At 31.9% G+C, this 72,089-nt stretch overlaps 5 protein-coding genes across 5 annotated transcripts; 1 reads left to right on the top strand and 4 right to left on the bottom strand.

Moving 5' to 3' along the window:
• The first annotated feature begins 18,953 nt into the window (after positions 1-18,953).
• On the top strand, positions 18,954-19,460 carry LOC137812975 (uncharacterized). The gene has a single exon (XM_068615241.1). It carries the CDS (start codon positions 18,954-18,956, stop codon positions 19,458-19,460), a length of 507 nt encoding a protein of 168 aa, XP_068471342.1.
• Positions 19,461-27,750: 8,290 nt separating this feature from the next.
• Positions 27,751-38,214, bottom strand: LOC137812965 (uncharacterized). Its single transcript, XM_068615231.1, has 7 exons — positions 37,613-38,214; positions 37,399-37,513; positions 37,109-37,252; positions 36,838-36,928; positions 28,461-29,182; positions 28,171-28,314; positions 27,751-27,990 (listed from the first exon to the last, which is right to left on the bottom strand). The coding sequence occupies exons 1-7, from the start codon at positions 38,212-38,214 to the stop codon at positions 27,751-27,753; spliced, it is 2,058 nt and encodes a 685-aa protein (XP_068471332.1).
• A 7,439-nt stretch (positions 38,215-45,653) lies between these two features.
• Positions 45,654-47,149, bottom strand: LOC137812955 (uncharacterized). The gene is made up of 3 exons (XM_068615219.1): positions 46,334-47,149; positions 46,044-46,187; positions 45,654-45,863 (listed from the first exon to the last, which is right to left on the bottom strand). The coding sequence occupies exons 1-3, from the start codon at positions 47,147-47,149 to the stop codon at positions 45,654-45,656; spliced, it is 1,170 nt and encodes a 389-aa protein (XP_068471320.1).
• A 7,363-nt stretch (positions 47,150-54,512) lies between these two features.
• Positions 54,513-56,007, bottom strand: LOC137812946 (uncharacterized). The gene is made up of 3 exons (XM_068615207.1): positions 55,192-56,007; positions 54,903-54,995; positions 54,513-54,722 (listed from the first exon to the last, which is right to left on the bottom strand). Exons 1-3 carry the CDS (start codon positions 56,005-56,007, stop codon positions 54,513-54,515), a joined length of 1,119 nt encoding a protein of 372 aa, XP_068471308.1.
• Positions 56,008-63,363: 7,356 nt separating this feature from the next.
• On the bottom strand, positions 63,364-64,723 carry LOC137812936 (uncharacterized). The gene is made up of 3 exons (XM_068615197.1): positions 63,908-64,723; positions 63,619-63,762; positions 63,364-63,438 (listed from the first exon to the last, which is right to left on the bottom strand). The coding sequence occupies exons 1-3, from the start codon at positions 64,721-64,723 to the stop codon at positions 63,364-63,366; spliced, it is 1,035 nt and encodes a 344-aa protein (XP_068471298.1).
• Between the last annotated feature and the right edge of the window lie 7,366 nt (positions 64,724-72,089).

The raw sequence follows: 72,089 nt of genomic DNA, 5'->3' as shown, positions 1-72,089 counted from the left end.
TAACAGCTAGTAGGCTGGACATCATGTTTGCGGTGTGTCTATGTGCAAGATATCAAGCAAATCCTAAAGGGTCACACTTCAAAGCTGCAAAAAGAATTCTGAAATATCTCAAAGGAACATCATCTGTTGGATTATGGTATCCTTCTCACTCTCCGATTCATTTAATTGGTTATTCAGATTCTGACTTTGCAGGTTGCAAGCTAGATAGAAAGAGCACAAGTGGCACTTGCCACCTTCTTGGCTCAAGCCTAATCTCATGGCATAGCAAGAAGCAAGCCTGTGTTGCTCTCTCTACTGCTGAGACTGAATACATTGTTGCTGGAAGCTGTTGTGCACAGATTTTGTGGCTCAAACAACAACTTGCAGACTTTGGATTACAAATCAGCAAGGTTCCTTTGATGTGTGATAACACAAGTGCCATCAATCTTACCAAAAATCATATTCAGCACTCAAGGACCAAACATATTGAGATAAGGCATCATTTCATCAGGGATCATGTAAACAATGGGAACTGTGAAGTGAAGTTTGTGGAGACCAAACTGCAATTAGCTGACATCTTCACAAAACCTTTACCAAAAGAGAGGTTTTTCTTCTTAAGAAATGAGTTAGGTATCCTTGATCTTAATAATCTCTCCTAAATCTGTTTTGATACATGCTAAAGTTTATTTGTGAAGACAAATAGGGGGAGAATTAATTGGTTCTTGTATATCTTTATCTGATACTGTATAATCTGTTAAAATCTCTGATATAAAAGTGTTTTCTGCTGCTGCTGATAAAAACAACCGATTGTTTCGTGTAAACAACCGATTGTTTATCATGTTTTATGCTTTGAATATATAAAAATCTAACCTGCTGCTGTAAGAAGCATTGGATAGTATAAATGCTATTTTTGCAGGTGATCCTACCGGTTGACCTGAGTGCAAGAGTCTTGCCACGTCAAAGGTTTCTCCTTCTGGATCAGCTTCGCACCACGTTAGCCTCTGTCCTTCACGCCTCAATTCCTCGCAAGAACCTGAAGAAAACAGAGTGGCGCCGCTGCGGCCGATCGCGCTCCGACGCTCAAGTCAGTGACGGAATCACCAAATACTAAGAGAGAATATCTCAACTCAAGGAACCGTGCGCAGTGAATCTCTGTGTACTCGAAAGTATTCTCAAAGCGTACTCAAGTGTTCTAAAAAACGTACCTCAAAGTCTGTTAAGAGTTCCTTATATACCTGAGCACTTTCTCTCTCCTAACGGTTATACCTCTGGTCACATGGCTCGCATCCAGCTGTACACGTGTCGCCATCTGGAGCCCCCTTCTACTTGAGCGTCACTTCTACTCTTCCAGCTATTCGACTAAGTTACCCATACAAGGAGTAACTTGGTGCACAACTTTCCTTGGAGCGCGATCCTTTAAGTGGCGAGTACGGGGTGTCACCTTGCACACCTTCTCTGTGGTCTCGCTTGCCGTTATCTCAATCTGCTTCACTTGCACATTATGCATGTTCTGGGAAGCCGTTCCCTTGCCTCGACCTCTGGCTAGGGAATGATCATCTGATAACCTCGTCTTCCGTACTTGTACCTCTTGAAAGCCTTAAGCAAGCCTTCCTGATCTTTCGGCGATGTGCCCCTTTCGGCGGTCTCTAACCACCTGATCTCCTAGTACTCATGTATGGCGATTATGGCGCGACTCTGGCGACCGCCGGTTACACACGCTAGAGATCGGAGAATGCCAACTCAACGATTGGCGACTACACAGACTTCCCGATGTACTTCCCTTCTGTCAGCCAGGTGTTCCGTTCAACATGCCTACATTATCGCTTGCTGCCACGTCATCACTTCCGATTACCTGATCGGTACAACAGGTATTGCTTCAGATTCAATTAGATCAAACACAAGCACCAGGGATTTGTCTTCATCAAATAGGGGGAGATTGTTGAACCAAGTGGTGTTCAAGATTTGAAGAATCCAAACCCTTTGAAGGATGTTGAAGCCTTGGTTGTGCTTGCTGTTGCTGTGCTGATTTAGTTTAGTTCTGGGGTAGTTTGAGTGTTGTAATCCACCTTTTGATTGAATCTAAAACATAGGCATTCTCAATCTTTGTGAAAGTAAAATGTTTTTCAAATTAAGTTAAAACAACCGATTTTTTTGTCGAAACAACTGATTATTTATACTTAGATGTTTTGAGAAAAGATTGAAAACTGTTTTTCAAATGGTTGAGCTGTTAAAACCAAAACAACTGATTGATTCGAGGAATCAACCGATTGTTTGTTTTGGGACCATAACAGAAAAACTGTTTTATCTTTGACTGAGCTTTAAATGATTTAACTGCTTACGTTCCAGTCATTAAATGCTTTGACCAATCTTTAAATGTAATTTAAGAGTTTGTTAAGATTTGATAACAAACAACATCTTTGAATATACTCAGAAAAACAGTTTTGAGTAACAAGATTTTGAAAAGATTTTTTGAGTTTTTCAAAGACCTGAGATTGCTTAGAGTTTGTGATTGATCAAAGTGTGTGAAATAGGATTCTGCTTGTATTGATTTCAGATTATCTTCTGTAACAAGTGTAATCCTTGTACTCTGCTGAACAAGTTTCGTTTCTGTGTTTGCTGAGATTGGCTGTGTGTTCTGGAGGGGATCAAGATCAACAATCTTAGTGTTGGTGTGTTGGCCAAGAAGAGTGTGTCTTGAGGTGTTCAAGGTCACTTTCTTGGTTGTGGTGTAAGTGATCAAGTTGTGATTGCTTAGTGGATTTCCTCAGAGGGTTTATGAGAAGACTGGATGTAGCTCTGGATTTGGAGTGAACCAGTATAAACATCTGTGTGCAATCTCTCTATCCCTAACTCTTTAAATTCAGTTTTGTTATTTGATAACTGGTATAAACAACCGATTGTTTTTACTAGTGTTGTGCCTTTTGCTTTATGTTTTGAAAAACTGATTTCTTAATCAAGGTTTTCTTGAAGTAATTTCATTCAAGGCTGAAAAGTGTGCGAAAACTCTCTTTAAACAATCCACCCCCCTCTAGTTTAAAGCCATATATTCTAACATCCCAATCGTAGAATTCACTAAGTATAAGAATATGTACAATAATTTGATTTGATTTGCATGAAAATTAAATAAAAGCAAAGTAAATGATTGAAAGATCTCAATTTAGAAAATTGGGAATGGGGTTAATCCTTCTCACTCATCTGTAGTTTACAATATATTACATTTCCTCTTTATTGATATTGATGCACATATAAAAATCATTCATATTGTTTCCTTGCATAAAAATTGTTAAGAAATTTTCCTATATATCAATTCCTCGCATATTTATAAAAACTTCTTATCATATGAACATATGTTATGAAGCAATTAACATTTCAAATTTATTCCTAGTATCCAAATATTTTAAACATTATCATTTAGGTCAAATGCTTATAAGTACTTTCCAGTAAAATCTAAGGACCAAAATTATGAATAAAGATTCAAAATTTAAAAATAAAATGATAATACCAATCATCAATCAAGAACAAAATATTATAAATAAATATCATCTTAATACATAAGTGTTTGAGCATATTACTCCCAGTCCCAAAGGGAAGAATTAGCCTCTCATATTGGTCATTCAAGCATGGAAAGCAAGAAAAAATATCCATGGTGTTTTTTCTTTGACGGATTCCTCTAGGGTTTTATATCTCTCAATATCCTCCCAATGATGTTTAGGGTTAAACCTCACGCCTTTTATTTAACCTAATTGGGTTTGTGTTAGGTGACATCTCGCTCAAGTGAAATACTGCTTGTTTAAGCAAGTTTTACGAGAAAAAACTCAACTGTATTGCAGTGAACTCGCTTAAGCGAGCCTTGGGCGAGTTCTTCTGGAGTAATCTTGCTTGGGCGAGTTTTCAATGCTCTAATTTTTCTTTTCATCTTTTCTTTAACTTGTCCATTTTCCGTTAGCCATTTTATCTCCATCATTCCCTAGATTCCTAAAATTAGCACAAATATGGGAATAAATCATTTTTATTCATTTAATAATCCAAAAATATGTAAAAAGGTTCAAATTCCTAAATTAGAGGTAGAATTATAACTTTTTTAACAATTAAAGTCCAAAAGTGCCTATCTTTTTGCATGAAATATTACTAAATTATGGCATTTATCAACTACCACTAAGGCCTTAGAGATGAAACTAACATTCCTCAATCTGATCAATATCCATCAATTTACAACAATGGACCACGAGGATCCGTATACACATTTATCTACATTTTATGAGTTGGTGGGAACAATGAGCTTTCAATAAGGTGATATAGAATCTGTTTATTTGCATTTTTTCCTTTTTCATTGTTAGGAAAAGCAAAAGAATGACTCATATCCCATCCAAATCAAAGCCTCACCAGTTGGAAAGATGTAGAGGAGAATTTTGTATAGAGATTATTTCCACTATTGCGCTACATCAAAGCAAATTTTGATATTTCTATGTCCGGACAAGGATCATATGAAGCCTTTTGTGAATCATGGGAAAGGTTCAAAGTGGTGTTGAGAAAATGCCCAAATCACGGGTTTGAAGATATTGTACAATTGAACATCTTTCATAATGGCCTTAGATTTGACACAAAAATGCTTCTAGACGTTGCAAGATGATGGTTATCTATGTAGAATAGGCGACAAAGATTATTGATGCATTGACATTAATAGACTATCAAGCCCAACATGATAGACAAGTTGTTTAGAAGAAAGGGTTGCTTGAGCTTAATAGTTCAAATGCAATTCTGGCTCATAATAAAATTTTGACACAACAAATTTGTTGATTTCACAAATGTCTAAATTGTCGCAACAATTACTAGCAATGCAGTCTTCTCATACTCAACCAATAAGGTGTGATTTTTGTGGAGGTGATAATCTCAATGGTCGTTCTTATCAAAATAATCCATTTGAAGCATAAGTCAATTATACGAGTAATCATGGAAAACAAGGTGGTTTCTCCAACAACAATAATTATTTGAATAATATTTCTTAAGGTTGGAGAAGTAATCAGAACCAAGGTTTTGGGTAGAAACAAGATGTTGGTCCATCTAACAGGCAAACCCCTTTTCAACAACAACCATTCTATCCTTCAATTCAGGAGAGAATATTGAAGGATACCTTGGAGAAATTCATGCAAGCTTCGTTGTCCAATCAGAAGAATATTTAAGCTTCAATTAGAAATTTAAAAACACAGGTGGAACAAATTGCTAAATAGTTGGTAGATCGATAAAGTGGTCCATTTTCAGCTAACACACAGACCAACCCCAAGGAGCATTGCAATTCAATTACCACTAGAAGTGGTATAGTAGTAGGAGAGGGGATTAGTGATAATTTAGTTGCTGATGAAGAGAGAAAAGATGAGAATGTGGAAGAGAAAAATGAGTGTGAGGAGGTAAAGAAGAAAAAAGAAAAAAATTAGAGAAAAAGAGAAAAAGAAAAAGAGAGAGATGTTCCCATAAGGAATATACCATATCCTCATGCTCTTTTAAGAAGAGATAAAGAGAAGCAATTTCTATATTTCAACATAAGAATTTGCATATTAATATTCCATTTGAAGAGGCTTTAAAGCAAATGTCGACATATGCAAAGTTCATGAAGGAGTTGCTGACAAAGAAAAGGAGATTCATAGAGGAAGAAACTATAGAGCTGGAGGTCGATTGCAGTGCTATTATTTAGAAATCCTTGCCCTTAAAATCCAAGGATCCAGGAAGTTTTACTATCCCAGTAACCATAGGTGTTTTATATGTGGACAAGGCTTTACTAGATTTGAGGGCTAATATCAACTTAGTGCCTTTGGATTTGATGAAAAGGATAGATGATTTGCAGGTTAAGCCCACCAGGATGACACTATAGTTAATTGATAAATCCATTAAGTATCCATATGGTGTGGTTGAAGATGTTCTTGTCAAGGTGGACAAATTCATATGTCCTATGGATTTTGTTGTGATGGCCATAGAAAAAGAGAAGGAAGTGTAAGAATGTATGGCTTTAAACTAGAGGGGGGTGAATGGTTTAAAGAGGATTTTTGCAAACTTTTAAGTCTAGAATGAAATTACTTCAAGAAACACTTGATTAAGAAATCAGTTTGCCAAAACACAAAGCAAATAAGCACAGCACCAGAAAAACAATCGGTTGTTTCGCAGAAAGCATCGGTTGTTTATACCAATTTACAAATACAAACTAAAATTAAAGAGTTAAATGATAGAGAAATTGAACACACAGGTTTATACTGGTTCACTCTTAACCAAAAGCTACATTCAGTCTTCTCAGAAACCTCTGGGGAATCCACTAAGCAATCAACCCTAGATTATTTACAACACCACCAAAGAAGTGACCTTGATCCCCTCAAGACACACACTTCCTTTGGCTCAGCACAACACCACTAAGAATGTTGATCTTGACAACCTCAAGAACACACAACACTTCTCAGCTTCACACACAGTTTCTTCAAAGTACAAAGGATTACACTTGTTACAGAAAAGATTTGAAATCAATACAAGATGAAAATCCTATATCACACTCTCTTTGATCTAAGCAAACTCAAAGCAATCTCTAACTCTTTCAAAAGAAAAAATTGTGAAAAACTCAAATCTGTTTTTCTTTTATCAAATCTCAGTTGTTTGTTACATAATCTGAACAAACTATTTATTGCATTCAAAGCATGGTCAAAGCATTTAAAACTGGAGCGTAATCTGTTATAAAATCATTTAATGCCCAGTCAAAGCACAAAACAGTTTTCTGTTATGGTCCCAAAACAAACAATCGGTTGAATGCTCGAATCAATCAATTGTTTTGGTTAGACAACAAGTCAACCATCAAAAACAGTTTACAACCTTTCTAAAAACACCTAAGTATAAAACAATCGATTGTTTCGACACAGGTTGTTTTTCACTTAGTTTGAAAAACACTTTTCAATTAAAAGGTTTGAAAATGCTTATGCTTTGGATTCAATCAAGAGTGGATTCACACATAAAATCTACCCCAAATCCTATCTAAAGACAGCTCAGCAACAGCAAGCACATCCAGCTTTTCATCAACCTTCAAGGGGTTTGGATTCTTCAAAGATTGAACACACTTTATTCAACAATCTCCCCCTATTTGATGAAGACAAATCCCTGGTTGCTTGTGTTGGTTTTGATTGAATCTGAAGCAGTACCTGCAAAGACAACATATATACAATCCAAAGCTTCCTACAACAACATGTTAGATTTTCACATATTGAAAGCAGATTTCCAGACAAACAATCGGTTGTTTACACGAAACAATCGGTTGTTTCTATCTGCATAAGCAGAAACAGTTTTGATATCAGAGATTTCAGCAGTTTTAAACAGTTTCAGATAAAGATACACAAGAACCAATAAATTCTCCCCCTATTTGTCTTCACAAATAGACTCTAACAGTTTTTAAAACAGATTTAGGAAAGATTATGAAGGTCAAGGATACCTAACTCATTTCTTAGAAAGAAGAACCTCTCTTTTGGTAATGGTTTTGTGAAGATATCAGCTAACTGCAGTTTAGTCTCAACAAACTTCACTTCACAGTGCCCATTGCTTACATGATCCCTAATGAATTGATGGCGTATCTCAATATGCTTAGTTTTTTAGTGCTGAATCTGATTTTTGGTAAGATTGATAGCACTTGTGTTGTCACACATCAAAAGGACCTTGCTGATTTGCAATCCAAAGTCTGCAAGTTGTTGTTTGAGCCATAGAATCTGTGCACAATAGCTTCCAGCAGCTATGTACTCAGCCTTAGCAGTAGAGAGAGCTACACATGCTTGCTTCTTGCTATGCCATGAGATGAGGCTTGAACCAAGAAGGTGGCAAGTGCCACTTGTGGTTTTCCTATCTAGCTTGCATCCTGCAAAATCAGAATCTGAATAACCAATTAAATGAATGGGAGAGTGAGAAGGATACCATAACCCAACAATTGATGTTCCTTTGAGATATTTCAGAATTCTCTTTGCAGCTTTGAAGTGTGACTACTTAGGATTTGCTTGATATCTTGCACAAAGACATACTGCAAACATAATGTCCGGTCTACTTACTGTTAGATAGAGCAAAGAGCCAATCAAACCTCTGTATTTAGTTTGATCTACCCATTTTCCAGCAGCATCTGCATCCATGTAGCAACTTGATGGCATAGGTGTGCTTGCTTCCTTGCAACTCTCCATTTCAAATTTCTTGAGAATCTGTTAACAATACTTTGATTGGCATAGAAAGATTCCATCCTTTGTTTGCTTAACCTACAATCCAAGAAAGAAAGACAATTCTCCCATCATAGACATTTCAAACTCACCTTTTAATAGATTTGCACAAGGATAATTTCAGAATTTGACTTTTTGATGAAGAGAGTCTTGTCTATCATTCCCCTTTCATAGCCATGAGACCGCAGGAAGTTGCTAAGCCTTTCATACCAGTGCCTTGGAGCTTGCTTCAGCCCATATAATTCCTTTTTCAGCTTGAAGACATGATTGAGATGTTGATGATCTTCAAAGCTCGGTGGTTGATCCACATACACTTCCTCATTGATGTAGCCATTCAAAAAAGCACTCTTGACATCCATTTGGAAGAGTTTAAAACCACTCATACATGCAAAAGCCAGCAGTAACCTCACAGCCTCCAATCTTGCAACAGGAGCAAAGGTTTCACCATAATCAATGCCCTCCTCTTGATTGTAGCCTTTGGAAACTAGCCTTGCTTTGTTCCTTATGATCACACCATCCTCATCCAGTTTGTTTTTGAATACCCACTTCGAACCTATGATGTTTATCTCAGCTGTTTTAGGGACAAGAAACCATACCTCATTCCTTGCAAACTGATTTAGCTCTTCATGCATAGCTTCAACTCATTTTTCATTCTTGAGAGCTTCATCAATTGACTTTGGTTCAATTTGAGAGACAAAAGCAGTGTGCCTGCAGAAGTTTGAGATGGAGCTACGTGTAGAGACACCTTCCTTTATCTGCCCTATGATGTTTTCCACTGACAGATCTCTAGGAATCCTCCATTGTTTGGGCAACTCACTTTGTTGCAGAATTTCAATCGGTTGTTTCTGCGAATCAACCGGTTGTTTTTCTGCACTGATGTTCAGCTTCTCCAAACTAATGTTCTGCTCATCCTCTTCAACACTGTTCTTCGGGATTTGAATGCTTTTGTGATCCACCTCATCAAAGACAACATGAACAGACTCTTCTACAGTCATTAGCCTTTTGTTGTAGATTCTGTATGCATGACTTGTTAAAGAGTAGCCTATGAAGATACCAAGATCAGCTTTTTCATCAAACTTCCCTAGGTTTTCCTTTCCATTGTTGAGAACAAAACAACTGCAACCGAAAACTCTGAGATGATTGATGTTTGGCTTCCTTCCATTGAAGAGTTCATAAGGAGTCTTCTTCAGAATTGGCCTAATTAGCACTCTATTCATCACATAACAAGAAGTGCTAACTACATTAGCCCAAAAATACTTAGGAAGAGAAGATTCACTTAGCATTGTTCTAGCTAGCTCTTCAAGGGACCTGTTCTTCCTCTCTACCACACCATTCTGTTGTGGAGTTCTTGAAGCAGAGAAATTATGTAGAATCCCCATCTTTTCACAGAACTTGCTGAACTTTTCATTTTGGAATTCACTTCCATGATCACTTCTTATAGAGCCTATGTTGCTGTTCTTTGTATTTTGCAATCTTCTTGCAAGCTTCTTGAATGCAGAAAAGGCATCACTTTTTGATTCCAAGAAGAAAGTCCAAGTGAACCAAGAAAAATCATCCACAATAACAAGAGCATAGTAATTTCCACCAAGGCTCATGGTTCTTGAAGGTCCAAAAAGATCCATGTGAAGTAGCTCAAGAGGTTTTAAAGAAGAAACAACATTTTTTATTTTAAAAGAACTTTTCGCTTATTTTCCCTTTTGGCAAGCTTCACAAATATGATCTTTCTTAAATTTGAGCTTTGGTAGCCCAATCACAAGATCTCTTGAAATTAACTTGTTCAAGTGATTCATGTGAATGTGGGTAATTCTTCTATGCCAAAGCCAAGACTCATCTTGCTTGGATAGAAGACAATCAATTGAACATGGTGATATCTAGAAGATAAACATTATTGATTCTCTTACCTATCAACATTACCTCTTTAGTGTTGGGGAGACAGATTTCACATGTGTTTGTTTTGAAGATAACCTGATATTCCTTGTCACACAATTGACTAATGCTCAGCAGATTGTGCTTTAATCCTTCTACATAGAGAACATCATGGATGACCAAAATATCTTTGTCTCCTATGGATCCTCTCCCAAGAATCCTCCCCTTGTTGTTGTCCCCATAGGTAACGTGTCATTCTTGCTTAAAGGAGATGCTTAGAAACTTTGATTTGTCCCCAGTCATGTGCTTGGAGCACTCACTGTCTAGGTACCATTGTTGCTTGCTCTCCTCCAAGTTTTCCTACAAAGAAGATTTTCATGTACAAAGATTTGGTCCCCTTATGAATGTGGGTCCATTTGGTTTACATTCATCATTTGAACCTTTACAACACTTAGGAATCCACTTCATAAAGCCCCTAGGAACAACATATTTTCTGATTTTACAGAATCTGACAGAATGGCCTCTTTTCATGCAATAGAAGCATTTAACAATCAGTTGTTTCGATAGTCCAATCGGTTGTTTTTCTGGCAGTTTCGAAAATGACTTTGAAAATCTATCTTGCTTGTTCTGTGGGTTAAAACCCAATCCAGTTTTTCCAAAAACACAGTTTTGAGATGCCAAGACATTCTCAAAGTTGGATTGACCTTTAGAAAGCTTGTCCACAGTTTTAACAAGATAATGGACTTTCTTTTCAAGATTTTCGCAATTTTCACAAATAAGAGTATCACACTTGCAAAAGGAGTTTTTGTAAACTATTTCAAGGTTTTCAAAATCTGTTTTTGAATTTTCCAATTCCTCTTCCAGTGTTTTGACTCTGTTTTCAAGCCAGCTATTCATTCCCTTTAACCGATTGCTCAAGAGGGCCAATCGGTTGGCTTCTTCATGTGTTTCTTGAAAGGCTCGAAGCAATTGACTGTAATTTTCAGAGTTAGAGGAACTTACACTACTTGAGTCATCTTCCTTTTTGGCCATAAAGCAGAGGTTGAGGCCTTTTATGTTTTGCCTTCTTTTCCTTCGTGCTTGACTTCTTGACCTTACTTCCTTTGTTTCATTGATGTTCCCATGAGTAGCTTTGAGTGTGTCCCACATTTCTTTAGTAGTTTTGCATTTTGATATCCTGAAAAAACTCATTAATATCTAGTGCATAAGCTATTATGTTTTGAGCAGTACAATCAAGCTTGGCCATCTTACATTCTTCATTGGTCCATTGGGACCAAAGTTTTGCAATAAAAGAACCATTATTTTTAAACTTTGGAATGAAAAGACCATTCTCGATTGAATCCCAAATTCCTTGATCAATAGATTCCATAAAGATTTTCATTCTAGCCTCCCAATACTTGTAATTCAATCCACAGAATAAAGGTGGTTTGTAGATTGAAGCACCTTCCTCAAAAGATAGTTTTTCAGTCATAGAAAAAGATTTTCGGATCAAACTTGATTAACTTTCAAGGACCAAGCTCTGATACCAATTGTAAGAATGTATGGCTTTAAACTAGGGGGGGTGAATGGTTTAAAGAGGATTTTTGCAAACTTTTAAGTCTAGAATGAAATTACTTCGAGAAACACTTGATTAAGAAATCAGTTTGCCAAAACACAAAGCAAATAAGCACAGCACCAGAAAAACAATCGGTTGTTTCGCAGAAAGAATCGATTATTTATACCAATTTACAAATACAAACTGAAATTAAAGAGTTAAATGATAGAGAAATTGAACACACAGGTTTATACTTGTTCACTCTTAACCAAGAGCTACATCCAGTTTTCCCAGAAACCCCTGGGGAATCCACTAAGCAATCAACCCTAGATTACTTACAACACCACCAAAGAAGTGACCTTGATCCCCTCAAGACACACACTTCCTTTGGCTCAGCACAACACCACTAAGAATGTTGATCTTGACAACCTCAAGAACACACAGCACTTCTCAGCTTCACACACAGTTTCTTCAAAGTACAAAGGATTACACTTGTTACAGAAAAGATTTGAAATCAATACAAGATGAAAATCCTATATCACACTCTCTTTGATCCAAGCAAACTCAAAGCAATCTCTAACTCTTTAAAAAGAAAAAACTGTGAAAAACTCAAATCTGTTTTTCTTTTATCAAATCTCAGTTGTTTGTTACATAATCTGAACAAACTATTTATTGCATTCAAAGCCTGGTCAAAGCATTTAAAACTGGAGCGTAATCTGTTATAAAATCATTTAATGCTCAGTCAAAGCACAAAACAGTTTTCTGTTATGGTCCCAAAACAAACAATTGGTTGAATGCTCGAATCAATCGGTTGTTTTGGTTTGACAGCAAGCCAACCATCAAAAACAGTTTTCAACCTTTCTAAAAACACCTAAGTATAAAACAATTGGTTGATTCGACAAAACAACAGGTTGTTTTTCACTTAGTTTGAAAAACACTTTTCAATTAAAAGGTTTGAGAATGCTTATGCTTTGGATTCAATCAAGAATGGATTTACACATAAAATCTACCCCAGATCCTATCTAAAGACAGCTCAGCAACAACAAGCACATCCAGCCTTTCATCAACCTTCAAGGGGTTTGGATTCTTCAAAGCTTGAACACACTTGATTCAACAGGAGGTTTTTCTGATACTAGACAAACCTTTCATGAAAATTGATAAGGTTATTATTAATGTTGATGGAGGAAAACTTAAGGTGAGAGCTCAAGATTATGAGGTGATTTCAATGTTTTTGAGGTTTTGCAACATTCTAATAATAGGAAAGATTGTATAAGAACATATGCATCAAAGGAAGCCTTTCCTGGAACTAAAAAGCAGTTGCACCCTTCAAATATTTTAGAGAAAGTTATACATCATTGTACTCCACAAACAATTGAAGAGAAGAAAAAGCCTGTACATGAATGTGTGGAAAAGGAACTCACTACTAATTAGTTATATGCATCATGCATGAAGGAGGAAGACAAAGTCCACCAGGATGCAATTATAATGAAAGATGACTTTAAACCTAGTCAACCTATTATGTTTAGTAGCTATAAGTTAAAACTCCTACCTAGAAGGTTAAAGATAAAATGGGCAATTTTGTGGGTTATCAAGGAAATTAGGACTGATGGAACTACTGAGCTTCAAAATCCATACTCCAAATGAATTAAAGTTGTAACCAGGAAAATGTTGTAACAAAAGGCTTATCCATTGTGATTGAAACATGCATCAAGTTATTTGATGTTAAACAAGCATTGTCTAGAAGGCAACCCAATATGTTTTTTTAGATTATTGTTTATTTTTTTACTTTATTTTTAGCTTTGGTACTATTTCATAAGTTCCATATTATTTTTAAAAAATTGGAATTTTGGTGTAGAGAAACTCGCCTAAGCAAGATACAACTCACCTGAGTGAACCAAGTGTTTTAAAAATGGTGCTCTTTGTTGTAATCTCGCCTTGGCTAGATTTCACTTACATAGGTATCATGTTAGCCTCGCTTAAGCAACAATTACACGCTTAAATGAGTTTCACTGCCAGCATTTTTAAAAACACGAGAAAGAGCCTTTTTTTTCAAATTTCAAACTAGTGTGTTTTCTCAAAACCCTAACTGCAATTTTTCTCTCTGCCCTAGTGATAAATATTCAAGTTTTACTCTTCCAATTCGAAATTTCTTTCTTAATCTTTGCCATGTGAGTGTTCTTACCCGTACTTTGTGCTTTAATTTCTATTTAGGACTATAGAATATTATTCTTGATTGCATTTTTGGTAGTTTAGGGGTTTTAGGATTTATTGTTATTATCCAAAATTTGTGGAAAATTTTGATTATATATTAATTGGTGAGTGTTCATTGAATGTTTTTGATGATTTTGGATGGTTAGTTAGGTACCATTTACACATTAAATTAATTTTTAGGGATTCTCACTAAGTGTTTGATAAAATACTTACACTACAAAAAATCGTGTATAAAGTGGCGGTTTTAATATGACAGTTATTAAAAACCGCCACAATTAGCTGTATAATACGACAGTTTCGTAGGTGACATAATGTTCCTTCGAAATGTGGCATTTAGAACCGTCATAACCTTCGAAATAAATTTTATCCCACTTTTCGTTCCCTCCATAACCTTATTTCCCAAAGTTTTTTGTTTTCGTTTTCCCCTCTTTCAGTCTTCGAAAATAAACCAGTTTTACTCTTGGAAATGTACCTCTCAATCTTCACGTTCCTCATTCAATGATCCTGTAAACCCTCACTCTGACCCTTCTCAGCCCTATTTCGTAAACCCTCTCTCTCAACCTCATCACAATCGTTCCTCTCCCAGCCCCATTTCGTAAACCCTCACCCTCATTCTCACTGCAACCGTTCCCTTCACAGTTGTGTTTCGTAAAACCTCACTCACCGCAATCGTTCTTCTCGCAATCATTCTCACCGAAAAATTGTTCTCGTAACCCGGTACGTCGTTGACAATATGATTCTGTGTGTACACATGTTTGATGATATTTTGCTTCTCTGTAATTATTTATATTTCTTGTTTCATTATAAAATTAAAATCACTGTGAATTGGGAATTTCGTTTTGTTGTTAACGGGAGCGAGAAATGGAGTAAACAATTAGTTCAAAGTTTTCATGTTTTTGTTGTTCAATTTGGAAATATCTTAACTGTGGTATCCTGTTCATCCATCATCACCGACAATAATTGATTTTGGCTGTAAAGTAATCAATTTAGCGTGGTTCCGTCAATGCTATTGATCTTTATCATGAACCAAACTAATGGTTTCTCACTTTTTCTTAAATTTTTTTATTACTGCATTTATGATTCTATTTGATGGACTTATTTTTAATTTAGTTGGAGTTATCCATTTCAACGAGCACTTATAAAGCATGTTGTTCCTATCTGGATGAGTTCTTTACAGAATTTTTTAACTGAAATAAGTTATTTGGGGGCTTACTTCAAATGCTAGAAATTCATGTTAATGATTAAGGCTTTAGAAAGATTATAAGAAGGGTTAGTTGTTTTCATAATTATTGATGATTAAGTGAATTGTCAAAACTCCATTCTTGCTTACTTTGAATTCTATCAAGTTTCATTATTTTTGGGTCTCCCTATTTCTTCAAACTTTTACATTCCAACTAATAATTTTTAATATCTATTATTTTTTTATAACTAAAAACCCTCCGTTACAAACTTTAGAAAGGAAGGAAACCACCTTTCTTTCAAGGTTTGTACTCTATAGTTATGCCACTTTCATTTTTCTTATGAATTCGTCCACTACTATCAAATTAATGATAAATCCTTTTTTTATCAAAAGCTTACTTGCTCTTATTAAAATTGTGGTCCCTGGGTGTCCTTTTTGTTATTTTGTTTCTAGTTTTTTTTTTCATTTTTTATTTGAGACATAATATTGATTATATATAGTACTTTCATTTTCTATTTTTCTTAAGCCTTTTTATTGGGATCGGGTTCTCTATGAAAATTGGGAACAAAATTGATTGGAATGGAATATTGATAAAATAAATATTCCTCAAGGTGTTCATCCAAATGCTTTGAAGCATTTTGTAGTCTGCAAGTCTGGAAATAAAACTTACTTACATTTTCTACTTGAATTAGCAGTTATTTATACATGGAAAGAATGAATCTATTTCCCATCCCAAAACACTTATCTCATGAGTCTATTAATATTCTTCTCACCTGGCCAAACAACTTATGCATTTATTTTTCTGTAAAATGAATTGCAGGGCTATAGTTGATCATAATGAAGGCAAAGACGTCACTTCTACTGTTAAGAACATTCAGGTATATAGTTATTGTATGTATTGCTTCAGTTGTTATCTATCTTGTTATTAAACTGCTACTTAAATGCTCTTGGTTGTATGCCTATACTATATTCTGGGTGATGCTTGAGTGACAAGCTTAAAAATGTTAAAATTTAACTCTATAATCCATTTGTATTGTTTGTGTATGAATATTTGTAATGTTGGATGCAGATTTATGCTCCATTTGAAATCCCAAATAAGCTAAAGGTTGCTTGATTTTGCTATGTAAGCATAAACAAATATTTGATTTATTCATTAAAGTATTGTTTAATCTTTTGGGAATATTAATTGAATAGATGAGTTCTTAGCGTGATAGATTGATGAATTAGGATGAGTCAATACTATAAATGCAGGTTGGCCATATTACTTTTAAGTACTATTTTATATGTATTAATGCACTAGCTACCTTGATCTAACCTTTGCACATTGTGTACCGCAGGCTTCTCAAGTTCTTCGCATAATAACATTTTATTGTACACAACTTCCAGGTCCAAACTACCACTGCCTTACTTCTCTTAACTTGTGTGAATAGCATATATGTGCAACATCTTTTATACATTTATTTTTCATTGATTCTTATAATTTTAGTCTATTTGATTATCATGCAAGGGTCTAATCTTGCCACATTACTCATCCATATAGTGTCTTTGATTATAATATTGTTTTCATTTATATTTTAAAAATTGTCAATTAACTCTAAATATATTTTAACTTATTCCAGGCACAGGATGTTGGAAGTGGTGCTTTATCACCAAACCATAATATAAGATCAAGTCGAGGCAGTAAGAGAAATTAGGATTGGGAGTTTAGTTGTATTATGTTTAGAACGTGAAACAATTTATATTTTGACAATTTAATTTACTTGTTGTTTGGATTAGTTTGACATTATCAACTTTGTTCTCTCAAAGTCATATTTTGATTATTATATTTATCAATTTTAATTATATTATGAAGTACAATATTATTATGAAATTAGTTTATGTTATAATTTAATTATATTATGAAACATAACTGTGTACTGAAGTTTAATTATAATATGAAATTAATTAATATTATGAAATCAAATTATAAAATAGAATTAAATAAATTATTAAAAATATTAAAAATAAAATTAAATATTTAATATTCGAATTATAACAATTATAAGGTGTATTATAAATGTCATACTATCTTGTATTAAGTGGCGGTTAAAAATGTCACTATTTACATTAGAATTGATTTACCTAGTTTTTAAATTACGACATTTATAACTGACGTCAATTACACGTTTAAAACTGCCACTTTATACAATGCATAATATGGCGTCTTGTGGCGGCAAGAATTCTGGCGATACGCGGTACCGCCACAGACGTATAATACGGCAGTTAAAAACGTCAGTTTTTGCAAAAATAACCGCCGCATTATACACGTTTTTTTGTAGTGTTATATGAAAGATTTTTGCAAATTCTATGAATTGGTTTAAAATTTTGGTGCATATCCTTGGCATGTAATAGTATTTTATTGCAACAATATGAGAGTTGAATTTAAATGGTGATTTTTTCTTCTCATGACGTTTATCTATGACAAAGTGATGTGTTTGAAGGTTTTTATGATAATTATAGTGTTTACTGAAAAGAATGGGCTATGCAAAGAGCACTACAACACAAACAGCAAAAGGAAAAAGAGTTAGGATTGACTCCAATTCTCTCGAACCTCCAACAAGGAATTGGTCCGGTGATAGGGAAAAGAAATAAAGATATGAAGAGATTAAGAATTCGACTTTTATCATGGAAAGATGACTAGAGTTGGAACGAGAAAAATATGATTTATTTTTAGATAGGTGGCAAAGAAGAAATTGGATGAGATTGGCAGAGCCTTTGACAAAGTATTAACCAGAGGTAGTGTGTGAGTTTTATGCTAATGCTTTGACTAGAGGGCAAGGTGTAGAACATGGGAGCTTTGATGTTTCAAATTTATGACGAAGGTTGAAGCTATGCTGCTTTTCGTTTGAGCTTAGTCTACGTTCTTTAGAATTCTTGTAAAGATCATTCATAGTCCCTTGCACAAGCTAGCTCAATCTATTTTAAAAGAGAAAAGTATTTTTCTAACCAAAGAGAAAAACAACCGGTTGAAACCATAAAATAATCGGTTGTTTGTCACTTAGCTTGTTTGAAGGTTTTAAACTTGTTTTTCACTAGGTTAAATAACTGACTAACCAATTCAACTGGTTAAAATGACTTTTCAACCGGTTGATTGTGACATTTCATACTAGCTTTTCAAAAACCTATTGGATTTGTTTTCAGTTGGATCAAAACTGTTTTGGCTCATGATTGACTGCCTAGAACGGCTAGTTTTAAGAGATATAAGTATGGCTTCTGTTTTGAATTCAAATATAACATGTAAACACATTTACAATGAGATTGAAATCATTTTTTTATAAGAGATTCAAGTCAAGTTTTGCAAGATTTCTAAATAGTTGTGCACTGGTTCAAGGGTTGATCTTCGGAGCCCTTTGATTCTTGTAAATTCATGTGTAATATGTTCCTTTCATGATTCTTGTATTTGTCCTTTTATAAACTTTTGAAGTGTGTGAAAACCTGTAAAGTCAGAGGATGTTCTGGCTAAGGGTGTGTGTTTAGCAAAGAGGGTGAGTGGTTCTTGTGGTATCAAGATCAGCTCTTTGTGATTGTGTGTATTGTAATCTGGGATTGGTTACTAGTGGAACCAATGGTTGTTCTGGGAACTGGATGTAGCTCAAGGTTGAGTGAACCAATATAAATTGGCTGAGTAATCTCCTTATAAACTGTTTGATTTAATTCTGTTTTTGCTACTGCCATAAACAACCGATTAAGACGAAGTTTCAACCGATTGAAATTCTGCAAACAGATTCTTTTACATTTTTTGATTGGCTTCCTTAATTGGTTTTTTTGTGATTGTTGATAAAAGCTTCATTCTTATTCAATCTTTGAGAAAATATTTTGACAAACAATTCAACCCCCTCTTGTTTAAGCCATGAATTATAACAATTTGTATCAGAGCTAGGTTCTTGGAAAATACTTAAGTTCTATTTTTCTGAAAACTGCTTTAATGGATGACAAATTACCTTTTGGGGAAGGTGGTTCCATAAACAGACCACCACTGTTTTGTGGTGTAAATTACCAGTTTTGGAAAGTAAAGATGAAGATCTTTATGCCTTCGACAAATAAAGGTATTCGGGAAACAATTGAAAATGGTCCCTTTATTCCTCAAGTTAAAAGAGATTATGTCTTAATTGATAAGCCTTCATCTGAATGGACTGAGGCTGAAAGCAAGAAAGCAAAATTTGATTGGATTGCTAAAAACATAATAACCTCTGCTTTGAGTTGTGATGAGTTTTTCAGGGTATCACAATGCACTTCAGCAAAGGAGATGAGAGACATCCTTGAAGTCACACATGAAGGAAAAAATCATGTTATGAGGGCAAGGAAGCATGCTCTCATCCAAGAGTATGAGATTTTCATAACACAGAAAAGGGAGACAATTTGTGATGCGCAGAAATGGTTTTCCCACATTGTGAACCATTTGATGAGCCTTGGAAAGAACTTTGACAAATAGGAGTTAAACATCAAGATCTTGAAGTGTCTTGATAGGACATGGCAGCCAAAGGTCACTGCCATTTCAAAGTCAAAGGACTTAACATCCATGACAGTTGCTTCTTTGTTTGGTAAACTAAGGGAGGATGAGCTTGAGATGAATAGGTTGGTTGTCCAAGAAAGTGACGACAAACACAGCAAGGGTATTGCACTTAAAGTTGGCAACCAGAAAAAGGAACAAGACTCAAGTGATAGTGATGAAGATACCATGAACTTGCTGTCAAGAAAGTTTAGCAAATTCTTGAAAAAGATTAAAGGCCAAGCTTCAAAGAGGTACAGTTTTAAGAAGCCAAATGACTTTAATCTTAACAAATATACTTGTTATGGTTATGGTGAACAGGGTCACATCAAAGCTGAGTGCCCCAATAATGAGAGCAAGGAAAAAGATAATTTCAAAAGTGAAAGAAGAGGAAAAACCAAGAAGGCATATATAACATGGGATGATAATGAGATATCCTCCTCTAGCTCTTCAGAAGATGAAGAAGCAAACTTGTGTTGGAAAAATCTAAAGTTTATTTTGAGAACCAAGATTTGATTTACAAGAACTCTACTTGCATGTGTAACTCAAAGTTTTGTGAAAATTGTGAAAATCTTGAAAGAAAGATTCACTACCTTTTGAAAACTGTGGATAAGCTTACAACTGGAAAATCCAACTTTGAGAATGTTCTTGCATCTCAAAATTGTGTCTTTGGAAAAGTAAGCTTAGGATTTTATCCACAAAGCAAAGAGAATGGAATTTCAAAACCTTTTTCATCAGTGTCAGAAAAACAACCGATTAAAAGAACGAAACAACCGGTTGTTACATGTTTTTACTGTATGAAGAGAGGTCATTCAGTTAGATTTTGCAAGTTTTGTAAATCTCTTGTTCCTAAAGGTATCTTTAAATGGATTCCAAGAAATTTTGATGGTTCCAAGGTTAAATCTAAAATGAAAGGTCCCAAGTTCTTTAAGGGAATAAATCTTGTGATTTAACAAGCTTTTCTTTGCAGATTTTTAACTCCACATGAAGGGTCAGTAAGATCATGATCTCATGAAAGCAAATTTGCAAGACAATGCCTTGTTCTGATATTATGTACTGCTTTCATATGTGTACTTTAAAATCTTGAAGAATAACTCTTTGTTCTTCCCAATTCTGAATTTTCATTATTTTGTTTTTGGATTATATTTCCTTTGTATTCCTTCTGTTTCTATATAAATCTATGTGCCTTAAAACCTGAATGCTTGTATATTCAATGGTTGTTAAAAGAATTTGGTTTTCTCAAATTTTTTCACCAATTGCAGAAATTCAACTGATTGTTTCTTTGAAACAACCAATTGTTTCAACTCTGTCAGCACTGGTAAAATATGTTTTTGATTCAATGTTCTTCAAATTGATTTTCTATTCAAACCCAGTGATGTTTGTGGTCAACAATGCTTTAATTACATCCTTGAATACAAAGTATCTCTGTAATAATTGCTCTTTATGAATCAGATTCCTCTAAATCTTGTAAATTAAAACTGCTTTTAAAGTTTGGTCAGCATGTGTTTTCTTTACTTTCTGTTATGACTAAAAAAAACTGCTTTATGGTTCTAATTTGATTCTCTTTTATGTTTTAAAAACAACCCACTAAATGTCAACTTTGACTAATTGTTATGGCTATATATGTGAAGCTATTAGTTGCTATTTTCACAAAGAACAACATGTTTTTCTTCCTTTTTTTTCTCTCTTCTCTAAGTTTGTTTCTGCAGTGTGCTCATCTTTCTCTACCTGAACTATGGTTGCAACTCCTTCATCCTCTAAGAGAATGAAAACAAGGGTTGTAAGGAGTGGTTGAAAGCTTAAAGGTTGGTTCTCAGGAGAATCAGAATTGTTTGACAAGTACCTACATGAAACTAGTAGGAAGATAGTTAACACTCCAAAAATTGTCTCTTTCACATGGATGAAGCAACAAAATCTTACTGTGGTGAGATGTCTTCTAAAGGAGTAAAGGCTGAAGAGAGTTCTTGAGCTTTCTAAGAACATTTACCCAGATTTGGTGAAGGTATTCTACACCAACCTTCAATTCAATGGTGACACTCTTAACTCTCATGTGAAGGGGGTAGACACTGTAATCACCAATGATGTGGGGGCTGTCATAACTGGGCTGAAATTTTTTGGAGTAAGGATTAACAAAGACAATCTTGGGGTGATAGAAGAGTTCAACAAGATGCAATTCTACAAGAATTGTCTCAAGAACCACCTCTCAAAGTTAAGAAACTTTTCTATTGGAGGGTTGAAACTTGATGAACGGCTCATTACCTTCATTGTGTCATGGATTATCACACCAAGGGGGAGCAATCATTCGACTCTCTCTGAAGAAGACTTGTTGTTAATCTACTACATCATGAACAAAGTGAAGCTCAACTGGATTCACATCATCAAAGATCATATGCAAAAGGCCATAAGATTAAGTGACTTCCTATCTCTATGCCATATTGATTTCTGAATTTCTACATTATTTTGAAGTAGATATTGAAGAAGAAATGGCTGAAATTATAAAGCCTTCAAGTGAGATCAATAGTGGATCCCTAAGCAAGATGGGGTTTACCAAGATTGGTGGGAGATGGGTAAGCAAGGATAGTGACCAAGCTGGCCCTAGTGGAACAAATGATGGTGAAGAACCTGAAGCTCCAGCAAATCAAGAGGAACCTGCTGCTAAGACTCATGAAGCTGGTCCTAGTGATGGTCACATGGGAGAAAGAAGGACTTCAATGTTTACTTTTGAAAGGCTAATTGTAAACTGTATGGACACCTTTGCTGAAAACCAGAGAAATCTTCATGAACTTTGTGAGTCAAGGTTTCACCATATGGATTCAAGGTTCCAAACCTTGGATGAGAAGATTGAAGAAGTTCAAAACCAACTTCTTGACCTACAATATGGCAGGAATGATTGAAGGAAGTTAAAGTCCTTCATTTAAATTGTTGGTTTATGTTGTTGAACAATTTTTTTTTTCTCTTTTATGCTGTTTTTAATCATTCTTTCTGTGTATTTGTGAAGAAAAATAGGGGGAGAAGTGTTTGGGATATGTAATGTTTTAATATCTACACCTATTTCTGTTTTTGAACATTGCTATAACTGTTATAAACTGTTATAACATATTTTTTATTTAAAATTGAAACTCTGATACAAAATTCAACCGGTTATTCCTGCGAAATAACCGATTGTTTTTCTGTGTTGCACTTAGGCATGTTTGATTGGTTTCTCACATTGATTTGGTTGATGTTCCTCTTTGGAAATCACCTAGTGGAAACTAGTTTGTGGTGCCTGATTAACTGGAATAGATTATCCTATATTTCTATGTTTGCTTGTGAATGCAGGTTATACAAGATTCTCAACAAGAACATTCCGAAAAGCATCCCAAGGATTTATCTCCATCAAATACGGGGAGATTGTAGAACACGGGAGCTTTGATGTTTCAAATCTATGATGAAGGTTGAAGTTGTGCTGCTTTTGGTTTGAGCTTAGTCTAGGTTGTTTAGAACTCTTGTAAAGATCATTCCTAGTCCCTTGCACAAGCTAGCTCAAACTATTTTAAAAGAGAAAAGTGTTTTACTAAGCAAAGATAAAAACAACCGGTTGAAACCACGAAATAATCAGTTGTTTGTCACTTAGCTTGTTTAAACGTTTTAAAATTGTTTTTTACTTGGTTAAATAACTGGCTAACCAATTCAACCGGTCAAAACAACTTATCAACCAATTGATTGTCACATTTCATAACAGCTTTTCAAAAACCTGTTGGATTTGTTTTCAGTTGGATCAAAACTGTTTTGGCTCATGATTGACTGCCTAGAACGACTAGTTTTAAGAGCTATAAGTATGGCTTATATTTTGAATTCAAATATAACATGTAAACATATTTACAGTGAGATTGAAATCGTTTTTTATAAGAGATTCAAATCAAGTTTTGCAAGATTGTTAAATAGTTGTGCACTGGTTCAAGGTCTGATCTTAGGAGCCCTTTGATTCTTGTAAATTCAAGTGTAATATGTTCCTTTCATGGTTCTTGTATTTGTTCTTTTATAAACTTGTGAAGTGTGTGAAAATCTATAAAGTCAAAGGGTGTTCTGACTAAGGGTGTGTGTTTAGCAAAGAGGGTGAGTGGTTCTTGTGGTATCAAGATCACCTCTTTGTGATTGTGTGTATTGTAATCTGTGATTGGTTACTAGTTGAACCCAGTGGTTGTTCTGGGAACTGGATGTAGCTCAAGGTTGAGTGAACCAGTATAAATTGGTTGAGTAATCTTTCTCTTTCTCACTCCTTATAAAATGTTTAATTTAATTCTGCTTTTCCTGCTGCCATAAACAATCGGTTAAAAGGAAATTTCAACCGACTGAAATTCTGCAAACAATTTCTTTTACATTGTTTGATTGGCTTCCTTAATTTTTTTTCCTGTGATTGTTGATAAAAGCTTCATTCTTATTCCATCTTTGTGAAAATATTTTGACAAACAATTCACCCCCCTCTTGTTTAAGCCATTAGAACTCAAGAGATGAGGTCCAAGGTTAGACGAAAATGGATGTCTTTTGATAGGGACACTATCAATGTTTTTTTAGGGAACCCATTACAACTAAGAGGTGATGATGATTACACTTACCACCAACTGATGGCCATAACCTGTGTGTTTAATGATGAAAAGGTGGTCAGAAAGTTTGTCTAGCTAATCATTCTTATCAAGTGGGGCCGACTGGGAAATCTTGGAGAATATTGTGAAAAGATATGAAGACTTTGTCCGAAGTCTGGATGGTATTCATGTTGGCCAAAGTTGTGCCTATTGGTCATGTTTCATACTTAAATATTCCTATGTGTCATCTTCTCTATTGCCTTTTAAAAGAAGATTATTCTTTTGATGTAACCAAGATTTCTTTATGAGATTTATAAGTTTGTTAAATTAGAGGTTAATCAGAATTACCATAAGGCAAAAGGTTCTTAAGGGTTCCCAACTTTAATAATTTCTCTCTTTGCAGCTCATGGGGTCGAGGTGAACCCAATAGTAAAAATTAGACCATCCATTGATCATAGGTTTATTGTGCAAAATTGCACTAATACATATGAACAACCTCCACGGGCTGGTGATGTTCCCCTCCATTAGTCACCACTTCACCAACTTAGCCTAGCATCTTCCATGGAGGCTCTGATGTTAGAGCAAATGACAGATCTTCACACCACCATGGAGCATATGCAAAGCAAAGTGTTGTCATCAAGCAATGATAGATCTTCATCAAGTAGCTTATCAAAGATTTCCTCAAGAGCAACCCAACCTCTACATGTCTTCGGATAAGTTTGAAGCTTATATTGCATGGCTTAAGGACAAGTATTATTTTTTTGGGGGACAAGTCTAGAAAATGGAGATGAAGCAAGACAATCTACAACTGTAGATAATGATTTCAACACATAGCTAGATGAGTTACTAAGAAGAGATGATGGAGCAAAAACAAAATAAACATGGTTTTATCTTTCTAGTTTTTTTTTTTCAGTTTCTTAATTTGCTAATTTTTTTATTTATTTAATTTTTTTTTCTAGTTTTAATTTATTCTTAAATGTTATTTTAAGAATTTGAATATTAGTTTGAATTGTGAGAAATTATTAATTAGACTTTGTGTTTAAGATTAGAATAATGAAATGATATGGACACGGGTTGGAAAAGTAGATATATTGAAACCATATTCAAATTTGGTGCATGAAAATTAAAAAGGATGATTAGTTGGAACAAATAATGTCAAGTAATAAGGAATTAGACTAATTACTTTATTCATACCAACCTCTTGTTTGCTTAATTCAAGAGGAAAAAGCCTGAAAAATCATATCAGTAGATGCATGGAGACAAGTAAGGTCTTTGAATGAATTAGTGGTTGATTTTTTTATTAATTAGATTCTATTAAATTGATTGACAAGTGTTTGATCCATTCAATCCTGTTTCGATATTGAATGAATAATATATATATATATATATAAACTGATGAAGAATTCCTTGTTGAAAGAACTTGGCATTCAACCTGCTCTTTATTCTCTTATTCTTCGCCTTTTATTTTTTTCATCACAACAATCACAAATTCTCCTTTACTTTACTGTTATTTCTAATTTTTAATCCTTGTAGATAAGTTTCAAATTATGTTTTTTTTTTGCCATCACATGAAAAAAGTATTATTAAAAAAAAAGAAAAAGAAATAAAATACAAAAATATGGGGGGACTAGACCAAAACCCACATGTTAACAAAAACGATACATAGGTAGACTATACCTATTCATAAAGAATTCTAAGAACAGACTAGATGGAAGTCTATTATACCAATGAAATGATTCTCTATGAATGAACCCTAAATTAGCCAACTTATGAGCACATGCATTCCCCTCACGAAAAATATGAGTAACCCTAAACCTGATTGTCCCACAGTAATTAAGACAAGTATTTCATCGATTACGAAGCATCCACGGAACATTAGTCCTAGCAGTAAACGCAACACAAACCAAGACAGAATCACATTCAAGCCAAACATTAGTAAGTCCCATCTTTTAAGCTTCCTCCATAGCATGTATAACTCCATAAAACTCAGCAACCAAAGCAGTCTGAACTTCAAGAAACCCTAAAAAAGCACCAATAAATTCTCCCATACTCCCACGAAAAATACCTCCACAAGTAGCAAGACCAGGATACCCCCTAGCAGCCCCATCCGTGTTAATTTTAACCCAATCTGGTGAAGGAAATTCTCATCTAACAGGAAGAGGACGAAGAACTTTCCCACTACGAGTCTTAATACCAAAAAACTTAATCACGTTGAAATCCAACATATCATTCTTCATTGAAGCATTAGACGAATTTCCCACTAGACAAGTAAAATCTTTAATTACCGAAATAGCCTTAGAAACTTCAATCTTATCCTGAAATCTAGCATAATTCCTCATACGCCATATCATCCATATAGAAAAGGTTGTCACAGCAAGCTTAATCAATTTAACCAAAGGACTACCATCACTCTTAATAAAAGAAAGAAGATCAACCTTATTAGAGAAATGAGACTAGATTTACAAAATATATTCGTTAAGAGACGATTTGGGGTAAATTAATCCTTTTTACATTATCATCTTTTTGGTGTTAGACAATCTAACACTATGTTACACTAAAACTGTTTTAATTTGGTTGAGGAACGACAGTGATCAATTACTATGCATTAAAAATATCATCTAACTACTAAGAGAAAAGGGTTCTTCAAAGAAAAATTGACATCCAATACAATGTTTTTTAAAGCTATAACTTGTATAACATCAATCTTATAAAAAAATACATTGAATAATGTTACACAATATTGTTCCTTCTGTAGTTTAAAAACATATGAAATAGGAAAAGGACTATATTCTCTATTCCTTGCCTTTCATTCATTTGATACTTATGTCTTTCTGCCCATTTTCATGCCCTTCTCAGTTGAGGATTATGTTCAACAACTAGTGGGATGCAGTTTTTACTTTCCATGACATTTAATATTTTCACACGACAGGATTCAAAGAGTGCCAACATTCTTTGCTTCGACTAGTCGCACTCCACTCCTTTGAATAAAGGAGATTTTTTTTACAACATGACCTCTGAACTTCGTATATCATGCATTGATCACATCTCAGGTTTTGTGAAAAACTAGCCCCTAAAGGTTAGTCTAAATCTCTCATCTTAAATTAATTCATGAGAGACAAATAAAACAAGTGTTTTGTCTTAGAATAATGTTATTATGTACAAATTCTGCAATTTTTTTTTTATCTTGAAGTAACCTTTGAAATAAAAGAAATTAGTTGCAATATTCCTATAGGTTTAAAGATAAGATAAATGATTCTTTAAATTTCTCATTTGGATGTTTATTTTATCCCAATTGAATGTCTATATTTTATAAATCAATAACAATATTGTTATTATGAAAACTAATGTTAATACTAGTAGGATTTAAAATAATACAAAATAGACAAAAAAAAATCCTTTATTATTTTTGGACTCAAACTTTATTTTAAGTTATAAGTCAATAGGCAAATTACATTTTTTTTATTGTATTGTTATGTAACAATAATTATATATAGCAAATAATACACCAACAAGACACATTATATCAAGATTAATACCATTGTAAACCAAGTAGTACATTAAAAGTAAAACAACATTAATACTCATAGTGATAATCCTGAACAAGTTTTTATGGATTACAATTACACAAAACTCAAGTAAGGTTCACAAAAAGATAAATAAACAGTTTCACATCAAATGTTCAAATCTTTGTTTGGTATTTGTTCCGCCAAGTAAATGTAGAAATGCCCCATAGCCCCAGTACGAAACTTGTTTTCATATCTCGATTCTATTGTTAGAATTTCACCATCTTTAATCTGAATAGAACCTGGTTTTGGATAACAAACTGACATTCCAACTAGGTAACCATTTTCATTTCCTGCTTCTTTTCCTGTTCCGTATTTTGGACTTGAAGTGCATAAAACCCTTCCATCCTAAGATAAGCAAAACCATAAATATAGAGAAGATGCATTAAAATAGTCAATTTCTTACAAAGGTATAGAATTTATCAGCAAAATTTATTACTAATGAATATATGAATCACACAAAATTTAGCATAAGTTGATCTACATGTTATAGACTATATAGGAACACCAACAAATATCAAATATTACCTGTCCATATAAGGTAGCATTCACAACACCGGTGTGCATATGAGCAGTGCCATATATAAGATAACCACCTTTTGTCATTGGGATGTTTGCTTTCTTAACATGAGGGGAGTCACTGTCATGAATTCTTGGAATAGTATATTCTACCTATAACAAAATTGAGAAATTTATGTTATTCACTTACCCACGAAAAGAGTAATTAATAGCCTAATATTTTTGTTTGGAATATAAGTCAGTTTCAAAATTTAGCTTATCATTTGTAAAGTATGGTATATATTGAATAAATAATGTACCTGGCAATCATGAATTGGTGTAGAACCATTTGATCTTACACGATCAGCTGAATCAAGTATATAGAACTTAAGAGGGACTTGGTGTTCATCCCAATCAACCCACCTTATTTTGTATCTTAGGGAAAGCTTTCTCGTTGGGCCATGAAAACCATTTCTTAATTTGCATTGTAAGTTATCTTGACAACAAAATAGTCCTCCTTTATAATTTCTAGACAATAAGTTACCATTAATGTCCATTGTGACATTGTAAAAGTCCTTTGGGAGATTTAAAAGCTTACACCTACACTCTGAACAACCTTTTCTATCATATGCGCCACGTGTATCAATAACCATTATGCTAAATAACCATTTTTCTTTAAACCCATGCTTTATTTTTGTAGGATTACCTAATTCGACTGCAAAAGGATCTGGAAGATTTGAGGATGTTCCTCGTGATTCTCCTCCCAAGCCCCAATAATGTGGAAGCAAAAAACCTTGGCAAGCACCATCATTTCTTTCATACTCAATACCATTACGAAGGTCGTGAGATTTTTTAATGTATTGTGACATGGTAATATTTTCAATATATTTTACAGCAAACCAATGATGAAGGTAAGTTTCATATAAAGGTACAGAATTACCATCTTCATCAACTACTTCAACGTCAAAACTCTTGACGCCAATATGACCCTTTGGAAAGTCAATATCAAATAATGTTTTCACTGCAACTTTTCCTGGTCCCACTTCAAATTGTTCAGACAAAAAAGTAGCTGATTTTATATGATTCTCATCAGACTCTAAAACAACCGAGTGCGTTGTGCCAAAGAGCAATATCATTATTGATATAAAAATCATTGTTAGTTTAGAGATAGTCCTCATATTAACCTGCACACACACCAGACACCAGTAACATTAGCCATGAATAGATGTATTTAGGGTCATTCATTTGATAAACTTGTAAATGATTTAAACAAATGTTGTGAAAACATGTGAATCAAATAAGATTGAAAAGAAAGGGTAAAGTAATAGAATATTAACAATAAAAATAGCATACCATATAAGAAAAAGATAAATGACTCATGATGGTGATCATTTGATCTTAGCTAAAGATGTGTGAAATTTTAAAGCGGGTAAATGTATGTGTATATGAAATTAGTTGCTAGTTTTATATATGGTAGATGGCTCAATAATGGTGTATCTGGCGTAGCCAAATTTTTGAATCGACATTGGTTGTCTCTATTTGTTGGATGTAAAAGGTGTTTTTCAATTTACTTTAAACCAAAAATAACATATGGTGACCTAGTTTTACAAATGTACAAAACTATTCAAAAGCTTATATAGCTATTTGTAGGTGTAAAAACAACTTAATTAACAATTTGTTTGGAAAAACTTATGATGATTTCTTCTTTGTGGCCTTTTTTTCTTAACTACCAATATTTATACATTGTATGACTGTATGTTTTAACTTAAATAATTTTTAATAGATGAAAATGAAAAATTTCAGTTAGATAAAGGTAATGATAAGAATATTACAAATAATATAGTATAATTAACTTGAAAAAAATGAAAATTTGAAATATTAAAATAATAATAAAAAGAGATGAATTTAAAAAATACAAAGTTATATTTTTTTAATAAAAATATTATGACAAGTCATCTTGCTAAAAGCTCCAAAACTAAGAAAATTGAATAGGAGAGAGCTTTAAAGAACAAGAAATAATAATATAACCTAGTTGTTGGGAAAGAAGAATGCTAAATTTTCTACTTCTTAGTCTCTTGTAAATATTTGTGTAGGTTTAAATTTTTTTAGTTTTTAGATAGTAGATTTGGACTTTAGTTTATATCAACTTTGGGCATTCATTTGGGTCAAGGAGGCAAAACCGAGTAAAGTGAAACTCAAACAGAAGTCCCATATCACTTGCAAGAGGCCTTTAAAGGAGTTCAAAAAATTCAGTCATGAAGTTCTCCAAAGTGTCATCCAACATGAAGCTTAGTCTTGCATCATATAGGCTAGAGTGGAAGGAAAATATCACATTCTATAAATAACTTCACTTATATCTTGTAAAAACTAATGTAACTTAATGAGATATGAATTACTTCTTAAAAACACTTTCTTATGCTTTAAAGGTCACTAAAATTGAAAATTTTCCCTTAGGTTTCTTTCCTTGAGAGAGCATTAAAAGCTTCACAAGAAGCCTACTTACTCAAATAGCTTTTCCAAAAGGAATGGCGAGAAAGTTATCACAACACTTTATTATTTAGTTTTCAAAATTTCAAAAATGGAATATATTTCAATTATTCTTATTGGAAATATTTTTAAAGCTTAATAAATATATAGTAATTGAAAATAAAATAATAAAAAAATTGCAATATTTGTTTTCTTATAGTTCAATAAAAGAAAATATAAAATGTCTCCTTTTTTATTTATTAGTCAATCTTTTCTCTCTTCTGTAACCACTTTTTCCTTAGCTCTCACACACTTTTTTTTATTTGTGTCACCCTCTTGATTATTAACCACAACCTCACCCACTCACTCTGCACACATGCGACTTTTATCTCACTTCACACACAAAAAAGCGATCAACATTTTTATTTATGGTACGGGTTCGTTTTTGGGGGCTCATCTTCTTAATGTTTAGACTCAACCCATTATGGAAGTTTGGGAGTTAGTAGTTTTAACCTAAATATTTGTAATTAAGAAAAATAGAAGGTAGGGTTGCAAAATAAAAAGCGAGAAAGAATATATAAGAGAATAGGAGAAAAACAAAAAAAAAATAAAGACATTGAAAGAAGGAAAACCATAAGTAAGAGATGTTCTATTTTTGTATTTGAATTTCACCATGGGTATAAATATATATAACATATTTACCCAATCATGTGGAACTATGCATTGCATCGCCATTCTTTTTTTAAAGGCTTTTCACTAATCTACCTTAATAATCTACCATGGTGACTCCTTTGTCATTTATAATGATTTTCGTCGTCCTGCCGTGACCTTGATTGTGAGAGATGACAATTTCATAGGGATTTTTTAGAGAGTCAATACTTATTAATAAAATGTGAATAAAAGTGTGGTCAAAATTTTATGTTTATGATTCCCCTTCTTTGTAGTATATATTAATTGTTATTTACTTTGATGTCCTAATTGATTATATTGTTTAGTTATTGAACTTTAGGGTACAAAATAATTGTTATATCCATTTGGAAAATTCTCAAGTTGTTTTGCAGGTTTGGATTAGGGTAGTCTTAGGTTATGCTCCATTCACACAATACACATGCTATTATACTTCATGCATTTCTAGAAACCTAAAACATTTGAGAGAATGAGAGCTTATGTAGAAAATTTGGTCATTCTTAATTCACTCTTTGATTTATATTACCTTCTTATGTGTTGAGATATAAGGAAATTCATTCACACGTTTCTTGATTCTTTGATTTCTTGAAGATTCTAGATGTCTACTACTATGCATTCCTAGCATTTCCTGCAAATTTTTTCATTTGCATATTCTCCATATTTTCTACAAATATATTCTTCATATTTTCAACAAAGATAATTCTCTACAATTCTTACTTGATTTAAAGCAAATCTCCTTCAAATCTTTTGCAATATCTCTCGCAACAAATTTGATTGTGTTGGGAATAGTTAATAAAAAAATCCAAATTGCATATATAAGACAAGATTGGTAACATATTATATGGAAGATAAGCGAGATTGAAAATTTGGAACAAAACTGGAAAGAAAATATCTAAAAGAAAATTTGTAACAAGAAGGAAACACATTATTATAAAGAGAATTGAAATAGAATATTTGAGGTAGAATCTCAATTCAAATTCTTAAAGATAAGAAACCTTTAAATATAGACTTCAGAGGAAGAACAAAGGGGGACTCGAGCGCCCCATAACACACTATAGACTTAGTTTTATTTTCTTTTTTGAAATTATTTTCTTTTGCCTCCGCGTGGACAGATAAAATATTTTAGGTTTTATCGTGTGATTTCATAATTCATTTTTGTTGAACATTGACTTTGATGCCTCCAAATCTATGTGGATTGCTTGAAGACTTTGATGATGGGTTTCTAGATGTGTTTTGGGTAGTTTGAATTTGTAATCCACTCATAGAATTGATCCAAGGTTATTTGATTTTAATCCTTTTGAAAAAGATGAGTTTTCAAAGAGAAGCAGAAAAACAAGTTGCTGATTTCTTGTTTTAATCGGTTGTTTTTCTCTCAGCTTGTTTGAGGGGTTTTTAAAATGTTTGACTTTGGTTGACTTTGCTGTCAAACCAATTCAATCGGTTGTTTCGAAAAATCAACCCACTATTTTTTGAAAATCTTTAATAGAATTCAGTTTAACTGATTCAATCTATTTTGTTTGTTTTAAAACTGATTTGACTTTTGCATTAAATGTTTTTAACAACTGATTGGAGTTAAAATAAGTGGTTATACGCTCCTAGTTGTTATAGATTCAAATTAACACTTTCAAAATCAGTTTTTCCAAGATTGCTTAAGGCTTTGGATTTTTTGCTAAGACTAGAATATGATTGTTTTGTATTCTTTCAATCCAATTTGTGATTGCATCAGGTGTATTCTATTAATTTCTCTCTTTGATTTGTATTTTTGTAAAGATCTGTTGTTGCACAGAGTCAGAGGGTGTTCTGATTTGTGTTGTGTTGTAGTCAAAGGAAGTGTGATATGATTCCAATAGCAAGATAGAGATGATTCTTTGACATTCTATGGAATCAACTTGAGTTGGAGATAGCTTAGGCACTTTTAATAGAATTGGATCAATGTTCTATGTTTCAAGAACTCACCAAAACTTGCACCAAACACCAAACTCACATGGAAGACCCATTTCTTGCCAATTGAACCGATTAAAAGATGTAAAAATGCAAATGAAGCGATTAAATTGCATAACAAATGAAATGAACCGATTAAAATGCTTCAAAACTGAAATGCACCGAACAAATCCAAGGAGAAAGAAGATTAACCGATTGAAACATGAAAATAAGCAAGAACACCGAATAGAAAGCAAGAAAGGAACCTAAGACATGTTTAGGAATTCAAATAGGCACGGAAATGGAATGAGAAGATGGAGAAGAAAGAGGACTTATGTGGTTGTAGTTCTTGGTTGATGAACACGCCCCTTGAAGTGTGAATGCTCCAAGATAAGTGTGCAATGCCGCCACTTGAGAGAACCAAGGCACTCAAGATGAGACTAGGAAGAGTAGAAGACAAGTTCTCACTACACTCAATCACCAATTTGGGAGAGTTTTGATACTACAAATTCCAAATCTGCATTATGAAGGGCCTAAGCCCTCCTTTTATAGGAGCAAGGGCTGGTCATGAAGCTTACAAAGTTTGTACCACAAGCTACCCAAAAGTCTCATAAGCTAACGCCTATAGTGACTTATGAAGAGTTACCTTCTAGAAAATTCTAAATTAAAGCCTAAAGATGCTTTACAAAAGAGGTATCTATGGTTTTCCTCTAAGCACCTTCCTAAACACTATTCTATATTATTTACAATTTTATACAAAAGAAACTATAAAGAGAGATATTTAAATGAAGCCTATTCTTGAAAGCTTGTAGACTTCTTTGGCTTTAGCCTTGATCCTCTCTTTATTTTATGTCTTCTTTTAATTTTGAGAAGACTAGAAGGAAGAACATCAAATGTGTAGGTGAATGACCTCTTCCTTCAATAATAAAAGCCTCCTTTATTTGATTCTCATCAAAGTGAGTGTTCTTGAGGGGTTCAAGATCACTTCTTTGGTGTGTGTGTGTAATTTGTTATATGTTATTGATTACATAGTCGAATACCCAGTGGTTTCTTGGGACTGGATGCAACTCTTGGTGAAGTGTGAACCAGTATCAACATTATGTGTGAATCTCTCTATCCTTACACTCTTTAAACTGCTTTAACTTTTTTTTTATAAAGTGCTGATAAAAACAACCGATTGTTTCGTAAAAACAACCGGTTGATTTTCTGCATCAAGCTTAAAAACAGTTTTATATTTGGCTGGACAAATTTTTCATTGATTAATTCTTCATAGCCTTTCATTCTACCTTCAATACTTGCGAAAATCTTTCAAATACAATTCACCTCCCCTCTTGTTTTAGGCCTATAATTCTAACAATTTTGAGGTTTTGTGTAATTAAGGTTTGTTCTTCAATATCTATGACTGAATGTGTTATACGGTCTGGTCTTTCTTTTGAGTTCTAATTTCTATTATTGGAATATTTTCTAAATGCATGTTGATGATTCAAATTTTTCCTTTCATTGGAATTTTTATCTAGTTTGTTTGATTCTGACCAACCTCTTGTTTGCTTAATTCAAGAGGAAAAAGCCTGAAAAATCATATAAGTAGATGCATGGAGACAAGTAAGGTCTTTTGAGTTCTAATTTCTATTATTGGAATATTTTCTAAATGCATGTTGATGATTCAAATTTTTCCTTTCATTGGAATTTTTATCTAGTTTGTTTGATTCTAACCAACCTCTTGTTTGCTTAATTCAAGAGGAAAAAGCCTGAAAAATCATATAAGTAGATGCATGGAGACAAATAAAGGTCTTTTGAGTTCTAATTTCTATTATTGGAATATTTTCTAAATGCATGTTGATGATTCAAATTTTTCCTTTCATTGGAATTTTTATCTACTTTGCTTGATTCTAATCAACCTCTTGTTTGCTTAATTCAAGAGGAAAAAGCCTGAAAAATCATATAAGTATATGTATGGAGACAAGTAAGGTCTTTGAATGAATTAGTGGTTGGTTTTTTTATTAATTAGATTCTATTAAATTGATTGACAAGTGTTTGGTCCTTTCAATCTTCTTTCGATATTGAATGAATAATATATATATATATATATATATAAAACTAATGAAGAATTCCTTGTTGAAAGAACTTGGCATTCAACCTGCTCTTTATTCTCTTATTCTTCGCCTTTTATTTTTTTCATCACAACAATCACAAATTCTCCTTTACTTTACTGTTATTTCAAATTTTCAATCCTTGTAGATAAGTTTCAAATTGTGTTTAACTAGATTTACAATTATATTCGTTGGGAGACGATTTGGGGTAAATTAATCCTTTTTACATTATCATCTTTTTGGTGTTAGACAATCTAACACTATGTTACACTAAAACTGTTTTAATTTGGTTGAGGAACGACAGTGATCAATTACTATGCATTAAAAATATCATCTAACTACTAAGAGAAAAGGGTTCTTCAAAGAAAAATTGACATCCAATACAATGTTTTTTAAAGCTATAACTTGTATAACATCAATCTTATAAAAAAAAATACATTGAATAATGTTACACAATATTGTTCCTTCTGTAGTTTAAAATCATATGAAATAGGAAAAGGACTATATTCTCTATTCCTTGCCTTTCATTCATTTGATACTTATGTCTTTCTGCCCATTTTCATGCCCTTCTCAGTTGAGGATTATGTTCAACAACTAGTGGGATGGAGTTTTTACTTTCCATGACATTTAATATTTTCACACGACAGGATTCAAAGAGTGCCAACATTCTTTGCTTCGACTAGTCGCACTCCACTCCTTTGAATAAAGGAGATTTTTTTTACAGCATGACCTCTGAACTTCGTATGTCATGCATTGATCATCTCAGGTTTTGTGAAAAACTAGCCCCTAAAGGTTAGTCTAAATCTCTCATCTTAAATTAATTCATGAGAGACAAATAAAACAAGTGTTTTGTCTTAGAATAATGTTATTATGTAAAAATTCTGCAATTTTTTTTTATCTTGAAGTAACCTTTGAAATAAAAGAAATTAGTTGCAATATTCCTATAGGTTTAAAGATAAGATAAATGATTCTTTAAATTTCTCATTTGGATGTTTATTTTATCCCAATTGAATGTCTATATTTTATAAATCAATAACAATATTGTTATTATGAAAACTAATGTTAATACTAGTAGGATTTAAAATAATACAAAATAGACAAAAAAATCCTTTATTATTTTTGGACTCAAACTTTATTTTAAGTTATAAGTCAATAGGCAAATTACATTTTTTTTATTGTATTGTTATGTAACAATAATTATATATAGCAAATAATACATCAACAAGACACATTATATCAAGATTAATACCATTGTAAACCAAGTAGTACATTAAAAGTAAAACAACATTAATACTCATAGTGATAATCCTGAACAAGTTTTTATGGATTACAATTACACAAAACTCAAGTAAGGTATCACAAAAAGATAAATAAACAGTTTCACATCAAATGTTCAAATCTTTGTTTAGTATTTGTTACGCCAAGTAAATGTAGAAATGCCCCATAGCCCCAGTACGAAACTTGTTTTCATATCTCGATTCTATTGTTAGAATTTCACCATCTTTAATCTGAATAGAACCTGGTTTTGGATAACAAACTGACATTCCAACTAGGTAACCATTTTCATTTCCTGCTTCTTTTCCTGTTCCGTATTTTGGACTTGAAGTGCATAAAACCCTTCCATCCTAAGATAAGCAAAACCATAAATATAGAGAAGATGCATTAAAATAGTCAATTTCTTACAAAGGTATAGAATTTATCAGCAAAATTTATTACTAATGAATATATGAATCACACAAAATTTAGCATAAGTTTATCTACATGTTATAGACTATATAGGAACACCAACAAATATCAAATATTACCTGTCCATATAAGGTAGCATTCACAACACCGGTGTGCATATGAGCAGTGCCATATATAAGATAACCACCTTTTGTCATTGGGATGTTTGCTTTCTTAACATGAGGGGAGTCACTGTCATGAATTCTTGGAATAGTATATTCTACCTATAACAAAATTGAGAAATTTATGTTATTCACTTACCCACGAAAAGAGTAATTAATAGCCTAATATTTTTGTTTGGAATATAAGTCAGTTTCAAAATTTAGCTTATCATTTGTAAAGTATGGTATATATTGAATAAATAATGTACCTGGCAATCATGAATTGGTGTAGAACCATTTGATCTTACACGATCAGCTGAATCAAGTATATAGAACTTAAGAGGGACTTGGTGTTCATCCCAATCAACCCACCTTATTTTGTATCTTAGGGAAAGCTTTCTCGTTGGGCCATGAAAACCATTTCTTAATTTGCATTGTAAGTTATCTTGACAACAAAATAGTCCTCCTTTATAATTTCTAGACAATAAGTTACCATTAATGTCCATTGTGACATTGTAAAAGTCCTTTGGGAGATTTAAAAGCTTACACCTACACTCTGAACAACCTTTTCTATCATATGCGCCACGTGTATCAATAACCATTATGCTAAATAACCATTTTTCTTTAAACCCATGCTTTATTTTTGTAGGATTACCTAATTCGACTGCAAAAGGATCTGGAAGATTTGAGGATGTTCCTCGTGATTCTCCTCCCAAGCCCCAATAATGTGGAAGCAAAAAACCTTGGCAAGCACCATCATTTCTTTCATACTCAATACCATTACGAAGGTCGTGAGATTTTTTAATGTATTGTGACATGGTAATATTTTCAATATATTTTACAGCAAACCAATGATGAAGGTAAGTTTCATATAAAGGTACAGAATTACCATCTTCATCAACTACTTCAACGTCAAAACTCTTGACGCCAATATGACCCTTTGGAAAGTCAATATCAAATAATGTTTTCACTGCAACTTTTCCTGGTCCCACTTCAAATTGTTCAGACAAAAAAGTAGCTGATTTTATATGATTCTCATCAGACTCTAAAACAACCGAGTGCGTTGTGCCAAAGAGCAATATCATTATTGATATAAAAATCATTGTTAGTTTAGAGATAGTCCTCATATTAACCTGCACACACACCAGACACCAGTAACATTAGCCATGAATAGATGTATTTAGGGTCATTCATTTGATAAACTTGTAAATGATTTAAACAAATGTTGTGAAAACATGTGAATCAAATAAGATTGAAAAGAAAGGGTAAAGTAATAGAATATTAACAATAAAAATAGCATACCATATAAGAAAAAGATAAATGACTCATGATGGTGATCATTTGATCTTAGCTAAAGATGTGTGAAATTTTAAAGCGGGTAAATGTATGTGTATATGAAATTAGTTGCTAGTTTTATATATGGTAGATGGCTCAATAATGGTGTATCTGGCGTAGCCAAATTTTTGAATCGACATTGGTTGTCTCTATTTGTTGGATGTAAAAGGTGTTTTTCAATTTACTTTAAACCAAAAATAACATATGGTGACCTAGTTTTACAAATGTACAAAACTATTCAAAAGCTTATATAGCTATTTGTAGGTGTAAAAACAACTTAATTAACAATTTGTTTGGAAAAACTTATGATGATTTCTTCTTTGTGGCCTTTTTTTCTTAACTACCAATATTTATACATTGTATGACTGTATGTTTTAACTTAAATAATTTTTAATAGATGAAAATGAAAAATTTCAGTTAGATAAAGGTAATGATAAGAATATTACAAATAATATAGTATAATTAACTTGAAAAAAATGAAAATTTGAAATATTAAAATAATAATAAAAAGAGATGAATTTAAAAAATACAAAGTTATATTTTTTTAATAAAAATATTATGACAAGTCATCTTGCTAAAAGCTCCAAAACTAAGAAAATTGAATAGGAGAGAGCTTTAAAGAACAAGAAATAATAATATAACCTAGTTGTTGGGAAAGAAGAATGCTAAATTTTCTACTTCTTAGTCTCTTGTAAATATTTGTGTAGGTTTAAATTTTTTTAGTTTTTAGATAGTAGATTTGGACTTTAGTTTATATCAACTTTGGGCATTCATTTGGGTCAAGGAGGCAAAACCGAGTAAAGTGAAACTCAAACAGAAGTCCCATATCACTTGCAAGAGGCCTTTAAAGGAGTTCAAAAAATTCAGTCATGAAGTTCTCCAAAGTGTCATCCAACATGAAGCTTAGTCTTGCATCATATAGGCTAGAGTGGAAGGAAAATATCACATTCTATAAATAACTTCACTTATATCTTGTAAAAACTAATGTAACTTAATGAGATATGAATTACTTCTTAAAAACACTTTCTTATGCTTTAAAGGTCACTAAAATTGAAAATTTTCCCTTAGGTTTCTTTCCTTGAGAGAGCATTAAAAGCTTCACAAGAAGCCTACTTACTCAAATAGCTTTTCCAAAAGGAATGGCGAGAAAGTTATCACAACACTTTATTATTTAGTTTTCAAAATTTCAAAAATGGAATATATTTCAATTATTCTTATTGGAAATATTTTTAAAGCTTAATAAATATATAGTAATTGAAAATAAAATAATAAAAAAATTGCAATATTTGTTTTCTTATAGTTCAATAAAAGAAAATATAAAATGTCTCCTTTTTTATTTATTAGTCAATCTTTTCTCTCTTCTGTAACCACTTTTTCCTTAGCTCTCACACACTTTTTTTTATTTGTGTCACCCTCTTGATTATTAACCACAACCTCACCCACTCACTCTGCACACATGCGACTTTTATCTCACTTCACACACAAAAAAGCGATCAACATTTTTATTTATGGTACGGGTTCGTTTTTGGGGGCTCATCTTCTTAATGTTTAGACTCAACCCATTATGGAAGTTTGGGAGTTAGTAGTTTTAACCTAAATATTTGTAATTAAGAAAAATAGAAGGTAGGGTTGCAAAATAAAAAGCGAGAAAGAATATATAAGAGAATAGGAGAAAAACAAAAAAAAAATAAAGACATTGAAAGAAGGAAAACCATAAGTAAGAGATGTTCTATTTTTGTATTTGAATTTCACCATGGGTATAAATATATATAACATATTTACCCAATCATGTGGAACTATGCATTGCATCGCCATTCTTTTTTTAAAGGCTTTTCACTAATCTACCTTAATAATCTACCATGGTGACTCCTTTGTCATTTATAATGATTTTCGTCGTCCTGCCGTGACCTTGATTGTGAGAGATGACAATTTCATAGGGGTTTTTTAGAGAGTCAATACTTATTAATAAAATGTGAATAAAAGTGTGGTCAAAATTTTATGTTTATGATTCCCCTTCTTTGTAGTATATATTAATTGTTATTTACTTTGATGTCCTAATTGATTATATTGTTTAGTTATTGAACTTTAGGGTACAAATAATTGTTATATCCATTTGGAAAATTCTCAAGTTGTTTTGCAGGTTTGGATTAGGGTAGTCTTAGGTTATGCTCCATTCACACAATACACATGCTATTATACTTCATGCATTTCTAGAAACCTAAAACATTTGAGAGAATGAGAGCTTATGTAGAAAATTTGGTCATTCTTAATTCACTCTTTGATTTATATTACCTTCTTATGTGTTGAGATATAAGGAAATTCATTCACACGTTTCTTGATTCTTTGATTTCTTGAAGATTCTAGATGTCTACTACTATGCATTCCTAGCATTTCCTGCAAATTTTTTCATTTGCATATTCTCCATATTTTCTACAAATATATTCTTCATATTTTCAACAAAGATAATTCTCTACAATTCTTACTTGATTTAAAGCAAATCTCCTTCAAATCTTTTGCAATATCTCTCGCAACAAATTTGATTGTGTTGGGAATAGTTAATAAAAAAATCCAAATTGCATATATAAGACAAGATTGGTAACATATTATATGGAAGATAAGCGAGATTGAAAATTTGGAACAAAACTGGAAAGAAAATATCTAAAAGAAAATTTGTAACAAGAAGGAAACACATTATTATAAAGAGAATTGAAATAGAATATTTGAGGTAGAATCTCAATTCAAATTCTTAAAGATAAGAAACCTTTAAATATAGACTTCAGAGGAAGAACAAAGGGGGACTCGAGCGCCCCATAACACACTATAGACTTAGTTTTATTTTCTTTTTTGAAATTATTTTCTTTTGCCTCCGCGTGGACAGATAAAATATTTTAGGTTTTATCGTGTGATTTCATAATTCATTTTTGTTGAACATTGACTTTGATGCCTCCAAATCTATGTGGATTGCTTGAAGACTTTGATGATGGGTTTCTAGATGTGTTTTGGGTAGTTTGAATTTGTAATCCACTCATAGAATTGATCCAAGGTTATTTGATTTTAATCCTTTTGAAAAAGATGAGTTTTCAAAGAGAAGCAGAAAAACAAGTTGCTGATTTCTTGTTTTAATCGGTTGTTTTTCTCTCAGCTTGTTTGAGGGGTTTTTAAAATGTTTGACTTTGGTTGACTTTGCTGTCAAACCAATTCAATCGGTTGTTTCGAAAAATCAACCCACTATTTTTTGAAAATCTTTAATAGAATTCAGTTTAACTGATTCAATCTATTTTGTTTGTTTTAAAACTGATTTGACTTTTGCATTAAATGTTTTTAACAACTGATTGGAGTTAAAATAAGTGGTTATACGCTCCTAGTTGTTATAGATTCAAATTAACACTTTCAAAATCAGTTTTTCCAAGATTGCTTAAGGCTTTGGATTTTTTGCTAAGACTAGAATATGATTGTTTTGTATTCTTTCAATCCAATTTGTGATTGCATCAGGTGTATTCTATTAATTTCTCTCTTTGATTTGTATTTTTGTAAAGATCTGTTGTTGCACAGAGTCAGAGGGTGTTCTGATTTGTGTTGTGTTGTAGTCAAAGGAAGTGTGATATGATTCCAATAGCAAGATAGAGATGATTCTTTGACATTCTATGGAATCAACTTGAGTTGGAGATAGCTTAGGCACTTTTAATAGAATTGGATCAATGTTCTATGTTTCAAGAACTCACCAAAACTTGCACCAAACACCAAACTCACATGGAAGACCCATTTCTTGCCAATTGAACCGATTAAAAGATGTAAAAATGCAAATGAAGCGATTAAATTGCATAACAAATGAAATGAACCGATTAAAATGCTTCAAAACTGAAATGCACCGAACAAATCCAAGGAGAAAGAAGATTAACCGATTGAAACATGAAAATAAGCAAGAACACCGAATAGAAAGCAAGAAAGGAACCTAAGACATGTTTAGGAATTCAAATAGGCACGGAAATGGAATGAGAAGATGGAGAAGAAAGAGGACTTATGTGGTTGTAGTTCTTGGTTGATGAACACGCCCTTGAAGTGTGAATGCTCCAAGATAAGTGTGCAATGCCGCCACTTGAGAGAACCAAGGCACTCAAGATGAGACTAGGAAGAGTAGAAGACAAGTTCTCACTACACTCAATCACCAATTTGGGAGAGTTTTGATACTACAAATTCCAAATCTGCATTATGAAGGGCCTAAGCCCTCCTTTTATAGGAGCAAGGGCTGGTCATGAAGCTTACAAAGTTTGTACCACAAGCTACCCAAAAGTCTCATAAGCTAACGCCTATAGTGACTTATGAAGAGTTACCTTCTAGAAAATTCTAAATTAAAGCCTAAAGATGCTTTACAAAAGAGGTATCTATGGTTTTCCTCTAAGCACCTTCCTAAACACTATTCTATATTATTTACAATTTTATACAAAAGAAACTATAAAGAGAGATATTTAAATGAAGCCTATTCTTGAAAGCTTGTAGACTTCTTTGGCTTTAGCCTTGATCCTCTCTTTATTTTATGTCTTCTTTTAATTTTGAGAAGACTAGAAGGAAGAACATCAAATGTGTAGGTGAATGACCTCTTCCTTCAATAATAAAAGCCTCCTTTATTTGATTCTCATCAAAGTGAGTGTTCTTGAGGGGTTCAAGATCACTTCTTTGGTGTGTGTGTGTAATTTGTTATATGTTATTGATTACATAGTCGAATACCCAGTGGTTTCTTGGGACTGGATGCAACTCTTGGTGAAGTGTGAACCAGTATCAACATTATGTGTGAATCTCTCTATCCTTACACTCTTTAAACTGCTTTAACTTTTTTTTTATAAAGTGCTGATAAAAACAACCGATTGTTTCGTAAAAACAACCGGTTGATTTTCTGCATCAAGCTTAAAAACAGTTTTCTATTTGGCTGGACAAATTTTTCATTGATTAATTCTTCATAGCCTTTCATTCTACCTTCAATACTTGCGAAAATCTTTCAAATACAATTCACCTCCCCTCTTGTTTTAGGCCTATAATTCTAACAATTTTGAGGTTTTGTGTAATTAAGGTTTGTTCTTCAATATCTATGACTGAATGTGTTATACGGTCTGGTCTTTCTTTTGAGTTCTAATTTCTATTATTGGAATATTTTCTAAATGCATGTTGATGATTCAAATTTTTCCTTTCATTGGAATTTTTATCTAGTTTGTTTGATTCTGACCAACCTCTTGTTTGCTTAATTCAAGAGGAAAAAGCCTGAAAAATCATATAAGTAGATGCATGGAGACAAGTAAGGTCTTTTGAGTTCTAATTTCTATTATTGGAATATTTTCTAAATGCATGTTGATGATTCAAATTTTTCCTTTCATTGGAATTTTTATCTAGTTTGTTTGATTCTAACCAACCTCTTGTTTGCTTAATTCAAGAGGAAAAAGCCTGAAAAATCATATAAGTAGATGCATGGAGACAAATAAAGGTCTTTTGAGTTCTAATTTCTATTATTGGAATATTTTCTAAATGCATGTTGATGATTCAAATTTTTCCTTTCATTGGAATTTTTATCTACTTTGCTTGATTCTAATCAACCTCTTGTTTGCTTAATTCAAGAGGAAAAAGCCTGAAAAATCATATAAGTATATGTATGGAGACAAGTAAGGTCTTTGAATGAATTAGTGGTTGGTTTTTTTATTAATTAGATTCTATTAAATTGATTGACAAGTGTTTGGTCCTTTCAATCTTCTTTCGATATTGAATGAATAATATATATATATATATATATATAAAACTAATGAAGAATTCCTTGTTGAAAGAACTTGGCATTCAACCTGCTCTTTATTCTCTTATTCTTCGCCTTTTATTTTTTTCATCACAACAATCACAAATTCTCCTTTACTTTACTGTTATTTCAAATTTTCAATCCTTGTAGATAAGTTTCAAATTGTGTTTAACTAGATTTACAATTATATTCGTTGGGAGACGATTTGGGGTAAATTAATCCTTTTTACATTATCATCTTTTTGGTGTTAGACAATCTAACACTATGTTACACTAAAACTGTTTTAATTTGGTTGAGGAACGACAGTGATCAATTACTATGCATTAAAAATATCATCTAACTACTAAGAGAAAAGGGTTCTTCAAAGAAAAATTGACATCCAATACAATGTTTTTTAAAGCTATAACTTGTATAACATCAATCTTATAAAAAAAATACATTGAATAATGTTACACAATATTGTTCCTTCTGTAGTTTAAAATCATATGAAATAGGAAAAGGACTATATTCTCTATTCCTTGCCTTTCATTCATTTGATACTTATGTCTTTCTGCCCATTTTCATGCCCTTCTCAGTTGAGGATTATGTTCAACAACTAGTGGGATGGAGTTTTTACTTTCCATGACATTTAATATTTTCACACGACAGGATTCAAAGAGTGCCAACATTCTTTGCTTCGACTAGTCGCACTCCACTCCTTTGAATAAAGGAGATTTTTTTTACAGCATGACCTCTGAACTTCGTATGTCATGCATTGATCATCTCAGGTTTTGTGAAAAACTAGCCCCTAAAGGTTAGTCTAAATCTCTCATCTTAAATTAATTCATGAGAGACAAATAAAACAAGTGTTTTGTCTTAGAATAATGTTATTATGTAAAAATTCTGCAATTTTTTTTATCTTGAAGTAACCTTTGAAATAAAAGAAATTAGTTGCAATATTCCTATAGGTTTAAAGATAAGATAAATGATTCTTTAAATTTCTCATTTGGATGTTTATTTTATCCCAATTGAATGTCTATATTTTATAAATCAATAACAATATTGTTATTATGAAAACTAATGTTAATACTAGTAGGATTTAAAATAATACAAAATAGACAAAAAAAATCCTTTATTATTTTTGGACTCAAACTTTATTTTAAGTTATAAGTCAATAGGCAAATTACATTTTTTTTATTGTATTGTTATGTAACAATAATTATATATAGCAAATAATACATCAACAAGACACATTATATCAAGATTAATACCATTGTAAACCAAGTAGTACATTAAAAGTAAAACAACATTAATACTCATAGTGATAATCCTGAACAAGTTTTTATGGATTACAATTACACAAAACTCAAGTAAGGTATCACAAAAAGATAAATAAACAATTTCACATCAAATGTTCAAATCTTTGTTTAGTATTTGTTACGCCAAGTAAATGTAGAAATGCCCCATAGCCCCAGTACGAAACTTGTTTTCATATCTCGATTCTATTGTTAGAATTTCACCATCTTTAATCTGAATAGAACCTGGTTTTGGATAACAAACTGACATTCCAACTAGGTAACCATTTTCATTTCCTGCTTCTTTTCCTGTTCCGTATTTTGGACTTGAAGTGCATAAAACCCTTCCATCCTAAGATAAGCAAAACCATAAATATAGAGAAGATGCATTAAAATAGTCAATTTCTTACAAAGGTATAGAATTTATCAGCAAAATTTATTACTAATGAATATATGAATCACACAAAATTTAGCATAAGTTGATCTACATGTTATAGACTATATAGGAACACCAACAAATATCAAATATTACCTGTCCATATAAGGTAGCATTCACAACACCGGTGTGCATATGAGCAGTGCCATATATAAGATAACCACCTTTTGTCATTGGGATGTTTGCTTTCTTAACATGAGGGGAGTCACTGTCATGAATTCTTGGAATAGTATATTCTACCTATAACAAAATTGAGAAATTTATGTTATTCACTTACCCACGAAAAGAGTAATTAATAGCCTAATATTTTTGTTTGGAATATAAGTCAGTTTCAAAATTTAGCTTATCATTTGTAAAGTATGGTATATATTGAATAAATAATGTACCTGGCAATCATGAATTGGTGTAGAACCATTTGATCTTACACGATCAGCTGAATCAAGTATATAGAACTTAAGAGGGACTTGGTGTTCATCCCAATCAACCCACCTTATTTTGTATCTTAGGGAAAGCTTTCTCGTTGGGCCATGAAAACCATTTCTTAATTTGCATTGTAAGTTATCTTGACAACAAAATAGTCCTCCTTTATAATTTCTAGACAATAAGTTACCATTAATGTCCATTGTGACATTGTAAAAGTCCTTTGGGAGATTTAAAAGCTTACACCTACACTCTGAACAACCTTTTCTATCATATGCGCCACGTGTATCAATAACCATTATGCTAAATAACCATTTTTCTTTAAACCCATGCTTTATTTTTGTAGGATTACCTAATTCGACTGCAAAAGGATCTGGAAGATTTGAGGATGTTCCTCGTGATTCTCCTCCCAAGCCCCAATAATGTGGAAGCAAAAAACCTTGGCAAGCACCATCATTTCTTTCATACTCAATACCATTACGAAGGTCGTGAGATTTTTTAATGTATTGTGACATGGTAATATTTTCAATATATTTTACAGCAAACCAATGATGAAGGTAAGTTTCATATAAAGGTACAGAATTACCATCTTCATCAACTACTTCAACGTCAAAACTCTTGACGCCAATATGACCCTTTGGAAAGTCAATATCAAATAATGTTTTCACTGCAACTTTTCCTGGTCCCACTTCAAATTGTTCAGACAAAAAAGTAGCTGATTTTATATGATTCTCATCAGACTCTAAAACAACCGAGTGCGTTGTGCCAAAGAGCAATATCATTATTGATATAAAAATCATTGTTAGTTTAGAGATAGTCCTCATATTAACCTGCACACACACCAGACACCAGTAACATTAGCCATGAATAGATGTATTTAGGGTCATTCATTTGATAAACTTGTAAATGATTTAAACAAATGTTGTGAAAACATGTGAATCAAATAAGATTGAAAAGAAAGGGTAAAGTAATAGAATATTAACAATAAAAATAGCATACCATATAAGAAAAAGATAAATGACTCATGATGGTGATCATTTGATCTTAGCTAAAGATGTGTGAAATTTTAAAGCGGGTAAATGTATGTGTATATGAAATTAGTTGCTAGTTTTATATATGGTAGATGGCTCAATAATGGTGTATCTGGCGTAGCCAAATTTTTGAATCGACATTGGTTGTCTCTATTTGTTGGATGTAAAAGGTGTTTTTCAATTTACTTTAAACCAAAATAACATATGGTGACCTAGTTTTACAAATGTACAAAACTATTCAAAGCTTATATAGCTATTTGTAGGTGTAAAAACAACTTAATTAACAATTTGTTTGGAAAAACTTATGATGATTTCTTCTTTGTGGCCTTTTTTTCTTAACTACCAATATTTATACATTGTATGACTGTATGTTTTAACTTAAATAATTTTTAATAGATGAAAATGAAAATTTCAGTTAGATAAAGGTAATGATAAGAATATTACAAATAATATAGTATAATTAACTTGAAAAAAATGAAAATTTGAAATATTAAAATAATAATAAAAGAGATGAATTTAAAAATACAAAGTTATATTTTTTAATAAAAATATTATGACAAGTCATCTTGCTAAAAGCTCCAAAACTAAGAAAATTGAATAGGAGAGAGCTTTAAAGAACAAGAAATAATAATATAACCTAGTTGTTGGGAAAGAAGAATGCTAAATTTTCTACTTCTTAGTCTCTTGTAAATATTTGTGTAGGTTTAAATTTTTTTAGTTTTTAGATAGTAGATTTGGACTTTAGTTTATATCAACTTTGGGCATTCATTTGGGTCAAGGAGGCAAAACCGAGTAAAGTGAAACTCAAACAGAAGTCCCATATCACTTGCAAGAGGCCTTTAAAGGAGTTCAAAAAATTCAGTCATGAAGTTCTCCAAAGTGTCATCCAACATGAAGCTTAGTCTTGCATCATATAGGCTAGAGTGGAAGGAAATATCACATTCTATAAATAACTTCACTTATATCTTGTAAAAACTAATGTAACTTAATGAGATATGAATTACTTCTTAAAACACTTTCTTATGCTTTAAAGGTCACTAAAATTGAAAATTTTCCCTTAGGTTTCTTTCCTTGAGAGAGCATTAAAAGCTTCACAAGAAGCCTACTTACTCAAATAGCTTTTCCAAAAGGAATGGCGAGAAAGTTATCACAACACTTTATTATTTAGTTTTCAAAATTTCAAAAATGGAATATATTTCAATTATTCTTATTGGAAATATTTTTAAAGCTTAATAATATATAGTAATTGAAAATAAAATAATAAAAAAATTGCAATATTTGTTTTCTTATAGTTCAATAAAGAAAATATAAAATGTCTCCTTTTTTATTTATTAGTCAATCTTTTCTCTCTTCTGTAACCACTTTTTCCTTAGCTCTCACACACTTTTTTTTATTTGTGTCACCCTCTTGATTATTAACCACAACCTCACCCACTCACTCTGCACACATGCGACTTTTATCTCACTTCACACACAAAAAGCGATCAACATTTTTATTTATGGTACGGGTTCGTTTTTGGGGGCTCATCTTCTTAATGTTTAGACTCAACCCATTATGGAAGTTTGGGAGTTAGTAGTTTTAACCTAAATATTTGTAATTAAGAAAAATAGAAGGTAGGGTTGCAAAATAAAAGCGAGAAAGAATTATAAGAGAATAGGAGAAAAACAAAAAAAAAATAAAGACATTGAAAGAAGGAAAACCATAAGTAAGAGATGTTCTATTTTTGTATTTGAATTTCACCATGGGTATAAATATATATAACATATTTACCCAATCATGTGGAACTATGCATTGCATCGCCATTCTTTTTTTAAAGGCTTTTCACTAATCTACCTTATAATCTACCATGGTGACTCCTTTGTCATTTATAATGATTTTCGTCGTCCTGCCGTGACCTTGATTGTGAGAGATGACAATTTCATAGGGGTTTTTTTAGAGAGTCAATACTTATTAATAAAATGTGAATAAAAGTGTGGTCAAAATTTTATGTTTATGATTCCCCTTCTTTGTAGTATATATTAATTGTTATTTACTTTGATGTCCTAATTGATTATATTGTTTAGTTATTGAACTTTAGGGTACAAATAATTGTTATATCCATTTGGAAAATTCTCAAGTTGTTTTGCAGGTTTGGATTAGGGTAGTCTTAGGTTATGCTCCATTCACACAATACACATGCTATTATACTTCATGCATTTCTAGAAACCTAAAACATTTGAGAGAATGAGAGCTTATGTAGAAAATTTGGTCATTCTTAATTCACTCTTTGATTTATATTACCTTCTTATGTGTTGAGATATAAGGAAATTCATTCACACGTTTCTTGATTCTTTGATTTCTTGAAGATTCTAGATGTCTACTACTATGCATTCCTAGCATTTCCTGCAAATTTTTTCATTTGCATATTCTCCATATTTTCTACAATATATTCTTCATATTTTCAACAAGATAATTCTCTACAATTCTTACTTGATTTAAAGCAAATCTCCTTCAATCTTTTGCAATATCTCTCGCAACAAATTTGATTGTGTTGGGAATAGTTAATAAAAAAATCCAAATTGCATATATAAGACAAGATTGGTAACATATTATATGGAAGATAAGCGAGATTGAAAATTTGGAACAAAACTGGAAGAAAATATCTAAAAGAAATTTGTAACAAGAAGGAAACACATTTTATAAAGAGAATTGAAATAGATATTTGAGGTAGAATCTCAATTCAAATTCTTAAAGATAAGAACCTTTAAATATAGACTTCAGAGGAAGAACAAAGGGGGACTCGAGCGCCCCATAACACACTATAGACTTAGTTTTATTTTCTTTTTTGAAATTATTTTCTTTTGCCTCCGCGTGGACAGATAAATATTTTAGGTTTTATCGTGTGATTTCATAATTCATTTTTGTTGAACATTGACTTTGATGCCTCCAAATCTATGTGGATTGCTTGAAGACTTTGATGATGGGTTTCTAGATGTGTTTTGGGTAGTTTGAATTTGTAATCCACTCATAGAATTGATCCAAGGTTATTTGATTTTAATCCTTTTGAAAAGATGAGTTTTCAAAGAGAAGCAGAAAAACAAGTTGCTGATTTCTTGTTTTAATCGGTTGTTTTTCTCTCAGCTTGTTTGAGGGGTTTTTAAAATGTTTGACTTTGGTTGACTTTGCTGTCAAACCAATTCAATCGGTTGTTTCGAAAATCAACCCACTATTTTTTGAAAATCTTTAATAGAATTCAGTTTAACTGATTCAATCTATTTTGTTTGTTTTAAAACTGATTTGACTTTTGCATTAAATGTTTTTAACAACTGATTGGAGTTAAATAAGTGGTTATACGCTCCTATTGTTATAGATTCAATTAACACTTTCAAAATCAGTTTTTCCAAGATTGCTTAGGCTTTGGATTTTTTGCTAAGACTAGATTGATTGTTTTGTATTCTTTCAATCCAATTTGTGATTGCATCAGGTGTATTCTATTAATTTCTCTCTTTGATTTGTATTTTTGTAAAGATCTGTTGTTGCACAGAGTCAGAGGGTGTTCTGATTTGTGTTGTGTTGTAGTCAAAGGAAGTGTGATATGATTCCAATAGCAAGATAGAGATGATTCTTTGACATTCTATGGAATCAACTTGAGTTGGAGATAGCTTAGGCACTTTTAATAGAATTGGATCATGTTCTATGTTTCAAGAACTCACCAAAACTTGCACCAAACACCAAACTCACATGGAAGACCCATTTCTTGCCAATTGAACCGATTAAAAGATGTAAAATGCAAATGAAGCGATTAAATTGCATAACAAATGAAATGAACCGATTAAAATGCTTCAAAACTGAAATGCACCGAACAATCCAAGGAGAAAGAAGATTAACCGATTGAAACATGAAATAAGCAAGAACACCGAATAGAAAGCAGAAAGGAACCTAAGACATGTTTAGGATTCAAATAGGCACGGAAATGGATGAGAAGATGGAGAAGAAGAGGACTTATGTGGTTGTAGTTCTTGGTTGATGAACACGCCCCTTGAAGTGTGATGCTCCAAGATAAGTGTGCAATGCCGCCACTTGAGAGAACCAAGGCACTCAAGATGAGACTAGGAAGAGTAGAAGACAAGTTCTCACTACACTCAATCACCAATTTGGGAGAGTTTTGATACTACAATTCCAAATCTGCATTATGAAGGGCCTAAGCCCTCCTTTTATAGGAGCAAGGGCTGGTCATGAAGCTTACAAAGTTTGTACCACAAGCTACCCAAAGTCTATAAGCTAACCCTATAGTGACTTATGAAGAGTTACCTTCTAGAAAATTCTAAATTAAAGCCTAAAGATGCTTTACAAAAGAGGTATCTATGGTTTTCCTCTAAGCACCTTCCTAAACACTATTCTATATTATTTACAATTTTATACAAAAGAAACTATAAAGAGAGATATTTTAAATGAGCCTATTCTTGAAAGCTTGTAGACTTCTTTGGCTTTAGCCTTGATCCTCTCTTTATTTTATGTCTTCTTTTAATTTTGAGAAGACTAGAAGGAAGAACATCAAAATGTGTAGGTGAATGACCTCTTCCTCAATAATAAAAGCCTCCTTTATTTGATTCTCATCAAAGTGAGTGTTCTTGAGGGGTTCAAGATCACTTCTTTGGTGTGTGTGTGTATTTGTTATATGTTATTGATTACATAGTCGAATACCCAGTGGTTTCTTGGGACTGGATGCAACTCTTGGTGAAGTGTGAACCAGTATCAACATTATGTGTGAATCTCTCTATCCTTACACTCTTTAAACTGCTTTAACTTTTTTTTTTATAAGTGCTGATAAAAACAACCGATTGTTTCGTAAAACAACCGGTTGTTTTCTGCATCAAGCTTAAAAACAGTTTTCTATTTGGCTGGACAAATTTTTCATTGATTAATTCTTCATAGCCTTTCATTCTACCTTCAATACTTGCGAAAATCTTTCAAATACAATTCACCTCCCCTCTTGTTTTAGGCCTATAATTCTAACAATTTTGAGGTTTTGTGTAATTAAGGTTTGTTCTTCAATATCTATGACTGAATGTGTTATACGGTCTGGTCTTTCTTTTGAGTTCTAATTTCTATTATTGGAATATTTTCTAAATGCATGTTGATGATTCAAATTTTTCCTTTCATTGGAATTTTTATCTAGTTTGTTTGATTCTGACCAACCTCTTGTTTGCTTAATTCAAGAGGAAAAAGCCTGAAAATCATATAAGTAGATGCATGGAGACAAGTAAGGTCTTTTGAGTTCTAATTTCTATTATTGGAATATTTTCTAAATGCATGTTGATGATTCAAATTTTTCCTTTCATTGGAATTTTTATCTAGTTTGTTTGATTCTAACCAACCTCTTGTTTGCTTATTCAAGAGGAAAAAGCCTGAAAAATCATATAAGTAGATGCATGGAGACAATAAAGGTCTTTTGAGTTCTAATTTCTATTATTGGAATATTTTCTAAATGCATGTTGATGATTCAAATTTTTCCTTTCATTGGATTTTTATTACTTTGCTTGATTCTAATCAACCTCTTGTTTGCTTTATTCAGAGGAAAAGCCTGAAAATCATATAAGTATATGTATGGAGACAAGTAAGGTCTTTGAATGATTAGTGGTTGGTTTTTTTATTAATTAGTTCTATTAAATTGATTGACAAGTGTTTGGTCCTTTCAATCTTCTTTCGATATTGAATGAATAATTATTATTATATATATAAAACTAATGAAGATTCCTTGTTGAAGAACTTGGCATTCACCTGCTCTTTATTCTCTTATTCTTCGCCTTTATTTTTTCATCACAACAATCACAATTCTCCTTTACTTTATGTTATTTCAATTTTCAATCCTTGTAGATAAGTTTCAAATTGTGTTTAACTAGATTTACAATTATATTCGTTGGGAGACGATTTGGGGTAAATTAATCTTTTTACATTATCATCTTTTTGGTGTTAGACAATCTAACACTATGTTACACTAAAACTGTTTTTAATTTGGTTGAGGAACGACAGTGATCAATTACTATGCATTAAAATATCATCTAACTACTAGAGAAAAGGTTCTTCAAAGAAAAATTGACATCCAATACATGTTTTTTAAAGCTATAACTTGTATAACATCATCTTATAAAAAAAAATACATTGAATAATGTTTACACATATTGTTCCTTCTGTAGTTTAAATCATATGAAATAGGAAAAGGACTATATTCTCTATTCTTGCCTTTCATTCATTTGATACTTATGTCTTTCTGCCCATTTTCATGCCCTTCTCAGTTGAGGATTATGTTCAACAACTAGTGGGATGGAGTTTTTACTTTCCATGACATTTAATATTTTCACACGACAGGATTCAAAGAGTGCCAACATTCTTTGCTTCGACTAGTCGCACTCCACTCCTTTGAATAAAGGAGATTTTTTTTACAGCATGACCTCTGAACTTCGTATGTCATGCATTGATCATCTCAGGTTTTGTGAAAAACTAGCCCCTAAAGGTTAGTCTAAATCTCTCATCTTAAATTAATTCATGAGAGACAAATAAAACAAGTGTTTTGTCTTAGAATAATGTTATTATGTAAAAATTCTGCAATTTTTTTTTATCTTGAAGTAACCTTTGAAATAAAAGAAATTAGTTGCAATATTCCTATAGGTTTAAAGATAAGATAAATGATTCTTTAAATTTCTCATTTGGATGTTTATTTTATCCCAATTGAATGTCTATATTTTATAAATCAATAACAATATTGTTATTATGAAAACTAATGTTAATACTAGTAGGATTTAAAATAATACAAAATAGAAAAAAATCCTTTATTATTTTTGGACTCAAACTTTATTTTAAGTTATAAGTCAATAGGCAAATTACATTTTTTTTATTGTATTGTTATGTAACAATAATTATATATAGCAAATAATACATCAACAAGACACATTATATCAAGATTAATACCATTGTAAACCAAGTAGTACATTAAAAGTAAAACAACATTAATACTCATAGTGATAATCCTGAACAAGTTTTTATGGATTACAATTACACAAAACTCAAGTAAGGTATCACAAAAAGATAAATAAACAGTTTCACATCAAATGTTCAAATCTTTGTTTAGTATTTGTTACGCCAAGTAAATGTAGAAATGCCCCATAGCCCCAGTACGAAACTTGTTTTCATATCTCGATTCTATTGTTAGAATTTCACCATCTTTAATCTGAATAGAACCTGGTTTTGGATAACAAACTGACATTCCAACTAGGTAACCATTTTCATTTCCTGCTTCTTTTCCTGTTCCGTATTTTGGACTTGAAGTGCATAAAACCCTTCCATCCTAAGATAAGCAAAACCATAAATATAGAGAAGATGCATTAAAATAGTCAATTTCTTACAAAGGTATAGAATTTATCAGCAAAATTTATTACTAATGAATATATGAATCACACAAAATTTAGCATAAGTTGATCTACATGTTATAGACTATATAGGAACACCAACAAATATCAAATATTACCTGTCCATATAAGGTAGCATTCACAACACCGGTGTGCATATGAGCAGTGCCATATATAAGATAACCACCTTTTGTCATTGGGATGTTTGCTTTCTTAACATGAGGGAGTCACTGTCATGAATTCTTGGAATAGTATATTCTACCTATAACAAAATTGAGAAATTTATGTTATTCACTTACCCACGAAAAGAGTAATTAATAGCCTAATATTTTTGTTTGGAATATAAGTCAGTTTCAAAATTTAGCTTATCATTTGTAAAGTATGGTATATATTGAATAAATAATGTACCTGGCAATCATGAATTGGTGTAGAACCATTTGATCTTACACGATCAGCTGAATCAAGTATATAGAACTTAAGAGGGACTTGGTGTTCATCCCAATCAACCCACCTTATTTTGTATCTTAGGGAAAGCTTTCTCGTTGGGCCATGAAAACCATTTCTTAATTTGCATTGTAAGTTATCTTGACAACAAAATAGTCCTCCTTTATAATTTCTAGACAATAAGTTACCATTAATGTCCATTGTGACATTGTAAAAGTCCTTTGGGAGATTTAAAAGCTTACACCTACACTCTGAACAACCTTTTCTATCATATGCGCCACGTGTATCAATAACCATTATGCTAAATAACCATTTTTCTTTAAACCCATGCTTTATTTTTGTAGGATTACCTAATTCGACTGCAAAAGGATCTGGAAGATTTGAGGATGTTCCTCGTGATTCTCCTCCCAAGCCCCAATAATGTGGAAGCAAAAAACCTTGGCAAGCACCATCATTTCTTTCATACTCAATACCATTACGAAGGTCGTGAGATTTTTTAATGTATTGTGACATGGTAATATTTTCAATATATTTTACAGCAAACCAATGATGAAGGTAAGTTTCATATAAAGGTACAGAATTACCATCTTCATCAACTACTTCAACGTCAAAACTCTTGACGCCAATATGACCCTTTGGAAAGTCAATATCAAATAATGTTTTCACTGCAACTTTTCCTGGTCCCACTTCAAATTGTTCAGACAAAAAAGTAGCTGATTTTATATGATTCTCATCAGACTCTAAAACAACCGAGTGCGTTGTGCCAAAGAGCAATATCATTATTGATATAAAAATCATTGTTAGTTTAGAGATAGTCCTCATATTAACCTGCACACACACCAGACACCAGTAACATTAGCCATGAATAGATGTATTTAGGGTCATTCATTTGATAAACTTGTAAATGATTTAAACAAATGTTGTGAAAACATGTGAATCAAATAAGATTGAAAAGAAAGGGTAAAGTAATAGAATATTAACAATAAAAATAGCATACCATATAAGAAAAAGATAAATGACTCATGATGGTGATCATTTGATCTTAGCTAAAGATGTGTGAAATTTTAAAGCGGGTAAATGTATGTGTATATGAAATTAGTTGCTAGTTTTATATATGGTAGATGGCTCAATAATGGTGTATCTGGCGTAGCCAAATTTTTGAATCGACATTGGTTGTCTCTATTTGTTGGATGTAAAAGGTGTTTTCAATTTACTTTAAACCAAAAATAACATATGGTGACCTAGTTTTACAAATGTACAAAACTATTCAAAAGCTTATATAGCTATTTGTAGGTGTAAAAACAACTTAATTAACAATTTGTTTGGAAAAACTTATGATGATTTCTTCTTTGTGGCCTTTTTTTCTTAACTACCAATATTTATACATTGTATGACTGTATGTTTTAACTTAAATAATTTTTAATAGAAAAATGAAAAATTTCAGTTAGATAAAGGTAATGATAAGAATATTACAAATAATATAGTATAATTAACTTGAAAAAAATGAAAATTTGAAATATTAAAATAATAATAAAAAGAGATGAATTTAAAAAATACAAAGTTATATTTTTTTAATAAAAATATTATGACAAGTCATCTTGCTAAAAGCTCCAAAACTAAGAAAATTGAATAGGAGAGAGCTTTAAAGAACAAGAAATAATAATATAACCTAGTTGTTGGGAAAGAAGAATGCTAAATTTTCTACTTCTTAGTCTCTTGTAAATATTTGTGTAGGTTTAAATTTTTTTAGTTTTTAGATAGTAGATTTGGACTTTAGATATCAACTTTGGGCATTCATTTGGGTCAAGGAGGCAAAACCGAGTAAAGTGAAACTCAAACAGAAGTCCCATATCACTTGCAAGAGGCCTTTAAAGGAGTTCAAAAAATTCAGTCATGAATCCAAAGTGTCATCCAACATGAAAGTCTTGCATCATATAGGCTAGAGTGGAAGGAAAATATCACATATAAATAACTTCACTTATATCTTGTAAAAACTAATGTAACTTAATGAGATATGAATTACTTCTTAAAAACACTTTCTTATGCTTTAAAGGTCACTAAAATTGAAAATTTTCCCTTAGGTTTCTTTCCTTGAGAGAGCATTAAAAGCTTCACAAGAAGCCTACTTACTCAAATAGCTTTTCCAAAGGAATGGCGAGAAAGTTATCACAACACTTTATTATTTAGTTTTCAAAATTTCAAAAAAATATATTTCAATTATTCTTATTGGAAATATTTTTAAAGCTTAATAAATATATAGTAATTGAAAATAAAATAATAAAAAAATTGCAATATTTGTTTTCTTATAGTTCAATAAAAGAAAATATAAAATGTCTCCTTTTTTATTTATTAGTCAATCTTTTCTCTCTTCTGTAACCACTTTTTCCTTAGCTCTCACACACTTTTTTTATTTGTGTCACCTCTTCATTATTCACAACCTACCACCCACTCACTCTGCACACATGCGACTTTTATCTCACTTCACACACAAAAAAGCATCAACATTTTTATTTATGGTACGGGTTCGTTTTTGGGGGCTCATCTTCTTAATGTTTAGACTCAACCCATTATGGAAGTTTGGGAGTTAGTAGTTTTAACCTAAATATTTGTAATTAAGAAAAATAGAAGGTAGGGTTGCAAAATAAAAAGCGAGAAAGAATATATAAGAGAATAGGAGAAAAACAAAAAAAAAATAAAGACATTGAAAGAAGGAAAACCATAAGTAAGAGATGTTCTATTTTTGTATTTGAATTTCACCATGGGTATAAATATATATAACATATTTACCCAATCATGTGGAACTATGCATTGCATCGCCATTCTTTTTTTAAAGGCTTTTCACTAATCTACCTTAATAATCTACCATGGTGACTCCTTTGTCATTTATAATGATTTTCGTCGTCCTGCCGTGACCTTGATTGTGAGAGATGACAATTTCATAGGGGTTTTTAGAGAGTCAATACTTATTAATAAAATGTGAATAAAAGTGTGGTCAAAATTTTATGTTTATGATTCCCCTTCTTTGTAGTATATATTAATTGTTATTTACTTTGATGTCCTAATTGATTATATTGTTTAGTTATTGAACTTTAGGGTACAAAATAATTGTTATATCCATTTGGAAAATTCTCAAGTTGTTTTGCAGGTTTGGATTAGGGTAGTCTTAGGTTATGCTCCATTCACACAATACACATGCTATTATACTTCATGCATTTCTAGAAACCTAAAACATTTGAGAGAATGAGAGCTTATGTAGAAAATTTGGTCATTCTTAATTCACTCTTTGATTTATATTACCTTCTTATGTGTTGAGATATAAGGAAATTCATTCACACGTTTCTTGATTCTTTGATTTCTTGAAGATTCTAGATGTCTACTACTATGCATTCCTAGCATTTCCTGCAAATTTTTTCATTTGCATATTCTCCATATTTTCTACAAATATATTCTTCATATTTTCAACAAAGATAATTCTCTACAATTCTTACTTGATTTAAAGCAAATCTCCTTCAAATCTTTTGCAATATCTCTCGCAACAAATTTGATTGTGTTGGGAATAGTTAATAAAAAAATCCAAATTGCATATATAAGACAAGATTGGTAACATATTATATGGAAGATAAGCGAGATTGAAAATTTGGAACAAAACTGGAAAGAAAATATCTAAAAGAAAATTTGTAACAAGAAGGAAACACATTATTATAAGAGAATTGAAATAGAATATTTGAGGTAGAATCTCAATTCAAATTCTTAAAGATAAGAAACCTTTAAATATAGACTTCAGAGGAAGAACAAAGGGGGACTCGAGCGCCCCATAACACACTATAGACTTAGTTTTATTTTTTTTTTGAAATTATTTTCTTTTGCCTCCGCGTGGACAGATAAATATTTTAGGTTTTATCGTGTGATTTCTAATTCATTTTTGTTGAACATTGACTTTGATGCCTCCAATCTATGTGGATTGCTTGAAGACTTTGATGATGGGTTTCTAGATGTGTTTTGGGGTAGTTTGAATTTGTATCCACTCATAGAATTGATCCAGGTTATTTGATTTTAATCCTTTTGAAAAATGAGTTTTTCAAAGGAAGCAGAAAAACAGTTGTGATTTCTTGTTTAATCGGTTGTTTTTCTCTCAGCTTGTTTGAGGGGTTTTTAAAATGTTTGACTTTGGTTGACTTTGCTGTCAAACCATTCAATCGGTTGTTTCGAAAAATCAACCCACTATTTTTTGAAAATCTTTAATAGATTCAGTTTAACTGATTCATCTATTTTGTTTGTTTTTAAACTGATTTGACTTTTGCATTAATGTTTTTAACAACTGATTGGAGTTAAATAGTGGTTATACGCTCCTAGTTGTTATAGATTCAATTACACTTTCCAAATCAGTTTTTCCAAGATTGCTTAAGGCTTTTGGATTTTTTTGCTAAGACTAGATATGATTGTTTTGTTTCTTTCATCCATTTGTGATTGATCGGTGTATTTATTATTTCTCTCTTTGATTTGTATTTTTGTAAGATCTGTTGTTGCACAGGTCGAGGGTGTTCTGATTTGTGTTGTGTTGTAGTCAAGGAAGTGTGATATGATTCCCAATAGGCAAGATAGAGTTGATTCTTTGACATTCTATGGAATCAACTTGAGTTGGAGATAGCTTAGGACTTTTATAGATTGGATCAATGTTCTATGTTTTCAAGAACTCACCAAACTTGCACCAAACACCAAACTCACATGGAAGACCCATTTCTTGCCAATTGAACGATTAAAGATGTAAAATGCAAATGAAGCGATTAAATTGCATAACAATGAATGAACCGATTAAATGCTTCAAACTGAAATGCACCGAACAATCCAAGGAGAAGAAGATTAACGATTGAAACATGAAATAAGCAGAACACCGAATAGAAGCAAGAAAGGAACCTAAGACATGTTTAGGAATTCAAATAGGCACGGAATGGATGAGAAGATGGAGAGAAAGAGGACTTATGTGGTTGTAGTTCTTGGTTGATGAACACGCCCTTGAAGTGTGAATGCTCCAAGATAAGTGTGCAATGCCGCCATTGAGAGACCAAGGCATCAGATGAGACTAGGAAGAGTAGAAGACAAGTTCTCACTAACTCAATCACCAATTTGGGAGAGTTTTGATACTACAAATTCCAAATCTGCATTATGAAGGGCCTAAGCCCTCTTTTATAGGAGCAAGGGTGGTCATGGAGCTTACAAAGTTTGTACCACAAGCTACCCAAAGTCTCATAAGCTAACGCCTATAGTGACTTATGAGAGTTACCTTCTAGAAATTCTAATTAAGCCTAAAGTGCTTTACAAAAGAGGTATCTATGGTTTTCTTAAGCACCTTCCTAACCTATTCTATATATTTACATTTTATACAAGAAACTATAAAGAGAGATATTTAATGAGCCTATTCTTGAAGCTTGTAGACTTCTTTGGCTTTAGCCTTGATCCTCTCTTTATTTTATGTCTTTTTTAATTTTGAGAAGACTAGAGGAAAACTCAATGTGTAGGTGAATGCCTCTTCCTTCATAATAAAGCCTCCTTTATTTGATTCTCATCAAGTGAGTGTTCTTGAGGGGTTCAAGATCACTCTTTGGTGTGTGTGTGTAATTTGTTATTGTTATTGATTAAGTCGATACCAGTGGTTTCTTGGGACTGGATGCAACTCTTGGTGAAGTGTGACCAGTATCAACTTATGTGTGAATCTCTCTATCCTTACACTCTTTAACTGCTTTAACTTTTTTTTTATAAAGTGCTGATAAAACAACCGATTGTTCGTAAAAACACCGGTTGATTTTCTGCATCAAGCTTAAAACAGTTTTCTATTTGGCTGGACAAATTTTCATTGATTAATTCTTCATAGCCTTTCATTCTCCTTCATACTTGCGAAATCTTTCATACATTCACTCCCTCTTGTTTTAGGCTATATTTAACATTTTGAGGTTTGTGTAATTAAGGTTTGTTCTTCAATATCTATGACTGAATGTGTTATACGGTCTGGTCTTTCTTTTGGTTCTATTTCTATTATTGGAATATTTTCTAATGCATGTTGTGATTCATTTTTCCTTTCATTGGATTTTTTTAGTTTGTTTGATTCTGACCAACTCTTGTTTGCTTATTCAAGAGGAAAAAGCTGAAAATTCATATAAGTAGATGCTGGAGACAAGTAAGGTCTTTTGGTTCTAATTTCTATATTGGAATATTTTCTAAATGCATGTTGATGATTCAAATTTTTCCTTTCATTGGAATTTTTATCTAGTTTGTTTGATTTCTAACCAACTCTTGTTTGCTTATTTCAAGAGGAAAAGCCTGAAATCATATAGTAGATGCATGGAGACAATAAGGTCTTTTGAGTTCTAATTTTCTATTATTGGATATTTTCTAATGCATGTTGATGATTCAATTTTCTTTCATTGGATTTTTATCTACTTTGCTTGATTCTAATCACCTCTTGTTTGCTTAATTCAAGAGGAAAAAGCCTGAAAATATATAGTATATGTATGGAGACAAGTAAGGTCTTTGAATGATTAGTGGTTGGTTTTTTTATTAATTAGTTCTATTAATTGATTGGACAAGTGTTTGGTCCTTTCATCTTCTTTCGATATTGATGATAATATATTATATTATATTATAAATAATGAAGATTCCTTGTTGAAAGAACTTGGCATTCACCTGCTCTTTATTCTCTTATTCTTCGCCTTTATTTTTTTTCATCAACATCACAAATTCTCCTTTACTTACTGTTATTTCAATTTTCATCCTTGTAGATAAGTTTCAATTGTGTTTAACTAGATTTACATTATATTCGTTGGGAGACGATTTGGGGTAAATTATCCTTTTTACTTTCATCTTTTTGGTGTTAGACAATCTAACACTATGTTACACTAAACTGTTTTTATTTGGTTGAGGACACAGTGTCAATTACTATGCATTAAATATCATCTAATACTAAGAGAAAAGGGTTCTTCAAGAAAATTGACATCCATACAATGTTTTTTAAGCTATAACTTGTATAACATCAATCTTATAAAAAAAATACATTGAATAATGTTACACATATTTGTCCTTTCTGTAGTTTAAAATCATATGAATAGGAAAGGACTATATTCTCTATTCCTTGCCTTCTTCATTTGATACTTATGTCTTTTGCCCATTTTCATTGCCTTCTCAGTTGAGGATTATGTTCAACAATAGTGGGATGGAGTTTTTACTTCCATGACATTTATATTTTCACACGACAGGATTCAAAGAGTGCAACATTCTTTGCTTCGATAGTCGCCTCACTCCTTTGAATAAAGGAGATTTTTTTTACAGCATGACCTCTGAACTTCGTATGTCATGCATTGATCATCTCAGGTTTTGTGAAAACTAGCCCCTAAGGTTAGTCTAATCTCTCATCTTAATTAATTCATGAGAGACCAAATAAAACAAGTGTTTTGTCTTAGGAATAATGTTATTATGTAAAAATTCTGCAATTTTTTTTTCTTGAAGTAACCTTTGAAATAAAGAATTAGTTGCAATATTCCTATAGGTTAAAGTAAGATAAATGATTCTTTAAATTTCTCATTTGGATGTTTATTTTATCCCAATTGAATGTCTATATTTTATAAATCAATAACAATATTGTTATTATGAAAACTAATGTTAATACTAGTAGGATTTAAAATAATACAAAATAGACAAAAAAAATCCTTTATTATTTTTGGACTCAAACTTTATTTTAAGTTATAAGTCAATAGGCAAATTACATTTTTTTATTGTATTGTTATGTAACAATAATTATATATAGCAAATAATACATCAACAAGACACATTATATCAAGATTAATACCATTGTAAACCAAGTAGTACATTAAAAGTAAAACAACATTAATACTCATAGTGATAATCCTGAACAAGTTTTTATGGATTACAATTACACAAAACTCAAGTAAGGTATCACAAAAAGATAAATAAACAATTTCACATCAAATGTTCAAATCTTTGTTTAGTATTTGTTACGCCAAGTAAATGTAGAAATGCCCCATAGCCCCAGTACGAAACTTGTTTTCATATCTCGATTCTATTGTTAGAATTTCACCATCTTTATCTGAATAGAACCTGGTTTTGGATAACAAACTGACATTCCAACTAGGTAACCATTTTCATTTCCTGCTTCTTTTCCTGTTCCGTATTTGGACTTGAAGTGCATAAAACCCTTCCATCCTAAGATAAGCAAAACCATAAATATAGAGAAGATGCATTAAAATAGTCAATTTCTTACAAAGGTATAGAATTTATCAGCAAAATTTATTACTAATGAATATATGAATCACACAAAATTTAGCATAAGTTGATCTACATGTTATAGACTATATAGGAACACCAACAAATATCAAATATTACCTGTCCATATAAGGTAGCATTCACAACACCGGTGTGCATATGAGCAGTGCCATATATAAGATAACCACCTTTTGTCATTGGGATGTTTGCTTTCTTAACATGAGGGGAGTCACTGTCATGAATTCTTGGAATAGTATATTCTACCTATAACAAAATTGAGAAATTTATGTTATTCACTTACCCACGAAAAGAGTAATTAATAGCCTAATATTTTGTTTGGAATATAAGTCAGTTTCAAAATTTAGCTTATCATTTGTAAAGTATGGTATATATTGAATAAATAATGTACCTGGCAATCATGAATTGGTGTAGAACCATTTGATCTTACACGATCAGCTGAATCAAGTATATAGAACTTAAGAGGGACTTGGTGTTCATCCCAATCAACCCACCTTATTTTGTATCTTAGGGAAAGCTTTCTCGTTGGGCCATGAAAACCATTTCTTAATTTGCATTGTAAGTTATCTTGACAACAAAATAGTCCTCCTTTATAATTTCTAGACAATAAGTTACCATTAATGTCCATTGTGACATTGTAAAAGTCCTTTGGGAGATTTAAAAGCTTACACCTACACTCTGAACAACCTTTTCTATCATATGCGCCACGTGTATCAATAACCATTATGCTAAATAACCATTTTTCTTTAAACCCATGCTTTATTTTTGTAGGATTACCTAATTCGACTGCAAAAGGATCTGGAAGATTTGAGGATGTTCCTCGTGATTCTCCTCCCAAGCCCCAATAATGTGGAAGCAAAAAACCTTGGCAAGCACCATCATTTCTTTCATACTCAATACCATTACGAAGGTCGTGAGATTTTTTAATGTATTGTGACATGGTAATATTTTCAATATATTTTACAGCAAACCAATGATGAAGGTAAGTTTCATATAAAGGTACAGAATTACCATCTTCATCAACTACTTCAACGTCAAAACTCTTGACGCCAATATGACCCTTTGGAAAGTCAATATCAAATAATGTTTTCACTGCAACTTTTCCTGGTCCCACTTCAAATTGTTCAGACAAAAAAGTAGCTGATTTTATATGATTCTCATCAGACTCTAAAACAACCGAGTGCGTTGTGCCAAAGAGCAATATCATTATTGATATAAAAATCATTGTTAGTTTAGAGATAGTCCTCATATTAACCTGCACACACACCAGACACCAGTAACATTAGCCATGAATAGATGTATTTAGGGTCATTCATTTGATAAACTTGTAAATGATTTAAACAAATGTTGTGAAAACATGTGAATCAAATAAGATTGAAAAGAAAGGGTAAAGTAATAGAATATTAACAATAAAAATAGCATACCATATAAGAAAAAGATAAATGACTCATGATGGTGATCATTTGATCTTAGCTAAAGATGTGTGAAATTTTAAAGCGGGTAAATGTATGTGTATATGAAATTAGTTGCTAGTTTTATATATGGTAGATGGCTCAATAATGGTGTATCTGGCGTAGCCAAATTTTGAATCGACATTGGTTGTCTCTATTTGTTGGATGTAAAAGGTGTTTTTCAATTTACTTTAAACCAAAAATAACATATGGTGACCTAGTTTTACAAATGTACAAAACTATTCAAAAGCTTATATAGCTATTTGTAGGTGTAAAAACAACTTAATTAACAATTTGTTTGGAAAAACTTATGATGATTTCTTCTTTGTGGCCTTTTTTTCTTAACTACCAATATTTATACATTGTATGACTGTATGTTTTAACTTAAATAATTTTTAATAGATGAAAATGAAAAATTTCAGTTAGATAAAGGTAATGATAAGAATATTACAAATAATATAGTATAATTAACTTGAAAAAAATGAAAATTTGAAATATTAAAATAATAATAAAAAGAGATGAATTTAAAAAATACAAAGTTATATTTTTTTAATAAAATATTATGACAAGTCATCTTGCTAAAAGCTCCAAAACTAAGAAAATTGAATAGGAGAGAGCTTTAAAGAACAAGAAATAATAATATAACCTAGTTGTTGGGAAAGAAGAATGCTAAATTTTCTACTTCTTAGTCTCTTGTAAATATTTGTGTAGGTTTAAATTTTTTTAGTTTTTAGATAGTAGATTTGGACTTTAGTTTATATCAACTTTGGGCATTCATTTGGGTCAAGGAGGCAAAACCGAGTAAAGTGAAACTCAAACAGAAGTCCCATATCACTTGCAAGAGGCCTTTAAAGGAGTTCAAAAAATTCAGTCATGAAGTTCTCCAAAGTGTCATCCAACATGAAGCTTAGTCTTGCATCATATAGGCTAGAGTGGAAGGAAAATATCACATTCTATAAATAACTTCACTTATATCTTGTAAAAACTAATGTAACTTAATGAGATATGAATTACTTCTTAAAAACACTTTCTTATGCTTTAAAGGTCACTAAAATTGAAAATTTTCCCTTAGGTTTCTTTCCTTGAGAGAGCATTAAAAGCTTCACAAGAAGCCTACTTACTCAAATAGCTTTTCCAAAAGGAATGGCGAGAAAGTTATCACAACACTTTATTATTTAGTTTTCAAAATTTCAAAAATGGAATATATTTCAATTATTCTTATTGGAAATATTTTTAAAGCTTAATAAATATATAGTAATTGAAAATAAAATAATAAAAAAATTGCAATATTTGTTTTCTTATAGTTCAATAAAAGAAAATATAAAATGTCTCCTTTTTTATTTATTAGTCAATCTTTTCTCTCTTCTGTAACCACTTTTTCCTTAGCTCTCACACACTTTTTTTATTTGTGTCACCCTCTTGATTATTAACCACAACCTCACCCACTCACTCTGCACACATGCGACTTTTATCTCACTTCACACACAAAAAAGCGATCAACATTTTTATTTATGGTACGGGTTCGTTTTTGGGGGCTCATCTTCTTAATGTTTAGACTCAACCCATTATGGAAGTTTGGGAGTTAGTAGTTTTAACCTAAATATTTGTAATTAAGAAAAATAGAAGGTAGGGTTGCAAAATAAAAAGCGAGAAAGAATATATAAGAGAATAGGAGAAAAACAAAAAAAAAATAAAGACATTGAAAGAAGGAAAACCATAAGTAAGAGATGTTCTATTTTTGTATTTGAATTTCACCATGGGTATAAATATATATAACATATTTACCCAATCATGTGGAACTATGCATTGCATCGCCATTCTTTTTTTAAAGGCTTTTCACTAATCTACCTTAATAATCTACCATGGTGACTCCTTTGTCATTTATAATGATTTTCGTCGTCCTGCCGTGACCTTGATTGTGAGAGATGACAATTTCATAGGGGTTTTTTAGAGAGTCAATACTTATTAATAAAATGTGAATAAAAGTGTGGTCAAAATTTTATGTTTATGATTCCCCTTCTTTGTAGTATATATTAATTGTTATTTACTTTGATGTCCTAATTGATTATATTGTTTAGTTATTGAACTTTAGGGTACAAAATAATTGTTATATCCATTTGGAAAATTCTCAAGTTGTTTTGCAGGTTTGGATTAGGGTAGTCTTAGGTTATGCTCCATTCACACAATACACATGCTATTATACTTCATGCATTTCTAGAAACCTAAAACATTTGAGAGAATGAGAGCTTATGTAGAAAATTTGGTCATTCTTAATTCACTCTTTGATTTATATTACCTTCTTATGTGTTGAGATATAAGGAAATTCATTCACACGTTTCTTGATTCTTTGATTTCTTGAAGATTCTAGATGTCTACTACTATGCATTCCTAGCATTTCCTGCAAATTTTTTCATTTGCATATTCTCCATATTTTCTACAAATATATTCTTCATATTTTCAACAAAGATAATTCTCTACAATTCTTACTTGATTTAAAGCAAATCTCCTTCAAATCTTTTGCAATATCTCTCGCAACAAATTTGATTGTGTTGGGAATAGTTAATAAAAAAATCCAAATTGCATATATAAGACAAGATTGGTAACATATTATATGGAAGATAAGCGAGATTGAAAATTTGGAACAAAACTGGAAAGAAAATATCTAAAAGAAAATTTGTAACAAGAAGGAAACACATTATTATAAAGAGAATTGAAATAGAATATTTGAGGTAGAATCTCAATTCAAATTCTTAAAGATAAGAAACCTTTAAATATAGACTTCAGAGGAAGAACAAAGGGGGACTCGAGCGCCCCATAACACACTATAGACTTAGTTTTATTTTCTTTTTTGAAATTATTTTCTTTTGCCTCCGCGTGGACAGATAAAATATTTTAGGTTTTATCGTGTGATTTCATAATTCATTTTTGTTGAACATTGACTTTGATGCCTCCAAATCTATGTGGATTGCTTGAAGACTTTGATGATGGGTTTCTAGATGTGTTTTGGGTAGTTTGAATTTGTAATCCACTCATAGAATTGATCCAAGGTTATTTGATTTTAATCCTTTTGAAAAAGATGAGTTTTCAAAGAGAAGCAGAAAAACAAGTTGCTGATTTCTTGTTTTAATCGGTTGTTTTTCTCTCAGCTTGTTTGAGGGGTTTTTAAAATGTTTGACTTTGGTTGACTTTGCTGTCAAACCAATTCAATCGGTTGTTTCGAAAAATCAACCCACTATTTTTTGAAAATCTTTAATAGAATTCAGTTTAACTGATTCAATCTATTTTGTTTGTTTTAAAACTGATTTGACTTTTGCATTAAATGTTTTTAACAACTGATTGGAGTTAAAATAAGTGGTTATACGCTCCTAGTTGTTATAGATTCAAATTAACACTTTCAAAATCAGTTTTTCCAAGATTGCTTAAGGCTTTGGATTTTTTGCTAAGACTAGAATATGATTGTTTTGTATTCTTTCAATCCAATTTGTGATTGCATCAGGTGTATTCTATTAATTTCTCTCTTTGATTTGTATTTTTGTAAAGATCTGTTGTTGCACAGAGTCAGAGGGTGTTCTGATTTGTGTTGTGTTGTAGTCAAAGGAAGTGTGATATGATTCCAATAGCAAGATAGAGATGATTCTTTGACATTCTATGGAATCAACTTGAGTTGGAGATAGCTTAGGCACTTTTAATAGAATTGGATCAATGTTCTATGTTTCAAGAACTCACCAAAACTTGCACCAAACACCAAACTCACATGGAAGACCCATTTCTTGCCAATTGAACCGATTAAAAGATGTAAAAATGCAAATGAAGCGATTAAATTGCATAACAAATGAAATGAACCGATTAAAATGCTTCAAAACTGAAATGCACCGAACAAATCCAAGGAGAAAGAAGATTAACCGATTGAAACATGAAAATAAGCAAGAACACCGAATAGAAAGCAAGAAAGGAACCTAAGACATGTTTAGGAATTCAAATAGGCACGGAAATGGAATGAGAAGATGGAGAAGAAAGAGGACTTATGTGGTTGTAGTTCTTGGTTGATGAACACGCCCCTTGAAGTGTGAATGCTCCAAGATAAGTGTGCAATGCCGCCACTTGAGAGAACCAAGGCACTCAAGATGAGACTAGGAAGAGTAGAAGACAAGTTCTCACTACACTCAATCACCAATTTGGGAGAGTTTTGATACTACAAATTCCAAATCTGCATTATGAAGGGCCTAAGCCCTCCTTTTATAGGAGCAAGGGCTGGTCATGAAGCTTACAAAGTTTGTACCACAAGCTACCCAAAAGTCTCATAAGCTAACGCCTATAGTGACTTATGAAGAGTTACCTTCTAGAAAATTCTAAATTAAAGCCTAAAGATGCTTTACAAAAGAGGTATCTATGGTTTTCCTCTAAGCACCTTCCTAAACACTATTCTATATTATTTACAATTTTATACAAAAGAAACTATAAAGAGAGATATTTAAATGAAGCCTATTCTTGAAAGCTTGTAGACTTCTTTGGCTTTAGCCTTGATCCTCTCTTTATTTTATGTCTTCTTTTAATTTTGAGAAGACTAGAAGGAAGAACATCAAATGTGTAGGTGAATGACCTCTTCCTTCAATAATAAAAGCCTCCTTTATTTGATTCTCATCAAAGTGAGTGTTCTTGAGGGGTTCAAGATCACTTCTTTGGTGTGTGTGTGTAATTTGTTATATGTTATTGATTACATAGTCGAATACCCAGTGGTTTCTTGGGACTGGATGCAACTCTTGGTGAAGTGTGAACCAGTATCAACATTATGTGTGAATCTCTCTATCCTTACACTCTTTAAACTGCTTTAACTTTTTTTTTATAAAGTGCTGATAAAAACAACCGATTGTTTCGTAAAAACAACCGGTTGATTTTCTGCATCAAGCTTAAAAACAGTTTTCTATTTGGCTGGACAAATTTTTCATTGATTAATTCTTCATAGCCTTTCATTCTACCTTCAATACTTGCGAAAATCTTTCAAATACAATTCACCTCCCCTCTTGTTTTAGGCCTATAATTCTAACAATTTTGAGGTTTTGTGTAATTAAGGTTTGTTCTTCAATATCTATGACTGAATGTGTTATACGGTCTGGTCTTTCTTTTGAGTTCTAATTTCTATTATTGGAATATTTTCTAAATGCATGTTGATGATTCAAATTTTTCCTTTCATTGGAATTTTTATCTAGTTTGTTTGATTCTGACCAACCTCTTGTTTGCTTAATTCAAGAGGAAAAAGCCTGAAAAATCATATAAGTAGATGCATGGAGACAAGTAAGGTCTTTTGAGTTCTAATTTCTATTATTGGAATATTTTCTAAATGCATGTTGATGATTCAAATTTTTCCTTTCATTGGAATTTTTATCTAGTTTGTTTGATTCTAACCAACCTCTTGTTTGCTTAATTCAAGAGGAAAAAGCCTGAAAAATCATATAAGTAGATGCATGGAGACAAATAAAGGTCTTTTGAGTTCTAATTTCTATTATTGGAATATTTTCTAAATGCATGTTGATGATTCAAATTTTTCCTTTCATTGGAATTTTTATCTACTTTGCTTGATTCTAATCAACCTCTTGTTTGCTTAATTCAAGAGGAAAAAGCCTGAAAAATCATATAAGTATATGTATGGAGACAAGTAAGGTCTTTGAATGAATTAGTGGTTGGTTTTTTTATTAATTAGATTCTATTAAATTGATTGACAAGTGTTTGGTCCTTTCAATCTTCTTTCGATATTGAATGAATAATATATATATATATATATATATAAAACTAATGAAGAATTCCTTGTTGAAAGAACTTGGCATTCAACCTGCTCTTTATTCTCTTATTCTTCGCCTTTTATTTTTTTCATCACAACAATCACAAATTCTCCTTTACTTTACTGTTATTTCAAATTTTCAATCCTTGTAGATAAGTTTCAAATTGTGTTTAACTAGATTTACAATTATATTCGTTGGGAGACGATTTGGGGTAAATTAATCCTTTTTACATTATCATCTTTTTGGTGTTAGACAATCTAACACTATGTTACACTAAAACTGTTTTAATTTGGTTGAGGAACGACAGTGATCAATTACTATGCATTAAAAATATCATCTAACTACTAAGAGAAAAGGGTTCTTCAAAGAAAAATTGACATCCAATACAATGTTTTTTAAAGCTATAACTTGTATAACATCAATCTTATAAAAAAAAATACATTGAATAATGTTACACAATATTGTTCCTTCTGTAGTTTAAAATCATATGAAATAGGAAAAGGACTATATTCTCTATTCCTTGCCTTTCATTCATTTGATACTTATGTCTTTCTGCCCATTTTCATGCCCTTCTCAGTTGAGGATTATGTTCAACAACTAGTGGGATGGAGTTTTTACTTTCCATGACATTTAATATTTTCACACGACAGGATTCAAAGAGTGCCAACATTCTTTGCTTCGACTAGTCGCACTCCACTCCTTTGAATAAAGGAGATTTTTTTTACAGCATGACCTCTGAACTTCGTATGTCATGCATTGATCATCTCAGGTTTTGTGAAAAACTAGCCCCTAAAGGTTAGTCTAAATCTCTCATCTTAAATTAATTCATGAGAGACAAATAAAACAAGTGTTTTGTCTTAGAATAATGTTATTATGTAAAAATTCTGCAATTTTTTTTTATCTTGAAGTAACCTTTGAAATAAAAGAAATTAGTTGCAATATTCCTATAGGTTTAAAGATAAGATAAATGATTCTTTAAATTTCTCATTTGGATGTTTATTTTATCCCAATTGAATGTCTATATTTTATAAATCAATAACAATATTGTTATTATGAAAACTAATGTTAATACTAGTAGGATTTAAAATAATACAAAATAGACAAAAAAAATCCTTTATTATTTTTGGACTCAAACTTTATTTTAAGTTATAAGTCAATAGGCAAATTACATTTTTTTTATTGTATTGTTATGTAACAATAATTATATATAGCAAATAATACATCAACAAGACACATTATATCAAGATTAATACCATTGTAAACCAAGTAGTACATTAAAAGTAAAACAACATTAATACTCATAGTGATAATCCTGAACAAGTTTTTATGGATTACAATTACACAA

This window comes from Phaseolus vulgaris, chromosome 10 (genome assembly GCF_000499845.2).
Source record: "Phaseolus vulgaris cultivar G19833 chromosome 10, P. vulgaris v2.0, whole genome shotgun sequence".
Lineage (NCBI taxonomy): Eukaryota > Viridiplantae > Streptophyta > Magnoliopsida > Fabales > Fabaceae > Phaseolus > Phaseolus vulgaris.
This window is presented reverse-complemented; position numbering and strand designations above follow the sequence as displayed.

What these genes read in the sequence shown, in the direction of transcription:
- LOC137812975 (XM_068615241.1), top strand. Translation starts at nt 18,954, where the DNA reads ATGGATGACAAATTACCTTTTGGGGAAGGTGGTTCCATAAACAGACCA.
- LOC137812965 (XM_068615231.1), bottom strand. Translation starts at nt 38,214, where the DNA reads ATGATATTGCTCTTTGGCACAACGCACTCGGTTGTTTTAGAGTCTGAT. An exon ending in CACCAATTCATGATTGCCAG is followed by an intron (nt 37,253 to 37,398) that starts GTACATTATTTA and finishes ATTTTGTTATAG; the next exon opens with GTAGAATATACTATTCCAAG. An exon ending in CCTAGTTGGAATGTCAGTTT is followed by an intron (nt 29,183 to 36,837) that starts GTTATCCAAAAC and finishes AACAATTTGAAG; the next exon opens with TGGGACCAGGAAAAGTTGCA.
- LOC137812955 (XM_068615219.1), bottom strand. Translation starts at nt 47,149, where the DNA reads ATGATATTGCTCTTTGGCACAACGCACTCGGTTGTTTTAGAGTCTGAT. An exon ending in CACCAATTCATGATTGCCAG is followed by an intron (nt 46,188 to 46,333) that starts GTACATTATTTA and finishes ATTTTGTTATAG; the next exon opens with GTAGAATATACTATTCCAAG. An exon ending in ATGCTACCTTATATGGACAG is followed by an intron (nt 45,864 to 46,043) that starts GTAATATTTGAT and finishes TGCTTATCTTAG; the next exon opens with GATGGAAGGGTTTTATGCAC.
- LOC137812946 (XM_068615207.1), bottom strand. Translation starts at nt 56,007, where the DNA reads ATGATATTGCTCTTTGGCACAACGCACTCGGTTGTTTTAGAGTCTGAT. An exon ending in CACCAATTCATGATTGCCAG is followed by an intron (nt 54,996 to 55,191) that starts GTACATTATTTA and finishes CCTCATGTTAAG; the next exon opens with AAAGCAAACATCCCAATGAC. An exon ending in ATGCTACCTTATATGGACAG is followed by an intron (nt 54,723 to 54,902) that starts GTAATATTTGAT and finishes TGCTTATCTTAG; the next exon opens with GATGGAAGGGTTTTATGCAC.
- LOC137812936 (XM_068615197.1), bottom strand. Translation starts at nt 64,723, where the DNA reads ATGATATTGCTCTTTGGCACAACGCACTCGGTTGTTTTAGAGTCTGAT. An exon ending in CACCAATTCATGATTGCCAG is followed by an intron (nt 63,763 to 63,907) that starts GTACATTATTTA and finishes ATTTTGTTATAG; the next exon opens with GTAGAATATACTATTCCAAG. An exon ending in ATGCTACCTTATATGGACAG is followed by an intron (nt 63,439 to 63,618) that starts GTAATATTTGAT and finishes TGCTTATCTTAG; the next exon opens with GATGGAAGGGTTTTATGCAC.